This window comes from Ursus americanus, chromosome 19, assembly GCF_024610735.1.
Source record: "Ursus americanus isolate L20-20 chromosome 19, mUrsAme1.1.p, whole genome shotgun sequence".
NCBI classification, from domain to species: domain Eukaryota; kingdom Metazoa; phylum Chordata; class Mammalia; order Carnivora; family Ursidae; genus Ursus; species Ursus americanus.
In genome coordinates this window covers 14157393-14229481 of record NC_142145.1, presented here as the reverse complement: position 1 = coordinate 14229481, position 72089 = coordinate 14157393, and the positions used below count along the sequence as shown (strand labels likewise).

Sequence of the window (72089 nt, the reverse complement as noted above, 5' to 3'; positions counted from 1 at the left end):
AACTCCAGTCAACCACTGTTGTGCTTTCTATGGATTAGTTTGCATTTTCTAGAGTTTTATATAAATGAAATCATACAGTGTGTACTGTGTTATGTGGGCATGGGGAAGATCTGGGTTCTTACCTCAGCATTTTTTGAGATTCATCCAGGTCACCCTTATGACCCCCACCCTTATGACCTCATTTAACCTTAATGACCTCTTTACTCCAAATACAGTCATATTAAGTATGAGGGCTTTCAACATATAAATTTGGGGGAGACACAGTTCAGTCCATAGCAAGTCATGTGCTGATGCACATTTGCATTGTTGGCAGCTTTTGTCCATTACAAGTTAGGCTGCTAAGAATATTCGCATACGAGTCTTTGTAGGGACATATGTATTTTCTTCTCATAGGTAAATACATAGAGATGGAATGGCTGGAATCATGAGGGTATACATTTTGTGATGTTGAACTGCAAACTGTTTTCCAAAGTCTTTTTATCATTTTATGTTCCCACGAGCAGTGTATGAGAGTTGCCATTTCTTCCACACGCTCACCACCCGTTGGCGTGGTCAGTTTTTGTCATTTTAATCATTCTAATAGGAGTATTATAGTATCTCATGGTGGTTCTAGTTTCTGATACCCTAGTGACTTACAATGGTGAACATCTTTTCGAGCACTTTTTTACGATCCATATATCCTCTTTAGTGGAGTATCCAGATGTATTTGCCCATTTTGGGTTGAGTTTGTTTCATTATTGTTGAATTTCGAGATTTCCTTACGTTTTCTAGATATAAGTCCTTTATCAGGTACATGCTTTGCAAAGATTTTCTCCCAGTCTGTGGCTTGTCTTTTCATTCTCTTAACAATGTCTTTTGAAGGGCAAGAGTTTTTGATTTTTATAAAACCCAATTCATTGATTTAGTCTCTTACAGATTGTGCTTTGGTGTCATCTCTAAGAAATCTTTGCCTACCCAAGGTCACAAAGTTTTCTTCCATGTTTTATTTTGGAGTTTTATGGTTTTAGGTTTTATGATCCATTTTGAGTTTATTTTTGTAGATTAGCAGGTTTGAATTGAGTCTCTTTTTTTTTCTTTTTTTCACATATGGATATCCAATTGTTCTAGCTCCATTTATCCAATTATTATAACTCCATTTTTAAAAGGCTCTCTCTCTTTTTTTTAACTGCTCTGCCTCTGACCCTTGCTATGAGTTGAACTGTGTCTGCCAAAAGATAGGTTCAAACCCTAACCCTGTGAACCTGACCTGATTTGGAAATAGGGTCTTTGTTTACAGATGTAATCAAGTTAAGTTGAGGTCATCCTGGATTAGGGTCGGCCTTTGTCCCGTGACTGCTGTCTTCATAAAAGAGAAAGTTGGTCAAAGAAACAGAGACAGGGAGGGGAGCACCGTGTGACAACTGAGGCAGAGGTTGGAGTGATGCTTCAAGGATTGCTGGTAACCACCAAAAACTAAGACAGCATGGAACAAATTCCCCCTCGGAGCTTCCAGAAAGAACCAACCCTGCCCACACCTGGATTTCATACTTCTAGACTCCAGAACTGTGAGAGAATAAACTCCCATCGTTGTAAACAACACAGTTCGTAATAATTAGTTATGCCTTCCCTGGAAAACCAATACAAACCTTATGCAGTACATTTTAGAAGCTCTATTTTAACGTAAAAAATAAGCATGCGTCCTTTACGCGCCCCTGTCATTTTGGCTGGATCTCCAACACATACACACACCAGTTTACATATTAATTAACTAACTAATTTGCGAGTTTGCCCTGTGGGGTTTTTCCCTTTTTTGACCCAGCCACTGCACATGTTCCGAGGGAACGGAGAAGGCCTCTGAGGCTGCCGGTTGTCTGGCAGGCCACAGGCGGCAGCGGCCCTCTTCAGCTGACTTAGCACGGGAGCAGCTCTCCCAGCTCAGGCAGGGGGTCGGGAAGAGTGAATCACCAGATGGCTGAGAAGAGACACTTCCATTCATGTGATCCCCCTGACGTGGGCGGTGCAGAGAGGTTGCGGAGAATGGAGAGAGGCGTGCTGCTTGCTGAAAACAGCACTAAGTGCCCACTGGTTCTCACGCTCCACAGTAAAAGGACAACACTCTGAGTGGGGTCCCACGCTCTGCTGTGCAGTGGACCACGGGCGCCATACCAGTGCGTTGCCCCTTGGCTTCACTCTGTAGGTGAAGAGCTGCACTGCCAAGTGAAAAAATTCACCTTCAAAGAGCAGGCCCATATGCAGTGACAGTCACTCATCCTAATTGCTATTCCTCACAAGCCTATCGAGGGGCCCCGTCTCTCCGGCCTGGTGTTTACCCCCACGATTAGCCTCATCAACCTCAAATGTTTGCATTTGCCGATGACTTCTCGGGACGTCGACCGTTGGACTATCTGGTGGTCAGTGCAAGATGAGATTCTTAAAGGAGGGACATTACCTGAGGATGAATATGACTTTTACCCAAGAGGGGACACAGGCCCTCGTCAGCATGCTCCAGGCTGACTGACATCACTGCTGCCGAGCTGCCGAGTTTCGGAAAGAGAAGGGAGAAGGAAACTGCCAACTATTGAGCACCGACTGGAACACAGGTACTGTGCCTGGTGTTTTCACACAAAGTATTTCACACGCATTGACCTCAAATCAAAAAAGAAAAGGAGAAAATGCTCACCTTGCGTGCTGCTGCCATTGGCTCCTCTGGGAATTAGAACACAGTAGTGAGCTCTGCACACATTCTTTACCATTGATTATTGATATCCCTTGTACACCGTAAGCCTGGAGGATTGAAGGCTGGCCTTCACAGCGGGTGGCAAAGCCAGGCAAGGACAGCTGACGTAAGTCATCTGAGAAACACTGAGTAATCATGCTTTCGAAGTTCCCATCTTGTGTTCTTTCCTGAAAGCATGATTTCACTACAGATGTAAGAATTTTTTAAAAATAGATGTCATTAGCTAGGACTTCATTATCAGGGACCTTATATAACCCAGGTTAACCTCCCCTCAAAGGAGCAGGAGGCTGTTTCCGGAGGACACTGGCAGACTGCCATATTTAGAGTGTGTCCCGTACCTACAAACTGGGTACAAATTCTCTGTAAACTCAAAGCCACTTACCCCATCCAGACGCCCACATGGATCTAAGCATATGCCATGTATACCTCAGGCACATTGGGCAAACAGATTATTTATGGGACTTGGCAGAGAAGTCTTTATCAGGGTTTTTAGTCACAGTCTCTGTGACAGCACCCACTGAGACAGTGAACAGGTAAAGTGAATAATAATACATCCAACTTGGAAGGTCAAGTCGTGCTCATATTTCTAATTATTAAGTATACCGTTATCGAGAGCCTCTCTGTAGCAGAGTCTCCTACTGTGGGGACTGTTCATCATTCAAAGCTGTTATTGGTTGCAGACGTACAACAGCACAATGAAATGGCTCTAGTATAATCCCTTTCTTTGGGGGGAAAAGAGAGAGCTTTTTTCTTGAAATAGAAGTGGAGTGCTGGTTTCTTCTCATTTCATTTCCATGCTCTCCTCACTGTTAGAGTTCACTGGTAAACTTGAGGCTCAATTAAAAAAGAACTTGATTAGGGATCATCCTTTAGCATCACCTTAATTGGTCTGTTGTCCTCTTGTCTGAACACTTTCTTATGAGGGAAAAGAAAATGATGGGACTGTCCCATTTTATATCCAAGAGAAAAAAAAAACCCACAAAAAAATATTTCAGGTCACAGAAATAGGAAGTCACAGCACAGAAGAAGTCCCCACAGGCTCCCACTAACCAAACATCGACAAGGCTCAAAAATGCCGACACAGGAGAAGTGTGACCATCTAAATGAGGGTCACATTAGTTGTATTACTTGACCTTCCTTGGCCGAGTTTTCTAATAAGGCCGAAATGGATAAACTAGATAAATAGCAAACTTAAGTAGATAGGTTATTTTTATGTCTTCTCTATTAACCAGCACACTTGGGAGCCTAAATTATTGAATAGTAATCATAAGACTATTCAAGGGATGACTATATATCCTTTGTCCTTCTGTTTTTAAGTCTTTGCTTGCAAATGGCATTATTACCAACTGCTGTGTCCTAAGAGTTTGCTCAGCAGCGTACTCAGTTCTTTGGTCCAAGTTCCACACCTCGGGGGAGTATATTCTCCCTCTCCAAAGTGAAAAGAATGGTGACGTCAATGTCAGAGCTAAAGTAGTAATCTCGGAGCTAAAGAAAGAAATCTGCATCTCGACGTGGGAGACATTAGGGTCGTTCACATATACTCCCATTTTTCTCCTTGCAGGCACACAGTAGGTCTACACTTCCCTATCTTTCAGAGTTAGACCTGGCCATGGGACTGCACTGAGCTAATAAAACAGGAGAAGGAGCCCTAATAGCCAATGTAGGATTTGCCACATTCCCTGTCCCTGCTACAGTGATTTTTAAAGTCAATGCCAAGATGGCGCCTCTGTCTGCTTAGGTCCTTGAGGGGCTGTATTAAATAGGGTCCTCCTGCTGGCTTGTAGCCAGAAATAGAAATGAGACTGTCCCAAGACAGGGACATCAACGTTTGTGATACTAAGCCACTAAGATTTTGGAGTTACTTATCAGTGAAATGTAAGTTTGCATATCCTGACTAATACAACAACAAAAATTGTTCACTTCTCTTTAGAGGAGAAACTAGCCAACTGGTATACCTGCTACACCTAGAATGATGACATCCAAGGCCTCATCAAGAATGCAATGCATGTTCCCTGTTGGGTTTTTTTCCACAAGAATGGATTTCATTGACCAAATTCACCTTCTTCCATTATCCTCAAAATTAGCAGTACACATTTTCAAGATTAAAAACATAAAAGAGCACTGCACCCAGAGATGGACAGGCTCAGAGGAAATGTAGCCACGTGACAATGCAGCTGTAGGTCAAGGAATGCCGAGGATTGCTAGCAACCACCAGACGCTAGAAGAGAAGCAAGAACAGATAATCCCTTCAAACCCCCAAGAAGGAATCAATCCTGCCAATACCTTGATATTGGACTTCTGGTCTCCAGAACTGTGAAAGAATAAAATCCTGATGTTCTCTGCCACCCAGTTATAGGCATTTGGTCATGGCAGCCCTAGAATACAAATACAGTGACCTTAGCTATATTTTCTGCCATTCCTCAGTCTGCTTGGCATTTTTATGATGAGTCTTTACACAATGGTCCTGCACATACCTGTATTTTAAACCTTGATGCTTTCCAGGCCTCTTTCTGACTAGAGTGAAATAGGGCATAAGGCCTAAACTCTTCTTTCACCAAATAAACCCTGCCATGCAATGTCTTGTTCATCCTTTACTCCCTCCTCCAAGACTTTCCCAGGATCTAGCACAGCACCTGGCTCTTTAAAATATTTGTTTAGAAAATTACAGAACACGGGGTGCCTGGGTGGCACAGCGGTTAAGCATCTGCCTTCGGCTCAGGGCGTGATCCCGGTGTTGTGGGATCAAGCCCCACATCAGGTTCCTCTGCTATGAGCCTGCTTCTTCCTCTCCCACTCCCCCTGCTTGTGTTCCCTCTCTCGCTGGCTGTCTCTATCTCTGTCAAATAAATAAATAAAATCTTTAAAAAAAAAAGAAAAGAAAATTACAGAACAAATATTGGATATTACTCCTTATTGCACCTCTCATCTCATACTAAGCAGTGATTTAGGACAACTGAATTAGTGTCTGTTAGTGTTGGCTCACTTCATGGCCAATTACCAAACAATAAACTGGGTCACTTTGGTAGCCAATCTAAATCATTCCATCCATACATAGTGCCAACTATTCCGTGGTCCATTAATGCCATTTTCATCAATGATTATAGCAAATCAAGCAAAGGAACAGCCAATCACCAGAGCCAGCCTTCGGGTGCTTGAAGTAACAGACCATCATTTATCACCGAGGGCAGAACAAGAAATCTAAGATTTAAGAGGCAAAAGTAAAAGTTAATCTGAAAAAAATGGGATTCCATGTGCATATAGCCATGTCATCAATGATTGTGTACACATACTTCATCCCCTCAACAGAATTTCTATTTATTCACTTGTTATTTCTCTTGATGAGTTGGCTCACGGGTAAGATATCTGCTGGCTTCCATATACACTCAACTTTCTTTCCAAGCGTAAGGCAAAGCCAATTTTCTCATTCTGGCTGGGAAGGAGTCCTAATTACCTTAAGAACCAGCATATTTCAGTCTCGTGAGGACTGAGTTTTGCCACGTTAAAATGCCACCAACACACAGATTTCTGTCTCACACACAGAGAAAGCCAATTGAAGGTCTTCCCCCCCAAACCACTTATTGCCTGGGAGACTCTCCGGTCAACTTTATCATTTAAAACCATATCCCTTACAGGCAAACAAATGGTCCTTAAAGCCTCCTTTTCACCATTAATCTTCTCAATTTGTGGCATTTGGGTGATGTTTTAATTAGCTCAGCTGCTTTATCATTCCCTTAAGTACCTTCAAGTATCTGCTGGCTTCCTACAGGTCTCAGGAAAATGGCCCCCTTCCCCAGAGGTGGCTAGGAAATCTATATTTGCTTTCAAAGTTCTATGACAAGCAGTTCATCTTCTTACTTCCTTTCCACTGCTAGTCATTAAACGTTAAAGGCCTTAGCAAATGCTTGATGCCCTAATCCACAGTAGTTCTGAAACAGGAAAATCAACCGAAAGCTAGACTATGGATGTTCATGTACACATCTCAGGACCAGACTGGTCACAAAGGTGGAGCAGCTGACTATCTACTCTGGGTTCTGGAAAGAGTCTCAAACTTCTTAGTGTTCCCCTCCACCCCAAGATCCTCTCTGAAAATGCAAAAAACCTGAAAGAGCTAAACCCTCTTTATGAAGACATCTTTCTCCATTGCAGCATTGATCAGGGCACTGAGGTGACGAGAATTTCTGTAAAGCCAGGGGAGAAAAGGGCTCTGATGGTGCCGGGGTAGGCACAGAATACAGAGCCAGAGAAGATCCAGAGTAGATGATAGGTTCCATGATCTCTGATCAGGCAGAACATTGTTATCTCCATTTCAGAAATAAGACAACCGAGTCCTTCAGAATTAAGAATGGCACCCTGTTGAACAGCAAGAAGACACTAGATCCTTGAAAATGTGTATGACTAGAGGACAGAAGAGAACAGAAAAGGGCAGTGGGAAAGTGCCAAATCCTAGCTGGTTCCTTCATAACTGTGCCCAGAATTTTCTGCACTATGTGAAAATGCCAGTGCCCTCCATGAAGGTGACACATTAAACCAACACCAGTTATGGCTCTGAAGAAGTAGGACGTGAGAGATGAAGTTTGCATGAGGGAGGGGGTGCCGGGCCCAGGAGACACAGTGGTGGAGGTAAGAAGCAGCATAGAGAGCCAGGGACACTGAAGGCTCTGGATATCTGGCTGAGAAAGCTGAAAAATGGGGAGAGCAAGGGCACCTGGGTGGCGCAGTCTGTTAAGCATCTGACTCTTGATTTTGGCTCAGGTCATGATCTCAGGGTTGTGAGATCCAGCCCCGCATCCAGCTCCAAGCTGCGCGTGGAGCCTGCTTAAGATTCTCTTCCTCCCTCTGCCCCTCCCAACCACCCCCACTCTCTTTCTCTAAAAAATCAATAAATGCATACATACATGGGGAGAGCAAAGACAAAACTTACTTCTTTGTTGTTTGGGAGCTGGGGCTAGCCCTTTGACTGACAAGTAGCAGGGGGAAAGAATGGCCAGAAAGAAGTCAAAGTAAGGTAGAAATGAGCAAAGCTGAGGCTTTTCTGTGTAAAATCCAGTGTTCCAAGACCTCTAGAGAAACATTCCAGGTCAGAGATCCACAACAACGCCCTGGCCACCACTGTGGTGGACATGGCTCTGGGTCCCTTACGAGTCTCTGTCTCTAAGTAACAGAAAGGCTTACTAATGACGGCCTAAGCCAAAATTTCTTCTTCTCACAAACAAGAACTCCATGTCACCTTGGTGACTCAGTGGTGTCAGGGCCAACATTGCAGCAATTCGCAGGTCACAAGATGGCAACAGAAGCTCCAAGGAGCAAATCTCACACTGCGTTCAAAGGCAGAAAGCCGAGGACAGGGCTAGGGCAGGTTCTCTTCTGTACCTTCCCCTTAACCAGGGAGGAAAAATCTTTCCCGGGAGGTCCTACCAGATTTCTTATATTCTTGTTGATCTATGTGACATTCCTGTCCTTAGATCAGGGACTATGCCCAGACTCCTGAAAATGAAGAGATCCCCATCTATAGCCTGCCCAAAGAGGTTGTCCCTGCTCCTTGCTGTGAGCCTGGAAGATGGGGGCGGTGCCTTTGCAGGGTCTCTAACTTCTGTTGTTGAGAGACCTGAGGGTCCATTGAACACTGCGCTTGGAGCAGAGTTGTCAAGACCAGCAGAAGCAGGAGCCAGCCTGGACTGCCATAGGGAGAAAAACACGCATCCCAGACGGGCATCCTGTCCAGATTTAGAAGCAAAACAAGCCTTCCCAGAGGCTCCTTTGAAACTGTGAAGTTATAATTAGACTTTGTGCTTCTGCTAAGCCTTTCATCCCAGGAGCTCAGGGCGCTTCCCTGCATCATCTCGTTAATCTTCACACCGTTGGAGGCAGCCAGCATCTATTGTCATCTTTATTTTCAGGATGAAGGAACTGAGATGTAGGTAGAGGTTAATGATTTGCCAGATGTCATATGCTCAGTGAGTCAACAGCCAGCTGGGGACGGGCCCGAATTGATGGGTCCCTAACTACCCCAACTCACCAAAGACCCTGGGCAAGTACATGGAGGTCATTTACTTGCCCAGATAGCAGGAGTTCCTTGAAAGGTGACTCGATGAGAACTTCAGAGGTCTGGGCAAAAAGGCCAGAAGAAGAACCGTTTGCAAGCCGAGATTTACTGTCCAGGCAACCTTGGGCAAGCCACTGGCACTTTCTGAACATTTTCCTTATTTAAACAACAAGGGTAGTAACAGCTACCCCATCTAATTCACTCAGCTGTTTTAAAGAAAAAAAAAACATGTTTCTAATGAAACCATGTGAGCTAGGACATTTTGTAAAATCTAAGTCAATTGTGGAACATAAGAAATAGCAGGGAGATCAGTAGGAGAAGGAAGGGAAGAATGAAGGGGGGATAAACAGAAGAGGGAATGAACCACAAGAGACTATGGACTCTGGGAAGCAAACTGAGGGTTTTAGAGGGAAGGGGGGTGGAGGGATGGGCTAGCCCAGTGATGGGTATTAAGGAGGGCATGTATTGCATGGAGCACTGGGTGTTATATGCAAACAATGACTCATGGAACATTACAGCAAAAACTAATGATGTACTGTATGGTGACTAACATAACATAATAAAAATTTTTTTAAAAAAGAAAACTTTTTGGGGCGCCTGGGTGGCACAGCGGTTAAGCGTCTGCCGTCGGCTCAGGGCGTGATCCCGGCATTGGGGGATCGAGCCCCACATCAGGCTCCTCTGCTATGAGCCTGCTTCTTCCTCTCCCACTCCCCCTGCTTGTGTTCCCTCTCTCGCTGGCTGTCTCTATCTCTGTCGAATAAATAAATAAAATCTTTAAAAAAAAAAAAAAAGAAAACTTTTTTACTTACGATTACCATGTTTAGCAATCATTTAACTTAATGATCAAACTGTAAGGTGGAAATGTATATATTTTAAAGGGACCTGTGGTTGGAATTCAAGTCTCATGTTCCCTGTTCTCAATTTTACTTCATCTTTCACCTAAAGTCTAAACAAGGACAATTCTATACTTTCTATTATTTTGAAATGCTACATTGTTACATAGAATATTTTATACATTTTAAAACTCTAAGTATATGTACAATTTATTGAATTAGTTATTTTGTTATAAGATACATAAGCGAGTTTCTAATTGTTCATGATCGATACTTTTATAAAATATAACCATTTCAAAATACTCACCAAGAACTTAAAAAAAAAAAAAAAAAGGAGTTGGTAGAACCAACATTGAAAATCAGCCTGCTGCTTCTGGCTTACAACGACAATCCTAAATTGCAACCAGCCATTATACAGAACCTGTCCCAGATAACCAAGAAATTCCCTTTTGCCATTCAGTGTACTAAGAACCGATTTTCAGCACATATTATTTTTTTTAATATTTATTTATTTATTTTATTTTTTTAATGTTTTTTTATTATATTATGTTAGTCACCATACAGTACATCCCTGGTTTCTGATGTAAAGTTCGATGATTCATTAGTTGCGTATAACACCCAGTGCACCATGCAATACGTGCCCTCCTTACTACCCATCACCGGTCTATCCCATTCCCCCACCCCTCTGAAGCCCTCAGTTTGTTTCTCAGAGTCCATAGTCTCTCTTGCTTCATTCCCCCTTCTGATTACCCCCCTTTCTTTCTTTCTTTCTTTCTTTCTTTCTTTCTTTCTTTCTTTCTTTCTTTCTTTCTTTCTTTCTTTTTCTTTTAAAGATTTTACCTATTTATTTGACAGAGAGAGAGACAGCCAGTGAGAGGGAACACAAGCAGGGGGAGTGGGAGAGGAAGAAGCAGGCTCATAGCGGAAGAGCCTGATGTGGGACTCGATCCCATAATGCCGGGATCACGCCCTGAGCTGAACGCAGACGCTTAACCGTTGTGCCACCCAGGCGCCCCCCCCCCCTTTCTTTATCCCTTTCTTCCCCTACCGATCTTCCTAGTTCTTATGTTCCATAGATGAGAGAAATCATATGATAATTGTCTTTCTCTGCTTGACTTACTTCACTTAGCATTATCTCCTCCAGTGCTGTCCATGTTGCAGCAAATGTTGAGAAATCGTTCTTTCTGATGGCTGAGTAATACTCCATTGTATATATGGACCACATCTTTGTAATCCAGTCATCTGTTGAAGGGCATCGCGGCTCCTTCCACAATTTGGCTGTTGTGGACAATGCTGCTATGAACATTGGGGTGCGTATGGCCCTTCTCTTCACTACGTCTGTATCTTTGGGGTAAATTAAATACCCAGTGGTGCAATGGCTGGATCATAGGGTATCAGCACATATTATTATATGGAATATGCAAGGGGGGATACAGGCGTCACCAGGATATGACCCACGTCCTCTAGGAAATACAGACTGGTGGAGAAGGCAGACAAATGAACCACTTATTTCACTGGGAGGCAGAATGAAATCAGACCTGTAATGGACAAGAAGGTCACAAGGTGCAGATGGGGAGTAGCGGCGGAGGCTGTTTGGCTCAGCCAGTAGGCTGGAAGAAGGTGAAGTGGAGAGAGGAAGCAGTGTACAAAACCTAACAGAAAAAAATCCTTAGCTCTTCTTTTTCTTTTTCAGCATCCATCATTCTTCCCTCTGGGAAAGATGAATGCGGGTGGTAAAACGGCAGAGGTTGAATATTGGGTTTGCTTTTTTTACAGCAGTGGGCAAGGATATTTGCAGAGAGAATGTTTCCTCCGCGCACCCTGGGTGCTCCTGTCTCAGTGTGCAGTCTTATTTTTGGACACAGGAGGGCGCCTCTCCTCCTCTGCTGGTTTCTTCTTTGCAGCGAGCGCCGCCCAGCCTCTCAGCTACATCTTGCTTACAAGGTTTTGGGTCTCCTAACGCCCGCAGCCTAGAAACACCGCAAGGATAGCTGGGGAGCCTGGAAGACGGGGAGCCCAACTTCCAACATTTTATCTGTCTTAAACGCGCCAGGATAGATGTTCAAAAGCAATGTACACTGTAAGGACAATAGTCCCTAGAAAACCCTCAGGGAGCACTATTGGAAGACTGTCTATGGGAAAGAAAGAAACATTCATCAGGAGGGGGAAATAGTTTCCCTAGCCCTGGCAGAGAGGTCTTCCCCGTCCCAGGCTTAAAATAAACGGGTAACCAATTGGCATAGCAGGACGCTGTCCCTTCCCAGGGACATCCAGTGTGACGCTAAGGGGACCTATAGGAGAAGAAAGGGGCTTCCAATTCTGAGACACGACCAGAAAGGGAAAACAGTCACCTTTCATTTATTTTCGTTTTGACAATTAATCGTTAAGACACCTGAAGAAAGGAAACTAATCAGGCTGGCTCTGTACCAGGCAAGAATTCCTAAACTGCACTAACTTGGCTGTTCCCCAAAGTTCCTTTGTTCTCAACACACCCTCGTGTAAACATACCCTTCACCACCACCCTATATTATTTGTCTCCGGGGAACTAGAAAGAAGGTTTCAAGATAAGGCAGGATGAAACACTGACAGCCGATTAGGAGTCTTTCACTCAAAACTCCCTCTTAAGGCGCGTGGGTGGCTCAGTCGGTTGAACCTCTGACTCTCGGTCATGATCTCAGGGCTCAGGCGCGTGGAATCAAGACCCACGTTGGTTCTGGGTTCCGGGCTCCTGGCTCCCCCGCTCTGGGCTTAGTACAGAGTCTGTTTCTCTCCCTCTCCCTCTGCCCCTCCCCCCACCAGCTCCCTCCCTCCCTCTCTCTCAAATAAATAAATCAATCTAAAAAACAAAAACAAAACCAACTTCCCCTTAGAATTAATAAAGGGCTGTTTTTGCATGGTTTTGCCTCCTAAGAGTAAGTAATTCCATGATTTTGGGTTAGCCACTGGAATGGAGTGACTTCTGTGGTAAAAACAGCCTAAACTTTCCTAAACTTTGAGATGAACTAGAGCTATCCTAGCGTGTAAAAACGATGACCAGCACACTGAAACTATCCCTTTTCATAAAGGAAAGAAAAATGTCAGCTTATGAAAAAGTTTTAAAACAATCTAATAAGTACATCCTAACATTCAAAATCTAAAATGGTCTGAGAGGTGCTTGAGCTAAAATCCCATAACTTGCTCCAGAATATTTGTCAAGACACATGCCTCACACGTACTGTATTATATATTGATAGGTGCTGTCAGGCAAGTGGATCATCATCATCAAATAAGTGGTTTATCAGCCAGAGGCTGACTTAGGTAGAGCCCATTGTTAAACCCTAACTTCCCCCCTTTATTTGCTGAGCCTGGGCCCCAATGTTTGGCACAGTTACTGGGTCCTGGATTGCCTTGGTGTTCCTGTGGACACTAAAGGAAGTCTCTCTCCAATTCCCTTTCCACAGTAGAACACTGTGGATGAAATCTGAATTAGAGTATAAGTGGAACATTATAAAATTGGGCTGAACCCATCTATTTCTGGAGACATCTCTCTGGATGTTATGGGCTAGTAGGAAAAACAATGATTCATGTGGTTTCTATAGTGGTCACACTCTCCATAGGTTTGTGTTTCTGAAATCACACCAACACCACCCACTCCAAGGAGATCTGAAACTAGAAACATTAAGGAAAGTAAGATTGAAGGATAAAGATTATGTGATGGTTAATTTTATGTGTCAGTTTTGTGTGGCTATGGTACCCAATTCCTTGGGCAAACACTGGTCTAGATACTTCTGTGAAGGTATTTTGTCGATGCAATTAAGATGTACGGTCAGTTGACTTTGTCAAGGGGATTACTCTTGGTAATGTAGGTGGGCTTCTCCAATCAGTGGAAGGTCTTAAGAACAAACCTGAGGAATTCTGCCTCAAGATTATATCATCTCGGGACCTCCCCCTCTTCTTGCTAGATGGGATGCTGCCTAATTTTTGAATTGTTTAATAAAACCAATTAGCTTTCAAACTTAAACTGTATCTCCAGCATGCTGGTCTGCCCTATAAATTTCAGACTTGCCAGGCCCCATAATAGAGCCAATTTTTAAAAATAATTCTTTGTGTGTGTGTGTGTGTGTGTGTGGTGTATGTTTGTATATACTATTGGTTCTGTTTCTCTAGAGAACCCTGACTGATACAGATTTCAAGTGAATCTATTTTATTCTTCATGCCATCTAAATTCAAACAATGAAGACATTTAGTAATGCTATTTTACATGATATTACACATAGCCTGGACTTCTGGTCCCTCTCCATCAGCCCACCCACTTCACTAGAGCCTGACCTGACCCCCAGTTTCAGAGGGAGTCATGACTGATTTGAGGGGGAGATGTCCCTCTTGCAACGATTGACTCAGAAGGGATTCTGTGACTTTGGTCAGGGCCAATGAATGAGCTATGAGAAGAGGTTCGTTGTAAACTTCCAGTAAGGTTTGTCCTCATGCTTCTGAGAGGCCTTACAGAAGCAACTTTCTCTCTCTGCTGTTGGAGGAGAACGAGCAATCAATAGCCCTGGATTGATACCAGCAGCCACTCTTTGGTGGGAAAGAACCTGGGTTCCTAACACTGCTCATGGATCAGCCAGGCCCCAAAACTGCACTCATTCTGGACTTCCTATTAAGTGTCCAGTACATTTTTTTTTTTTTTAATCGTGCAAGCCGGTCCGAGCCTGGCTTCCTATTAATTGCAGCCAGAGGACCAATTTTCCTTTCCCTTAGTCTCCTACTTGTAAGCTGGGAGAATAGAACTAGATGATCTAAGATTTCCTTGAGCTTTCAATATGTGCGAATGGCATATATAGGCACTGGCACTAAGCATAATTCTCAATTACTGTCTGGAGAATCTAAATATTATTGTAGATATCTTTCTAAATCCTTCTTCATTTTTAGAAACACCAACATGACATTGATTTTTAAGTGCTTAACATTGTATTTGATGCAATTTTTTCCAGTAGCCTTAACCCTAGTCAACCACCATCAGCAATAATAACTTCCACTAGCTATTTTAATATATAAAAAGCTCTAACAAATGAACAATGACTAGAAAAAGACCTTAATAGGGAAATGGGGAAGGGATAAAGGCAAACAGTTCTCAGAGAAAGAAATACAAATGGATCTTTTTTTAAAAAAATTATTTATTTATTTTAGAGAGTGAGAGCAGGGGAAGGGGCAGAGGGAGAGGGAGAGAGAATCCTCAAGCAGACTCCCCGCTGAGCACAGAGCCTGATGCAGGGCTCCATCCCAGGACCCTGAGATCATGACCTGAGCCAAAATAAAGAGTAGGCTGCTTAACCAACTGAACCACCCAGGTGCCCCAATACAAATGAATCTTAAACCCTTGGAGAGATGTTCAGCTTCCCTCAGAGACAGGGAAATGCAAATTAAAATGGCAGTGAGGGTAAGTTATCAAAAAGCTTAAAAACACACTGTTGAAGGTATAAACAAGCAGCAACCCTCATACCAATAATGAGACTTACCACTGAAGACCAAGATTACAGATAAGAATAGAAACAGTTCAACTTTCAAGAAAGACAATGTGTCATTATCTGTCAAAACTACAAATGTATTCACCTTTTGCCCCAACCATTCCCCTTTTAGAACTTTACCCAACAGTTATATTTGCCCATGTATACAATGATGTTATTTGTAACTGCAATAATTGGAAACAAATACGTATCAGTGGAGAAAGGATTAGATTACCATGGATGCAGACGATAGGATTAAAAAAAAAAAAAGGAGGCAGCTCTCCATGCAGTAAAAGGGAATAATCTCGAAATTCTATGTTAAATAAAAATATAAAGGTGAAGAACAATGAAAATTGTATGCTACCATTTATATTTTCTTTAAAAAAAATAAAGCTAAATATGTTTGTGTTGAGATCAAGTGAGAGACTACATAAGAAACTGGGAATTGTGGTTCTATCTAGGGATTGAAACCTGGGAACTAGAACACAGGGTGAGAAAGAGTTAATGTTCCACTGGATAGCTTTTTTAAAAATTTAACATTTAAATGAACAGTAGTTATTTTAAAGTTAATAAACTTGCGGAGAAAGTGAAGTTATTATTATATATACATTTCCTGATTTGCTATCATGACAGTAATCCTGAAACTAAATTACCACACTTGTATTTTAGGTAAATGATAATTAATGATCAGATATAAAACAATGATTTGGTACATTTGTTCTCATTTCCCTTTCTGTCTAAATAAGGGCAGTAGAAAAAGGATCTTGCATTAAGGAAAGAAAATGAATCTTATCTGTAACATTTTAAAACTGGTTTGCTAGGCATTTGGCTTCTCCATGCCTTCTACCCCAAAAGTGCCTTATCTAGATGTCTTCTAATTCAGTGTCCTATCATACATTCATACCCACTCATTCGACGGATATTTACTAAATGCCTTTGGTGTGACAGACACCGGGGCTGCAAGAGACTAAAGCCACTAACTGCTGTCTCCATGAGCTCAGTCCGTTCACTCTTGTCATCCTTCAAGCCAGATGGGAAGAGTGATGGTGTAATCAATACACTGAGAGCTTCAGGTCCTAAAATATGGGGAATGCAGTAGCAGAGAAGACCACCATCTGGGAAAGAAGAGGGGGAAAATTCATGGAGAACACTGTTGGTCCACAGAAATCATTCTAGAAGGAATCTTTTCTACAAAAGGGTTCCATGACCCAGTAAAACTTACTTTAGGAAGAAAAATAAGAAGGAAGGAGGAAGGGAATAATAAAGAAAAGAATGGGCCTAGCCAACAAAATAATGCAGGAGAAATAAGCTCTGAACCTGGGATTAATACATTCATTAATTCATCCACTTGTTTAACAAATGTTACTGAGAACTTCCTATGTGCCAGGCTAAGATTCAGAGGTAAACAAAATGCCTCTGCCCTTGAGAAGCTAACACATGGGGCACCTGGGTGGCTCAGTTGGTTAAGTGTCTGCCTTTGGCTCAGGTCATGATCCCAGGGTCCTGGGATTGAGTCCCACATCTGGCTCCCTGCTCACTGGGGAGTCTGCTTGTCCCTCTGCCCCTCCCCCCTGCTTGTGCCCTGTCTTGCTCACACCCTCTCTCTCTCTCTCTCACATAAATAAATAAATAAATAAATAAATAAATAAATAAATAAATAAATAAAATCTTACCCAAAAAAGAGAGAAGCTAACACACAGGAGAGTTAGATAATAAATCACTAAATGTTTACTGTACTGGCAAGTCGTACTAAATGCTATGAATAAGGGAAAGCAGGATAAGGAGATAGAGTGGTGGGCCACCATTTTAGATGGATGGTGAGGGAAGGTCTTTCTGAGGAAATGCTGAGCACAGATTTGAAGGAAGTGAGAGAACCATATGGGTACTTGGCAAAAGAGTTTTCTAGGGAGAGGAAAGAACCCTGGCATGGAAATATACTTAAGAATTTGAAGAATCAAGAGGCAAAGATGAGTGACTGTCCTCATTGAGGTTAGAAAAACATAGCTGAGGAACAATATCAGAGTTTCTTCCAGAAAACGCACCCAACAGTTACATAACTTCACACAGACAGTCCTGGATCTTTAAAGCAGAAACAGATCTTATTTAGAGACAGGGTAGGAGTGTGCGCACATGAGGTGACACTTATGAATCGCCCTCTGGCCAAAAAACACTCCCCCAATGCTCACTGACCCTTGGGTTTTCTTCTATAGGAAGCAACACTTTGGGGTCCATATTTTTAGGTGATCTTCAGAACGTAAAATGTCTTAGAAAGGTAATGTATAGATTTGAATTCATACTAAGGTAAAAATAACCGTTATCTGATATTTCTGCAAGCAGCATAGGCTTTCTAAATTCAGGGAGGGCAGGACATTGAAAAAATTAAACACATATAACACAAAAACTGTAAGCCCCCAGATCAAGCTTCAGCTGCGGCACTATCTCCTCTCAGACAACTGCTGAGCAGAAATATTCTTTCTCCCCAGAAAGAAAAAAGGTATTTCTGTTAAGCTACCATAGCTTGTTAGAAATACCCCTTAGGGACATACAGCTCCCTTTGGAGTCTAATTGTATATTCACCCAGCGGTGTTCTGATCTGAATTTAGCAACCTGGGAAATACCCAAGAAGAGAATGCCATTTGCAGGCAGCTGCACTGACGGTGTAAATTAATAAATGTATCCTGTTCTACATAATTCCAACTCTGATGAATTTTGCAAGTGTGATGGAGCCCAAGACCCAACTCTGAAACAACCTCATGGATCCATGGAAGTGTCCCTGGAATTCAAGTCTGCAAACTCCTTGCTTAGACCTCACTATTCTAAAACCCCTCCAGACTTGATAACTAAGGAAATTGATCTCCTGGTTGTAGACCTCGGAAGGAAGAATCCATTCATTCCACAAAAGATGTGAGTATAAGCAGATACTCTGTGCCAGGTTCGAGATTCTAAGGGAAAACAGGACCTGCCTCTTTCCATGTGAGGCCACCCATGTCCAGCAGTTAAGCAGAGTGGGACCGGACCCCCGAGACTCAGTCCTGTCCCTCAGACTGGCTGTCAAAGGGCAGGAGGGAGCTCTCCCAATCTCAGGCTCCCATCCCCCACCCCATGAGGCACACATTGAAAGAAGGTTCCAGAAATAGGAAGTGGGTATGCTTTGGGCCATTCAAAAAAGACTAACACTTGGATGACATTTGATGTTGAAATTCAGACAGAGAGGCAACAAAGAGGGACAAGAGGAATGGACTCAATGGATAGCTGATCTCAAAATCAAAATTCACACAGAGACCTCTTTAAACATGTAAAGATGCTCCAGCGAAAAGAGCCCAACTTTGAGAGTAACTCTGGCAATAATACTTCCTCGGTGAGCTGCAAAGAGAGATCTCTGTGGGGAAAAAAATGACAATCCCACCTGCCCTGAAGAGTGTTACAGAGAGATTTTGAGAAATAGGTAATTCGAAGCACAACTCGAAGTCACCTCAGAATTATAAGCTGAACAAATTTAATGTTAATTATATGTTTAGTACAGTTGGCAGACTAGAAGTGAGTCAAATTTATGATATGGTAATGTTGTACTTTTAATAAAACATACATATATTCTAGAACACATTTGTGCCTATTTTATAATCAATATACAGAGTACATTTATGTCTATTTTATGACCTCTAGTATAATTTTACTACTTATATGAACATACTAAAGGTTTATAGATGTTGTGGCTTTACATGGATTATACATTCTCAGTCTGGTCCATAATTTCTTTGGAACAAGAATGTAACCTCCAAGTCATTTAAGATTGACCCTGCCTTCTGCAATAATCTGCTTTATAGCATTGTTTCCAGGGTCATAGAGCAAAAACTGAGGCCTGACCATTTACTGTACTTTTACATAAAATTTGATTTATTTTTATACTAAAATGGTTGGGGTTTTTGGCTGGGTTCTCTGTGAACCTACACAATTTGAACTTTACAAAATTACACATTATGGATGTTTTCCAAAGTTTACATTTTCCAAGATGTAAATGTTCAATTAATGTTCTATTCTAATCATGTTCCAAATGTTCAGTTAACATCTTGGGGCTGTGATGGACATTTCTACAGCCCAGCATAGGAAGAGGCTATAACAAACGTTTACAGGAAGGAGAGGTGAGTGGAGGACATACTTGACTTCATGTTCTACTACTCCCCTGGGTCAGTACCTTATACAAAAGCTGGTTGAGCCTGCCTTTTCCCATCGTCTCTTGCTCGTTATGCTGTCCCCCAATGCCTGCCTCCTGACAGTGCCCTACGAGCTTGATGCTGTGCTCAGCTCATGTCCTGGCTTTGCAGGAATTGATGAAAGACGTGAGTTGAAGACAGAAATAATTCTGAAATATATATCAAATCATCCCTAAAACCACACACGATTTGCATTTTCATGATTCCAACAATCTAGAAGTCCACACCCCTGGTATTATGGGCTGAATTGTGTCTTTCCAAAGTTCATATGTTGAAGTCCTAACCCCAAGCATCTCAGATGTTGACTGGAGATGAAGACTTTAAAGTGGTCATTAAGTAAAAATAAGGTCATTGGGATGGGCCCTAATCCAATAGGGCTAGTGTCCTTATAAATAAGAAAAGAGTGGGACTCAGACACACAGAGAGACGACCACGTGAAGACACAGGGAGAGGACCACCATCTACGGGCCACAGGGAGAAGCCTCAGAAGACACCAACCCTGCCAACACCATGATCTTAGACTTACGGCCCCAGAACTGTGAAAAAATTATTTCAGTTGCTCAAACCATCCAGCCTGTGACTCTGTTACATCAGTCCTAGTGAGTATATACTTGGGTAATCTTGAAAAAATTGATACTAATTGATGTGGAGAACAAAGGCAAAAGAAATGCAGAAAAAAAATAAATTTCCTTACAACTTGTAGCTCGTTAACAAGTCCTGGAGACAGGCGGAGTGATCTTCCTCCAGGAGCTCAGTTGTCTCAATGTGAATACTGCGCTAGGGGCAGAAGGCAACCTTAGCCTGACATTAGCCCCACCTCCAGGATCCTGTAAGTCTACTTTAACATATAAAAAAAATCCCTTTTGGAAACTTCCTTTTATCTCTGCCTGCCCCCCAAGATATATGCTAGCAATCATCCTCCAAACAGATGGCCCACTGATATACATCTGAAGGGTCTCATGACTAATGTTTTACTAGACAGTAGTAGATGACCGTATCTTAACAGCAACTAGCCCCTCCAGACCCTGGAAGCCTTGCTTCCGAATTCCTTAGAGATTTACGCTATCCCTGACCCCCTCCCAACTTGAAAGTATATCATCAGTCACTCCTCATAATCCCAGTGCAACTCTTTCCGCCCACGGGTCTGTCCCCATGCTTTAATAAAAACACTTTTTTTTGCACCAGAGATGTCTCAGGAATTCTTGACCATTTCTTCCCGAACCCCAACATTATTTCATATCACTCATCATTAGCACAAGGTACAGTATAAGGTCCCACGTCCTTAGCATGGTCTAGCAGTCCTGTTCAGGCTGAGGTGGGCCCTTAGTCCCTCCCACCACTCTCCCCATGTCCCCCCACTTGGGCGGAACCAATCCCTTTATCTTCCCCAAAGTAGACTCACCCCTTCCAGCCCACACTTTCCCATCCTGCAATGCTGCCAAATTCTACGCATAAGGAGAAGGCCATCAGACTGAATTATTCCCACTAAGCCTTAACAGAGAGCCCAGAAATATTTCCGTTGTTATGAACAGAGGCTGACTTACCCAAATGAATCTCTAATTGGCTCCATCCTTCTTTTTGCCTCTGGGTCTTCTCATATGCTCTTCCATCTGTCTCAAGTGCTCTTCACTTTCCTCTTTGCCTAGATAATCCTAACATTCTTCAGAACTTTGTTCAAACACTGCTACCTCAGGAAGTCTTCTTTGTGCGCTCCAGACCACACCAGCCCCTATCTCTACTGTCATGCCACCGTGTGTTATTGCCTGGTTTCGCAGGAAGCAAACTCCAACATGGAGATTTGCATGCAGGTGGTTTATAAGAGAGGGCTCTCAGTGTTGGTACCTATGGGGAAGCAGGAGAAGCAGGACTGGGCAGAGGGACAAGTCGAGTTGTGACACCAACTGTGATAAGGCATATATATCTGGTCTTTGTCCCTGTTTCTGGCACAGAGCTCCTAAAACCCTTGGAATTTCCTGAGTGATGGAAGCAATAAAGATGTCTTTAATTATGTTAATGAGGTGACTTTTGGACCACCTAGGGATGGGGACTGGTTGCCAGGGGAACCAGATATGAACAGAGGGTTGGAACTTTCAGTCCCACACCCTGATTTCTGGAGAGGTAAGAGGGGCTGAAGGTTGAATTGATCACCAACGGTCAATGATTGAATCAATCATGCTTTCATAATGCAGCTTCTGTAACAACCTAGAAGTGCAGGATCAGAACGTTCCCATGTTGGTGAATACAGGGAGGTGCGAGAGAGTGATGTCCTCAGAGAGAGGATGGAATCTCCGCTCCCTTTCCCCATACGTGCCCTCTGCTTCTCTTCCATCTGGCCGTTCCTGAGTTATACCCTCTTATAATGAGCTGGTGATCTGACGAGTAAATGGGTTTCCAGAGTTCTGTGAGTTGCTTTAGTGAATTAATCAAACCCAAAGTGGGGTATGGGAACCTCTGGTTTATAGCCAATCAATCAGAAGCATAGGTAGGTAACAAGTTGGACTTGTCATTGGCATCTGAAGGAGGGGGTAGGGACAGAATTGTAGAACAAAGCCCTTAACCTGTGGAATCTGATGCCATCTCCCAGTAGATAGTGTCAGAATTGAGTGAAGTTGTAGGATACCTAGCTGGTGTCAGAGCATTACTTTTTGGTTTGGGGGGAACCCCTCTCATGCTGGAAATGGGTGTCAGAGCCCCTCCACTGGCCCAATCAGAGCCCCAGCCAATCTTGTGGGGCCCTCTGGAGCTAATTATCCCGTTAGAATTATTCTAACTTGGGCCAAGACAACCAGGCCTTATAATCCCATATAGATCAGTCATTGGCTATTGGACAGCCAGAGAAAGGGCATGATCTTGGGTTTCATAGTGGTGTGTCACAAATTACCACAAACTCATCAACTTAAAACACCACAAATTTATCGCCTCACAGTTTCCATAAATCAGGAATCTGGGGATAGCCTGACTGGATCCTCTGCCTAGGGTCTCACCAGGCTGAAATCAAGATGTTAGCCATGGCTGACATTCTCCTCTGGGGCTTGGTGGTCTTCTAAGCTCATTCGGGTTGATAGCAGAATTCATTTATTTCCTTGCAGCCATGTGACCGAGATCCAAGTTTACTTGCTAGCCGTCAGCCGGGGCCAGCTCTCAGCTCCTAGAGGCCGTCCTCAGTTCCTTGCCATGTGGCCCCATGTGTGGTTCACAGTGTGGATGTTCGCTTTTTTCCAGGCCACCCAAAGCCCATCTCTATGACTTCCAATTCCCCTCCAGTCAGCAACAGCAACATATCCTATCACATCTGCCATATCATGGAATCTACTCAAGAAAGGTCATCCCATCACCTTCATGGGTCTGCCCACACCAGAGAGGTGCCCTCTGCCTGGGGCTGGGTGGCTCTCTGCAGCCTCGAGTCTCTCAGGCGGCTGACAGCAGAAGGCTAGGCACCAAGTCCCCTGCTGAAGGGGGGATCGGGAAGCTTATCACAGTGTGACTCCTCGTGTGCTGCCTCTCTGTTTGGGGGAAGACTGTGCTTTTTGGACTGCCGGCTGCCAGCAGCTTGCTTGGACTTGTTTTTCACAGTTTCTCTGTAGTTACGGTAATCCTCACTCCTGGAAACCCTGAAACCTCAGCTCAATACAACAAACGTTCACTTCTCGCTGACGCTCAGTTGGCCTGGGCCTCTGGCCGGCAGCCGTCCGCACAAAATGTTGAGAGACTCAGGCTGTCTATGGCAAGCACCCGTCATCCTCTAGACAGCAGGGTTCTGGTTCCAAGCAAGGATAACAGAGAGAAAGACTCCCGTGTCTGTGTGGAAGTGACACACATCACTGCCACTCCTATTCCACTGGTGACAACTAGTCCTGGGGTCCCACTTGGAAACAAGGAGAGCCGGGCAATGCAGACCCCAGTTGGGCAGCCACCTCCCACCGAGCGCACACTGTGGAGGGGGATCGGGACTGCTGGGGGGCTGACTGCCTCCGCCCTGTTCCCTTTGTCCCACCCATGTCCAGTTCTGACACTCGCCCCTCTAGGGGCCTCAAGTCTTCAAGATTCATCTTTCTGCCACCATACTTGGGAGTTTCAACGTCTTCCCTTCTTCTTTCTCTTTTTACAAATTCACCTTATAAATTCTACTTCTGAATTCTAATTCTGAAAACCCCAGGAGTTTGTCACAGTGAATCCAAAAAAAAAAAAAAAGGCAAAAAAGCCCATGGTATGGTCAGCACCAAGAATGACAGGAATGACAGGAATGACAGGAAAGAGTGACAGAATGGGTCACTGGTCTATATTTGCCATTTGTGAGGAGGTTGCTTCCTGTAGGAGGAACACACCCTGATCCATTCCCTATAGGGCAAGGTGGTGAAACCAAAGGACGGCAGGGTACCCAGTGCTTTGACGAGCTCTCCATCCACTGGGGAAGATGGACTTTTCAATATAATTACGAGACATTGTGAAAGCCATCCAAATGGGGGTTTATAAAAGCCTGTAAGCACATGGGTGGGGCAGGGTCTACCTTTGCCCAAAGTAGTACAAGGCTTCTCCTAGGAGGTAATGTTCAAGCTGAAGTGGAGTAGTTAAAAGGGGAAGGAAGTACATTCCAAACCAAGGGTGAAATATCTGTCAAGTTACAATTGCGTGAAGAGTCAAAAGCTGCAAAGAATCCAGGTGCCCATCGACAGACGGATGAGTAAACAACATGTGGTATATACATAGGACGGCACACTATTCAGCCTAAAAAGGAAGAAAATCCTGACACGTTACAACATGGATGAACCTAAAATATATTACGCCCCGTGAAATACGCTGGTCGCAAGAGGACAAATATTGTATGATCTCACTTAAATAAAAGATCTAGAATAAGCAAATTCATAGAGACAGAAAGTGGATTCAAGGTTACCAAGGGCCAGGGGAAGATAGAACAGGGATTTATTGTTTCATGGGCATAAAGTTTCTGTTCAGGATGATGAAAAAGTTTAGAAAACAGGTAGTGCCCATGGTTGCACAGCACTGGGAATGGAATCAATGCCACTGAACGATAGGCTTTAAAATGGCAAGTTTTATACCATTTGTATATTTTACCACAATTTTTTTTAAAAAAGTTGTGGTTACATGAAAGAGCATAGGGCAAGGGAAGAAGGTTCTTGATGATCTCTATTTTTAAACATTGAAAATTTAATTAAAGATCAATTCGGTTCCTGGCTACAGCCCGCAGCTTCTTTTTCTCTAAATTAAAAGGGGGAAGGATTGAGCAGGAAACTCAGAAAAGGAACCACTCTCCGAAATTCATCTGCAGACCAGCTCCAGGGAGATGTTGCCTTCTTTTTAGAGGGTTCACCATTTGTGGGAAGAGAAAAGCCCCGGGTGCTTCCACTATGACTTCCTTTTAAGTGTTCTTTTCATTAGGCAATAGTCCATTAAATTAGATTTAATTAAAGTTGATTTGATTGATGGACTAAGACTCCATAGTCTCTCCAAAGACAACATAGGTTTGTGTCATTGATCCAAAAAACGCTCACATTTTGGCAACCACGTGGCAAAATGATTTATTTCCATGGTAAACGCAGGCAATACTATTGATCCAAAGAAACATCCCTTCAGTCGTTCCTGTATAGTAGAGGTTCTTAACTGTTATTAAATCAGCTGTTCATTGGCTGACACATCACAAATTGAAAATACACACACAAATCACCGGGCTGAACTTGAAAAGCCAAACCTGTTTTTATTGCACTGTCGAAACTAGAAATGGGATTTCATTCTGCTGAGGTTATCACATGGAAATAAAAAAATGCAAAACATCCCTCCTTTAAAAAATAATAAATGGCATAAATCATCTCGACAGCTGACCATTACACGGCAATATTCCAGTGAGTTTTGCACTAACAAGAAGCTGAATTAGATTAATAACTGTGCATTCTCCTTAACATTTCAAGGAAATTAATTTAGCTCTTCATATGTCTGAGCAAAATGCTTTGGAAATATTAACTACCTGATTCTTATCACCAAAAAAAAACACATTTCCTTTACACCTATTTGCCCATGGGGGATTTTCTAAGCAATTCAAGCTGATGGATTATATAATCTAAAAATGTAGTTTTCCTATTAAAAAGACAACTTGGAACTTGTTTATTTAAGTGGCAAGCAGCACTAACTTTTTTTTTAAGTTGGATTATTTCTGGTTATAAAAATGCAGGGAGGTCTTATTTCATACAAAGGATGCATCTCAGAAGACCTTGTGTAATTCGAACCTGCATAATTCAAGAACGATTTTCTCAAAGGAATAAATATAAAATAAGACAGATGTATTCTCAGAGCACGTTTACAAGTTGTAACATATTTTTGCTTTAAACCTGCTTTTCCTGCTGCCGACGTTATATCTAATATTTCAGAATGTCACCTCCCGTGTTAACTGCACCATGTTTCATTGTGGTTGTTTGCCCTTCTTCTTGGCATCTTATCACGTATAACTTCCCTTCAAAAGCTATTGATTTGGGGGCACATTTTTCAGTGTGAGCACTTTCATCGCTATTTTATGAATACTTAAGTGACATTGTTATGGGTCGTAAAAATATTTTACATGATAATAACAGTGAATGCTAAAATAACAGCATAATAGTAAAACAAAACAAGAACAACTCACTTGTAGGAATTCCACTGCACATAAAAAACAGCTAGGTTTAGAGGATGCTGCAAAGCCAGGTTGGTATTTCTGTGTGTCACCTAAAGTGGCAAGCCGCTTCATAAAAGTGTAAACAAGCTTTGCAATATTCATTTTGCCCATCTGCTTTGAAATTACATGACTCTTGACAGTTTTTAAAAAATTTGATGGGATTGACGTATTTTTTACCTTCATATGTGAATTAAGATTTTACTGGTATTTTTATATTCATGTTCTCAAGTTTATGTACTCCCCAGGGCTGCTTCCCCCCAGGGGGTGTGGGGAGCAAAAGAAAGTGGGAAAGGGACACTGCATTGAAGCCCAGGGTGGCCAGTGAACATATTCAGAAGATGGAAGGAGGATTTCATCTCATATCATGTCCCCAAAGCAGGAATTGCAGGGCTCACGTTCTCCAGAGAATAGAGATCACTCAGAACCCATGTGCACCCCTAGCACCTTCCTCCTAGACCTCTGAGAGGCGTATGGATTTAGGGTGGGAAAAGGAGTCTGTTTGTTTTAGTCACTGCGGCCCAACTGAGAGGGTGAAGTCCCCCCTCCGAGCCCTGTCTTCAGCCTGTGTGTGTCTGCAGGGGATGCCGCTCACCTCCACGGGGATTCCTCTGCTTAGGTGGCTGTGAACAGCAAATGAACAAAGGACAGTCATTCTCAACGGAGGGCAGCAGAACCAACAATCTAGGTATTAGGGGGCTTCTGTGGTTTGAAAAAAACATTATTCTTTCTTAAGTGGAAAGTAAAGATAGAGTTGCCGCTAGAAGTGGAAATAGACTAACTTAGTTTAAAAGAAACTTATAATTTATTATTCCATTACTAAGAAATACACTTTCTAAAATCACGATGTACTTTTTCCCCTCCTTTTTAAATGCCTTATTTCTTCCATTATTACTATGACACGTACCATTTTTTTAATTCTACTTAAAAAAACTTACTTAGAAGCATTTTTGATGTCATTATTTCAAATCCTTCCAAAACACAATTGGAATGGCTGATTCCTAACCCAACATTTGCCTCTTGTCTTCTAACAGTGAGCATTTAGACTGTTTTAGACAATCAACATTGTAAATATATTATTCTCCAAGTGTAGAGAATATTCAGAATTTTTCTATTTTTCTAAAATTACAATATGATTTTTATTTTTAAAAATTTTTTTAAGATTTATTTATTTATTTGAGAGAGAGAGAGAGAAAGTGAGTTGGAGAGGAGCAGAGGGAGAGGGAAAAGCAAACTCGGCACTGAGTGCAGAGCCTGATGCAGGACTCGATCCCACAACCCTGAGATCATGACCTGAGCCGAAATCGAGATTTGGACACTTAGCTGACTGAGCCACCCAGGTGGCCCTACAATATAATTTATAAATTCTTAAATTAAGGAGCTTGCTATACACTGATTATTACACTACCACTAAATTCTTGAATTGTCTATAATTTTTAGGCCCTGATGATCCAACAGTAACAAAATAACATCCCTGTCCTTACGCAACTTATGTTCTAAAGGTTTGTCAAGGTGGAGGGGAAAGAGGTGAAAAAAACAAATATCAAACAAATGTATAAAAATCAGGTGATAGGAAGTGCTACGGAAAAAAAAAAAGAAAGAAAGAAAAAGTAAGGTACACAATGCCAGGAGCCAGAAAGACATTTCAGTAGAGAGCTGAGGAAAATAAAGGAATTTATGGGCACAAATATGTGGGGGGAAAGTACTGCTGGTATACAGGACAGTAGATGCAAAAGCCCTGAGGCCGGGGTTTGCTTAGAGTTTTAAAGGAATAGCAAGAAGGCCAGGAACAGCAGAAACAGTATTACAGCTGGAAGAGTGGACATGGATGTTATCAGAGAGTGGAGGTAGAGGGAAAGATTGTGTAGGGTGTTTTGAATTATTATAAGGATTTTGAGTTTTACTCTGAATGATAGGGAAGATTTGTAAAGATTTGGGGCAGTTGATAGACATGATCAGTCTTAAAATATTTTAAATATCACTCTGGCTTCTGTGTTGAGAATAAATTACAATGAGATAAGGGAAGAGTGGGGATGCCACTTAGGACACTATTGCAGAAAAACAGGGCACAAATCACGGCCACTTGGCCCAAGGTGACAGTGGGAGAGATGGTGAGACCTGGTAAGATTCTGGATATATTTTGAAATGGATTCCAATAGGATTTGCTAACGGTTGCATGTAGAGTGCAACAGGAAGAGAAAAATAAAAGTTTCTTGCCTGACAACTGGAAGAACGGGTTACATTTTCTGAGAGGAGGACAACTGCCTGAGGAGCAAGTTTGAGAAAGGGTGAGAATCAGGACTCCAGTTTTGGACACATTCATTTTTCAATACCTATTAGGGTTCTGCCTCAGTTAGATAGTGCTGAATCCCCAACGACTTCAAAGCTCAATAGCTCATAGCATACAAAACACAATCCAGAAAGGAAAAAAATTGATAAATTGGACTTCATCAAAATTAAAACCTTTTGCTGTTCAGAAATCAAAACGGCAAGCCACAGGATAGGGGAAAACATATACAACACATATCTCTAACAAAGTACTTGTATCTAGAACATATAAAGAACTCTTACAACTCAAAAATATGAGGACAAATCACACAATTTTATGAAGGCAAAAAATTTGAATAGACACTCACAAAAGAAGATAAAGAAATGACCAGTAAACTGGGGATCTTCTCTAGTCTCACATATAATTTCCCAACTTGTTCTTGGGTTTCATATTTCTTCTGAGGTTTCCATACATAAGTAATTAAATTAGTTTTTCTCCCTTAATCTGTCTTATGTCAATTTCATCAAAAAGAACACAGAAAAGTAAAGAAACATTTTTTCCTCCCCTACATCCTCTGAGACCACAGGGTCTAGCCTCGTCTTGTACTTCTCATAGCAATAGCAGAAGCACAAGAGACAATAGATGAAAACACACACATACTCTTGAGGAGTAGGCATGGAACTTGCACGCCACGAATTCTGCCTCATCTTATTGGCAAAGCAAGTGACATGGCTAAGCCCAGATTCAGAGGGGTGGCAGGAAAAGTAAACCTTGACTCTTTAGTGAGAGACAACTTACAGTCTCATGGGCAAATGAGGGTATGGATATTAATGCAATCAACCTCAACATCCAAGTGGAGATATCACAGGGGAGTTGGAGATGCATGTATGGAATTCGAAGATCTGGGCTGAAGATAAAAATGTGAGGGTTGACAGAGAAGGAGACAAACCGTAAGAGACTCTTAATCTCAGGAAACAAACTGAGGGTTGCTGGAGTGGAGGGGGGTGGGAGGGCTGGGGTGGCTGGGTGATGGACGTTGGAGAGGGTATGTGCTATGGTGAGCACTGTGAATTGTGTAAGACTGATGAATCACAGACCTGTACTCCTGAAACAAAGAATACATTATATATTAATAAAAATAAGTAAATAAATCAAATTTTTTTAAAAATGTAAGGGTTGTCAAAATAGGAAGGTATTTGATGTCCCATGACTAGGCGAATCACCTACAGAGTGAATGTTGATGGATATGAAGACATTCAAGTCTGGGGAGATGAAGAAGAACCAACCATGAATACTGAAATGGGGTGCTGGTGAGGGAGGTGAAGAGTCAAGAGAGAATAGTATTCTAGAAGACAAGCTAAGAAAGTGTTTTAAAAGAGAGGAATGAATGACCAGTTGTGGGGCAAGGATTGCTTCATGAACTAAACAAAACTTTTAACTGCTATCTGTTTCTTCTTAAGGAGCTATGTAACTACTGGGTAGATCACTGTGCTAAACTGGGGTGCGGTTAGAATCTAATAAAGAAACCTGCCCCACCACACCCACTATACCTGCAGACACATAAATGAACCGGTTAGGATTAGTTGGGCCCAGCTGAAAATGAAATCTTTTGCTGCATTCATTCGTTGATGGATCCCGGGGTAATTTTCAACATTAGAGAGATCTTCATGTAACAAACATTTATCGGGGGCCTAGTTTTGTCAAACACTGCTCTAAGCAATGAGGCTATAACAGAAAATAAGGTAAGTAGCTTTCAGGCTGTCATAGAGTTTACATTTCAGTGGAGGAAACAGACAAAACATAAACGAGGAAACAGACAAATTTCAGATAGTGGTGAGTATTGTAATGATGATAGAGCAAGACCATGATTAGAGAAGGACCAAGAAAATTACTTCTGATCGGATGGTCGGTGAAGGCTTCTCTGAGGAGATGGCAATTGGCTGAGATCTGAATTATTCAAATTAGACAATTTCTCAGTGAGTTTCATTATACCTCTTTGACCTTCCACTGCTCTTGAGCTGCCGCACAGAATGGGGAGCCCAGCATCATCCTGTTGTCCTCTCCGTGGCCCCTGGGAGCTGTAAATAAAAAAGAAGAGCAAGGATATCGCTTGACTGGCCATATCCCTCTGGCATCCTGCTATCAGAGAAGTGAAGGGAGGTGCTGGGTGATATATGTATCACATCTCCTCGAGACTCATCAGCAAATCAGATGGTAGGAATCACTGGAATGATGACACTGGCTCAGAGGGCCTAAAGAACTTACTCAAGGTCATCTGGTTAATAAGAGACAAAACCCAGAATATGAGCAATGAGACTAGGAACCAAGGGCTGGCTGTTTCCAAAGACCATGTTCTTTCGACTAAATGAGCCTGCCAGGGTGCCAAACTAGACATCGGAAAATAGAAACTATTAAAAGATACAGGGCAGAACCAATTCATTTGTAAAATTCTTCTAAGGAGGCAAAAGAGAGGGAGACTGAGATCAGATCGATAACGCTGTGTTGTATTTTTAGTGATGGGCAGTGAGAACAGTACACAACAATTTATAGAAAAGGAAAGGAATTTGTATTCCCTGGGGCTGGAAAGTTGTTAGACATTAATAGCAAGAAAATTGTTAGGGAGATGACAGGAGGTAAAGGAAATGTCCTTGCTTTCTCCCCTGCAAAAACCTCACTGCAGGAAATGTGGGAGAGAAAACAGGACTGCAATTTGAAGCAGATTTGGGGTAGGAAAAAAAAACAAACTACACAGGAGGGAAAGATGAGAAAATTTGAAAGAAAACAATATGAAATGAAATTTTAGTGTCAAAAGAAAAATCAGCTTACCTATTGTAAGAAGAGCAGCACTGCTAGTTAACAAGGGGGATAAAAATGGCCTGCAGATAATATTTATCATCTTTCCCAGTTTTCCTGTGGCTTTATTTGTGCCCATCTGTCAGCTCAATCTTTTCCAAGTATCTCCTGCCACCAACACAGGCCATTAATTTATTGAAAATATTACTGAAATTTGATTGATTTTGGCCTTCCTATTGTTTCATTTTTAACTTAAAAAAAATTGTGCCTATCTGTTTGCCTGTTTGTGCTTTCATTCGGCAAGTGGGGGTTACTCCCGGGTTCAGAAACGTAGTCTTCCCAAACGAAATCAGAAAGAAAATGTGGGAAGCTTCCCTGTGTCCAGAAGCACGCCCATCTACATTTGCGAAACAATTTTGCCAAGTCTGCTTCTACACAGCCCCCGGGGTGAGGCATCTATTAAACCTGAAACATTGTGACATAAACAAAGAAAGCAACAGCAATATTGCATATATTTGGCTTAGCAAAGAACATAGGTAAACGGGCAGTGCTTACACAAATCCATCCAGTTTACATTAAAAAGGTAATCCATTCAACTCCCCTAAGAAATAAGTAGGAGATTCATTTGAGGATACCCATTTTTATTTCCAAAACAGGGACAAAGAGCCTTTTTATCAACCCCATGGCAGGCTAATATAAGTCACCCCAACTGAAGCCACTAACAACTGTCAAAGGAAGATACTTGCAACATTTTTAATGTGACATCATAGGATTTGTAAATCAGGCATTGAGTGCATATTACCAGAGTCATGAAGAAGCGACTCTGCCAAGGGCCTGATGCCTTGATTTGATTTCTTGGGCTCCCCAAGCTTGCCCCCAAAGAACAGACAGGCCACCCCAAATCTCCAGTTTGTCGATCGGGGCTCTGGCCCCAGGAGGGATTTGCCAGTGCTTCCCTTCCAGGAATACCACCCAGGCTGCTGGCTGCAGATGTGAGCTGCCTGTGCTGTCTCCCTCACTCCGCAGGAAGTCTGGGGGGAAGAGCGCCCGCCTCCCGGTGGGCACGGTGCCTGCCTCCTCATATCCCTGCTCACGCTGAGCGGCTACAGCCGGGCAATCACGGCCGCTCTTTGGCTCCCATTCACTTGCAGGCAGCCGGGTGTGTAAGACAGGGGAGAGATGGAGAGATTGAAGAAGCCAGCAGCTTTCAGAGGCTTTGTGGGGGAGGGGGAAACCTCTTTTTCCCTCTATCCACCTTAGGTTCATAGGCTGAAGCCCTTGAATCAAACTGATAAAAGACAGATTAGCAAGAAAAAAAAGAAAAAGAAAAAGAAAATCCCACGTTTAATTACGTGGGTATGCATGGGCATTTCACAAAGAAATGAGACTCCCGTAGGCAGCCAGATGATGGAGGTTTATATATCATCTTAGGTTAGCCAAAGGAATAGGGGTTTTGGGCTTCTGGGTTGGGGAGGCAAGTTATGGGAAGGTCACAAGTAAAAGTATGGTAAACAAGGGTGGCTTGGTACAGTTCGTTACGCAGACTTTAGTGGGTGCCTGCTCCACTAATGAGAGTTGTTAAAAGCTCCTCCTCCATTTGGCAACTGGTTAAGGACAAGAGGACTCAAAGCAAGACTACACGGTATTCCAGATACGGATGGCGGACCTGGGTGGGGGTGGGCCCTGAGCTAGGGACAGATGAGGAAGTCAGGTGAAGAAGGGGCTGAGACTGGGGAGGAAGTCACCGAAAATTAGTTTAAGTTTCCACGTAATGAATTCAAGAAGGCGGCAGGACATCCAGGATGAATATGTTCCATGGAAAGTAAAAATGTGATCAGAAGTTAAATTTTGAATTCATTTCACTTGTGTTGAAGTGAGGGCTGAAGCTTAGAAATGAGTGAGAGAGCCAGATATGCAAATAAAGAATTGAAACTGAAGTATGAAATCCTGGTCAACACTTAGCATTCGGCACCTGGAGGAGGAAGAGAAGCCAGGAGAAGAGGAGAGAGAAATTGCCAGAGATGAGACAGAGAACCAGGACCCCACAGAATTATAATATTTTAAACATGAGCGTGTTTATTTTCTATTAACAAAATGCCATAAACTGAATGGCTTCAAACAACAGAAATGTATCGTTTCACAGTTCCGAGGGCTAGAAGTCCAAAACCAAGGGCTCAGCAGGGCCATGCTCTCTGCAGCCTGTAGGACAGAATCAGTCCTTGCCTCTCCTTGCTTCTGGTGGTGAACAGCAACCCGTGGTCCTCCTTGGCTTACATCTGCAGCATGCCCGTCTCTGCCTCCATCATCACGGGGCCTTCTCCCTGTGTATCTGTCTCTTTCTCATAAGGACATCGGTCATATTGGACTAACGCCTAACCTAATGATCTCATTTCAACTGGATTACCTCTGCAAAGACCCGTTTTGAAATAAGGTCCCATTCACAGGTAGTAGGGGTTAGGATTTCACACATCTTTTGGGGGGACACAACGTGTAACAATTAGCAGTGTCAAAGAAGGAGAAGATGATTGGTATCCTATGCTTTTAAAGAGGCATAACATGACCCATGAGAGGGTCGTGTTGAGAGCTGAGGAGTAGACATTACAGTAAAGTAGTGGTAATGGAAGCCAGCTTTCAAGAGTGGAGCAATAAAGTAAAAGAGGCCACAGGTATAGCCTGCAATTTCGAATGTGGCCGGAGAAAGCAGTGGGGTAGGCCTGGCAGCATGAAGGAGCCAGTCTTCACTTTGGGGGCCACTATGGCCCCGACCACAGGAGGGCCCTCACCCAGGTCCCTTCCACATGGCTCTGTCATTTCCCAGCTGCAAAGTTCGTGCACCCCTGGGGGGCACCCACAAACGTCCCGTTTCCTGTCTGAAGGCCACCCTGACTCATTGGTAGGGCACAGATAACTAATGTGCCAGTAAATGATGAGCCCTGGGACCCAGCCACTCCCCACTCCCCCTTTCCTGGAAGGCTTTTTGGTGACCCACTGGTCTGGTATTCCCAAAGGAAGACAGATTTTCCTAAGATTATATTTTTAAGGTTTAAACATGAGGACTATGTAACTGAGGCTATACACGTTTAAGCAGTAGAATGATTCAACCCCAAAATTCCTAGAGAGTGTTCAAGGAGAGGGGATCAGATATACAAGCCCAAGCAGGAAAGTTTGGGAGGTGACGAAGGACCCAGACCAGGAACATAAAGTAGGACATGACGGAGGGTTCACCCTAGCCTGAGGACGTAGATAGCAGCAGGATTCAGGCTATGAAGCAAGACCAGTGCCCACAAGGTGGCTCCAGATTCTCCCCACAAATGACCTCCCTCTAATATTGGAGGATAGATTACAGATTCTGTTCCAGGATCATCTGCCCTGGTTTTCCTCCTCTGGGACCTAATTTGTTATACACCTTCCTTATTCAAAAAAAATGGCTCTGCTGATACACTAGTCCCCAAATTGTGTTCATTCTCTCCACGTAACATAAATGTGTGTTAAGAAGGAACACTTATCTGGTATATGCAGAAGACTCAAAAGTGAAGAACTTCAAGTTGGATCAAATCTTGCATAACCATAGGCTCTGAAGGGGTCCAGAATAAGCCACCATGGCATAAAAATGATTTTGAGCCAAAGGCATCTGGGTTCCTGAAATCCCTTATCTGCCTAAAAGCAGAGCTTCCCAAAAGAACTTAACTGTCATAAATCCCCTCCCCAGAGCGGCTCTGATTTTCTCTTCTTAGAGAATAGAAGTTGGCATCACACCCAAAGAGGCATTGCCATGAAACTCTCCTATCTCCCACATATTCTCCTAAATGTCCATTTATCTTTCAAAAACTTCCTTTGTTTTCCATCAGTGCCCTTTATTCATTCCCCACTAAGCAGGCATCTATTTTCCCAGAAGTGTCCCTCTGTCTCTTCCCATTCCTTGCTAACATGGTATAGAAGCCCCAAATTCTGACTGCCTCCCTGAGCCACATTTCTCTGCAAACTCCTATGTATACATATGCAATTAAATCTGTTTATTCCTCTTGCTAATCTCTTTGTCAGATTAATTTGCAGGCCCTCAATGGCTAAACTTAAGAGGGTAGAGGAAAAGTTTTTCTTCCCTGACAGTACTTTGGAAACATTTGCATTCCAGACCATGATAAAAGAGAGTTGTTCTTGGGTCAGGCGACTCCAGGGATAGAACTAAGTCAACTGAGGGAAAGCTTGAAAGCTGATACTCAGGGTTGATCAGATTTCCCCTAGAGGGAAAGGACATATCACTACCGCTCTTCTCCAAGACCTTTAGACCCTCCGAGTCATAAAGCAACTATCTGTACATGATGATTCCTCAGCTGTTTTGGCTAACCAAACAATGGTACCCCGAATATTGACCCTCAAAATATCCAGATCCTATTTCCTGGAACCTAAAAATGTTACCATATATGGCAAAAGGGTTTTTGCAGATGTGATTAAGTTAAGGGTCTTAAGGAGATTATCCTGCATTACCTACACTTTTACATGGGCACTGAATGTAATAAGAATCCTTATAAGAGGGGGACACAGGGATATTTGACTACATAAGAGGGAGAAGGTGAGGTGAGGTTGGCAACGAAGATTGGAGTAATGTAGCCTCAAGCTAAGAAATGCTTGCAGCATCTAGAAGACGGAAGAGGCAAGAAACATATTCTCTCCCGGACCTTCAGGAGTAACTAGTCCTGCCAACACCTAGATTTTTAGTCTCATAAGTTCAGACTTCTGATCTCCAGAACTGTAAGAGAATATATTTGAGTTGTTTTATTTTTTATTTTTATTTATTTACTTACTTACTTACTTCCTTTGAGAGAGAGTGTGTGAGCGGGGTGGGGGGGGGCATGAGGGGCAGAGGGAGAGGAATAGAATCTTAAGCAGACTCTGTGCTGAGCACAGATCTTGACATGGGATTTGATCTCACAGCCCTGAGATCATGACCTGAGCTGAAATCAAGAGTTGGACGCTTGGAGCCTCTCTGACCACTCCTCTTTTCCAGAGTCTTGTCTCTCTTCCCAGCACGGCTGCTGCCCCCCAGCCCACGCAGGATAATGGCGACAGCTGAGGTACTGAATATTGGTTAAAAAACTATAAGAAGGTAAAACAAAAGAAGTCTATGAATTGCCAGATAGTCCCAGAAAAGTCCTCCTGCAGTCCAAGGACCAGATTACAGCAGGAAATGCAGCCAGGAAGAATCACCTGGAAGGAAAAGCTGCCATCTCAAATAAAACTACCAGTTGTATTTCACAGTTGTTAAAGGAAGCAGGTATCAAAACTGCTTTCCCCAGAAAATGTGGGGAGACAGCTTTCATTGCACCTAAGTGTGCAATGATTCCAATTGAATGGGTTCGTAGAAGAACAGCAACTGGTCCTTTTCTCAGAAGAAATCCTGATGTCAAGGAGGGATATAAGTTTTACCCACCTAAAGTGGAGCTGTTTTTCAAGGATAATGCCAATAATGATTCACAGTGGTCTGAGGAACAGCTAATTGCTGCAAAATTTTGCTTTGATGGACTTGGTATAGGCCAGACTGAAGTGGATATTGTGAGTCACGCTACACAGGCTATTTTTGAAATACTGGAGAAATCCTGGGTTGCCCCAGAACTGTACGCTGGTTGATATAAAGATCGAATTTGCTGTTGACGTAACCACCAAAGAAACCGTTCTTGCTGATGTTGTTGATAATGATTCCCGGAGACCCCGGCCATCGGGAGATTGAAGCCAACAGAGAGATAAACAGTCATATTGTGACCTCAAGGTCACAAGGGCTCCAGATGGTGAAGAAAAATTTTGAGTGGGTTGCAGAAAGAGTGAAGTTGCTTCTGAAATCAGAAAGTCAGTGCAGAATTGTAGTATTGATGGCCTCAAATTCGATCTCAGTCACTGTGAAAAAATCAAGAAGGCTTGTGGAAATTTTGGCATTCCATGTGAACTTCGGGTAACATCTCCCCATAAAGGACCAGAGGAAACTGAGGATTAAAGCAGAGTATGAAGGGGATGGCATTCCTACTGTATCTGTGGCAATGGCAGGCAGAAGCAATGGTTTAGGACCAGTGATGTCTGGTAACACTGCACACCCAGTTATCAGCTGCCCTCCACTCACTCCAGACTGGGGAGCTCAGGATGTGTGATCTTCTCTTTGACTACCCTTGGCTGTTCAACATACTTTCTCCAGAAGGATCAGCTCAGTTTGCTACTCAGATATTTGGGTTAAACAACCATTTGGTATGGGCCAAACTGCGAGCAAGTATATTGAACACATGGATTTCCTTGAAGCAGGCTGACAGGAAAATCCGAGAGGGCAATTTATAAAACATCATCGCTTTTTTTTTTTTTTGAGAAAAACTATAATTTCTTGTTTAGTTTCAGAAAAAAAATCAAGATGAAAAGTTCTTAATGAAAGAAAACAATAAAATTTACTAGCGAATAAAAAAAAAAAAGAGTTGGATGCTTAACCTACTAAGCTACCCAGACACCCCATTCGAGTTAAGTCTCCAAGTTTATGGTAATTTTTTATAACAGCAATAAGAAACTAATGCACAAATCAGCCTCAATTTGGAGGCCCCCAAAGTCATCCTAAATGCAACTGAGGCTCTCCCTATATGTGATCACTTAATCCTGTCTATTTAAGTTAAATGCCCCAAATTTCCAGTTCTCCCACTCTTGCTCTGGTGGAGTCTTCTCTTTCTCCTTATCTCTTTCTGGTGCCACCCTACTTAATCCTTCTTCCCTTCCAGTGCAAGAAGAAAGAAAATCTGTGTCCCATGTAGTCAAGAATGGAGATAGCAAATAGGGACAAGAAAGAGACAGAGTGAGTTGCCTTCAGGATGAATCCAGAGGGGGTGTTATCAGTAATTAGGGGCTTGCTGGTAAATGTTCTAGCACATTAGTGAAACTTTGGCAGGTTCACTACGTCAGCTAATATATTAAATACCGTGTTTTATAATGTTCATAAAGAGAAGTGCCATTTAGACCTTGCCAGGACCTCTTCTGAGAAAGCTGTGAATTCTCAGATTTTTGGAAAAGGATTCTTCCAAATTTCTAGGCAAAACAAATTAAAGATGAGAACAGAGCTGCTCAGCTACTTGACTTTTTTCTCTATTCACACTTTCTGATTGTATAGGTTTGTGTAGAAGAGTCAGGAGTTAACGTCTTAGACCAGTCCCTGGCCTGTGTTAGCACTGATTGAACTTATATTATTATTATTATTATTATTATTATTATTTAAATTATTTTCTCTAATGATTCTGAATTAGCTAAATAATTACCCCCTCTTTTCCAAAAGATCCTTCAGGAATGTTAGAAAATCAAAAAGAGATGCACCAAGGTCAAACTGGGCTTGCTTCTCTTTGGGAATTGCCTCCTGCTTTAAGAACAACTTTTGACATATGCATCTTGAATTAAAATGAGATTTTCTTTCCTTCTCTTGTCTATGTGAAAACAAATAAATCTGTTGTCCTGTCAGAAATACTTAAATTGACTTCAACCATGGATCACTCCAGACTCTTCCAAGTGATCTGCCTTGCCTGCAGGAAAATCCATAAGACTTATCCCAACAAATATGATGGAAATCTGGATTTGTGCAAAATCCTAGAGGGAAAGCTTCAGGAACAATGTTCTACCCTTGGCTGCATCCAGGATCAAGACTTACTGGGATATGTGAAAACCCAAGTGGTCGGGCCCCACACTTTGAATTTGACCTCTCGCCTGATGATGCTTTCCCATCTCTGGGTGGTGCACCCCCACTTCCTCCTTGCCCACATTATCTTAGGATCTTCTCTCTCTCTCCATATTCCATTCCACTTCCCTGACTTTCCCACCTCCAACTCCACAGTAGGCTTTCCCACCTCCAACTCCACAGTAGGCTTCTTTGTGCCTTACCCATTTCCTTCTGAATGAAAAAAAGCCTTGGAAAAAGGAAAAGTAAATAGTGCTACAAACTTGGGATGCCTTTTTGAAAGCTGTACATGCATATGTATGTACTAAATCAAGGCAGGGACTAGAGTCACAAGAGATCACAAGAATGATCTTCAAAGTAAATTGCAGCATGTTGTGTGGCTCAAATCTACTTATAAACTATAAAGAAATAAATTAACTTGTGTTATTCATCCCTCCATTCTTACGTGCTTGGGGATCTCATATCCAGCAAATGTATAATGTGGAATTTTAACATATACAGACCATTCTGTGTTATTAAAGAAACTAAAATTTATATACAAAAGTGATATTCTCAATGGTCAGCTCTTTTGTATCCTCATTAAGTCTCAGCCTCCTTTTCCTCAGAGGCTGTGATAGAGGCCAGCACTCCAGCCTGGAAATGTAACGTCAGCTCATGATCTGTTTCAGCAACTATCACTGCACTTCCAGAGCACCCCTGGTGGGGATAATTACTTGTATTTCCAGAAACCGTATTTGTCTGAGAAATCTTCACATCTCTTTTCTCTCCTAAAAACAATTAAATTCTAAATGGAGAGGTGACCACTGTATGCCAATCTACATCACCCACCTTATGTTGTTAAGTACTTCACTCAAGCATGACTCCCACACTGCTGTTTCCTGTTATATGCAAAGTACAACTATTCACTGGCCATAAGATTAGTGAAGGAAAAATGATTCTGGATAGAAGACATAGAAACAACCAACCACTAATCTGGCCATTCCACTACATCAAGACAGGGCTATTTTAAAAACTTACTCTATAACTTGCTAATGCCAAGTATTTGCAGTACTCCATACTCACTAAAATGTTAGAAGTCTACCTGTTTGAACTAGCTCTCCCCTGCCCCAGTATCTAAGTCTCTTTTCCAAATATATTACTTATCTATTAATAATGGTGTAAGCTGAATAAGCTTTCCTTAAGACTAATTTAAATAAATCAGAAGATAAATAAACTATGCCCTTGGATTTTATGCCACGTTGAGTAAATAACCATGTACAAATCTTCAGGAATACAGTTAAAAATAAGAATGAGTACACTTTCCCCAAAATGCCTCATGGTTGTCCTTGACAATTGTCTCGAAAGATTAAGAGCACATATCTAATTCCAAGACTCTCCTGTCTTCAATAATTCAGCTCAGTAAACCTTTATCAATCATTTACCATGTACAAATGACTAGGCTTGTCATTTTAATGCACATAAAGATGAATAAGACATGGTACCTGCACTAGAAGGACTTACTCATTTCTCATCCATTAAGAGATTGACACCTTTTTAGTATCCAATTTTATTTTCTGTTCCCAACAAGACTTGAATTAGACAAAAATCAAAGCATGTCCTGCCCTATGTGGTACGAGCTAAATCTGTAATCAAAACACTAATGTTAAAATAAAAGAGGAAGAAAATATTAACAACTTTCTTTCCAGGAAATTAGTTTGTGTTGTGTAGAATCTCTTTTCTCAGAGCGGTTTTTTTTTCCCCCAAAAAAATCTTAGGTGAGTTCTCAAATATTTGTTCTCATTATAATTTTGCTTCTGGTTTGCTCTAAGACCCATAGGTGAAATCTTATGCTTTATTACATGAGAGCAAGGTAATCTAGCTTCCTCCTAAGGAAAACAGAAAACTAGTGAGAAAAGGCTGTTGAAAGAATGAACCCCATCATGTCTTGTGAAATTTGGAGAGTTCCCCTTAAGATGAAATTTTTACACAGACAAAATGCTGAAGAGTTAATGGCCAGAGACAGCCGATTCTAATGAGCTCTGAGGAGATCTGGTGTTTAAATTTGAATCAGAAGTGTGAAATAAAGAAAATGCTGCCCATGTTAGGAGGGCTGGGGTTGAAACAAACAACAACCTTTTCTTTGATACTCTGGAGTCCTTTTCCTGGCTCAGCCAACAGGTCAGCTCAATGCACTGTCATGAGAAAATGCTCCAATTTGAGTCTGGACTTGCTTAAAGGCTACATAAAATCTAGCAAAGTTCTTGATGTGTAGGGGAGGAAAACAATTTCCCTTCCATCTTTCTTAGTTCTTGGCTGGGGCCCCTATAACAAAAGACAGATTAACAAGAGAAAAATCATATAATGTATAGTTTTGGTATACATAGGAGATACCCAGAGAAAAGTGAGTATCTCTAAGAACTGGCTTAGAACTCCAGCTTAACTACCATGGTCAGCTAAAGAAAAAAGAAGAGAAGTATGGTGGAGAGGAAGGTCAGTTATGGGGAGGTTACTAGTTAAAGCATGACAAACAAAGGTAAGGTTTGTTATTCAAATTTAAATCAATGCTTTCTCTATTGAAAAAAAAAAAGATTCTCTTGTATTTTAGAGCCATTCTTCCATTCCTGATACAGTGATACAGAAAGGGAGACACCCCTAAAAACAGAGACTTCCTCTATAAATGTAAATTTACCTTACTAAAGGGTAACTGCTACTGTGTTTTCAGAACTAAAAAAATTTTAAATTAATAACCTAATAACCTTTATTCAGGAAGTAAAAGTAACTGAAACAGTGGTTCATAAGGTACATCACACAAGGCTTGTGTACAAGGACGCTGCTCCAGTTCCACACTCCCCCTCAGACGCCTTATTAAGATGTCATTCTAGATGGCCACAAAATGGTGGTAATGTATCCAAAATAATACATTAGTATTAATGCAGTAAAACATTTAGGGGACTGGGTGGAAAAGACAAAGGTCAGAGAAGACAGCAATGTTGAAACGATCAAACTTCTACTAACAGCTAGCAACCTTCTAATTTTATATTAGGCTATTTGATGTGGACACTCTTTTTCAATGTAAAAACAGTACACATGAACCCTTTTCTGCTTTCTGCTCAGCTTCTCCCAATGTGTCATTCAACCCTATGCAATATTTCATAAAATACATTATTTTAAATATTTTTCAACAATGAGAACAATAAAGAGCCATGAAAGAAAGAACATCAGTCGTGATTTCTGCATGTATGATCCATGATACTTGATCAATAGGAATGCATTCATAAATATTCAGAACTGGAAGTGATCTTGAAATTTTTATTGCAACCATTTCATTTTACCAGCTTCAAATACCAAAGCTCAGAGCGATTAAATTCCCCTCACTCATGTCTCCAGTATGCGGTAGAAACTGCAATAAAAATCAATTAACTAAAATGAAACCACTTTCCTAACATATATGCTACAATCTGTTTACAATGAGAACAGCACTGCTAATATCAGAGAGCACATTACACCATATTCTTCTCTTCCTTGCTCCAACCCCCTCTAAGAGCTCTGAAGGAGGAAGAGGTCATTAACATAAACAGAAAAGGAATGACAGAATCATCCTCCTTCTCCGGTCTCTCCAAGTATCACAGAGATAGTGGGAACCAAGAGAAATAAAAATATTATGCCTGTCAGGAATTGGGGGATGTCTCCTTGTGTGGGTGCCCTGATTGGGGGATGCATTTGACACCAAAGAACAGGACAGGAAGGGAGACCAGGCACTGGGAGCACAGAGTGGGCCCAGCAGCCCTGTGCTACACAGTCCCAATGGGCACCATTCACGATGGCTCCTGGAGTTAAGCAATGGGCGGGGCAAATTGGTGCTTTCATAGGAAACTATGCATTGTCTAGACTCTAGAGGACTCTTCTGGATTATATGATTCCAAGGGAGCTATTCTACAACTGTGAATTGTGTATGACTGATAGCAATGCAAAATAATCCTTGGCTATAAACATGCAAATTCAATCCCATCCCTAGAAGTTCCATTGACTTCCCTCCTAATGTAAAAGCTAGGTAGGGGTGCTTTTGCGCATTCATTTTAACATTCTTGCACTCTGTAGGTTGGTAATTTTTTTTTTTTAACTTCTCCATTGACCTGGTTGTAATATCTCACCAGTTTGAGTTAAATAAAATCTTCAGCACGTGTTCATTTTCATGTCTGTATGAGAGTTGTGATTTTTATCCTTTTGAAAAAATATTCTTTAAGAGTCTGGAAGGACATGGGTCCTCCCTGTGATCCAGCCAAGAGCATCCAAAACTTGATAGAAGGGAAGCCATAGAGAAGAACTATAGCTCACACCTGCTCAGGGTATATTAGCATCACAATAGACACTTCGCTCTGGAGGCTCAGGCTTTTTTCCTTTCTTCCCCCTGGGTTCCTTAGAGGTGAAAATCTATTACCCTGGGGAGTGTGTTTTAATTCACATCTAAGTGACTGGACCTCAAGCTGAGTTTGCATCCTCAATCCACTGGAGCCTGGATTCATTTGCAAGTAAATAAAATTTAACTTTCCTCTCTGAACAGTCCTTAATGTCAGTGAAAACAAGGAGCTCTGGCAAAATTTTCATAACTAAAGGGTAAGCTTTGGCTTTAAATGCTAAGTAAGCTCTTTAAAAATAAAAATAAAAACCCTGGTCCCGTTCGTATAGTATATGACTTCCCAACCCTCTTTCCCCTGCCTGCTCTCTTTCTATTGGAAAGCACAGTATTCTTTATATTCTTCACTAAAATAAATGTGTTTGGTACCTAAACAGACCAAAGCTCATCAGGAATCCCAGCCTGTTGGAGGTACCTGGGGGCTCCTGGGTCTTTTGCTGAAACTCAGCCATTCAGAAGAGATGACACAGTGGATAAGACAAGAACCAGGATCTAAAAATTGGTGGTTCCAAATTCATCCTTGGTTTTCCTACTATACCCTAAGCCAAAAACAGTGGTCTCCAGAGGGAAGTGTAGGAAGCAATTATTCAAACTGTTAATTTGCTTTATTTTTAACTTAAAAATGATTTTTATTGTGTTTGTTTTCAAATATTTTGTATATTATTTTGCAATATAATATAGCAAGATTATAGTATATGTATATAATTTATAAATGAATGGATAAATATGTTGCGGATATATGGTCAAAAAATGTATGATAAGGATGACCAGTCAAAACTATTTAGAGGTCTTTTCTTTAGTGATACTGTTGAATGTTAAGAAGCCCTGTGTTCCCTAACAGCAGGGATGGTAGAGGGATTCTCTCGCCATTTTTTGTTCTCAGAAAACACAAAGGTCTAAAGATAAGAGCCACCTCTGTCCTTCTTCAGTGATTTAAGGGCTACAAAATAATGATTAGGACCACCTAGAAAGAATTCTAAAAATTAGAACAAGCAAAGGCAGGTTCTGAGATGCTCAGAGCTGATCGACCCTTAAAATTGAGTTGTTGTTTTGGACTGAATTGTTTCCCCTAAAATCCATACATTAACACCCTAATCTCCACTGTGCTTGTATTTGGAGATAGGGACTTTAGGGAAGTAATTATGGTTAAATGAGGTCTTAAGGCTGGGACCCTAATCCTATAAGACTCTTGTCCCTATAAGAAGAGATATCAGATATCTCTCTTCCTCTTCCCCCCACAACATACAAAGCACAGAGGAAAGCCCCTGTGAGGACACAATGAAAAGGTAGCCATCTGTAAGCCAGGAAGAGCGCTTTCACCAGAAATCAACCCTGAAAGCACCTTGATCTTAGACTTCAAGCCTCCAGAACCGTGAGACAATACATTACTATTGTTTAAGCCACCGCCTCCCCCCCATTGTGGTATCTTATTATGGCAGCCTGAGTGGACTAATAAACTTGTCCACTTAACCTCCATTGATCAAAAATAACTGTTATAGGGTAACTCTCTTGGGTCCCCTCCCTCTTTGGGAGCTTTGTACTATTGCTCAATAAACTTTGCTTTATTATCGCTCAGAAAACAAACAAAAACAAACCAAACAAAACACAAACAACTGTTATAGTGGAACATAGTAGGGTCTCTAGGAGAACATTGAGGAATGGTTTTCCATAGGAGAGAAATCCTCTGTGAGAAGCCAGGTATAGGAAAGGAAGAAAAATCTTTTCCTTCTACCTGTCTTAGATGTATTGACCAAGGGTCCTGCAAATCAGACTGACAAAAGATAAACTGACAAAAGAAAAGCAGAGGTTTATCAGCATGTATATCACGCATACAAGTGGAAGTATCCAGAGGTGAGTAACTCCAAGGGGCGGCTAGAACTTGGGCTTATATAGCATCTTAAAAAAGAATAGTAAGTTTTTAAAGAAGTGACAAAGGAGAAGGACTGTGAGTTTCTAGGGTGGCAAAAATTGTGGAAGGCAATTATCTGGGGAAACCAATGGAAGATCAGGGCTGGTTAGTCAAGTTTGCTGTGAGGATTCCTCTGGCGCCCTCTCCCAGCTGATAAAGGTCTAAGGTTGTCTCTGGTGATTATCTTTTGTCCTTTCTGGCAGCAAGGAAGGTAGGACACCTTTACAAACTTATGTCCTGCTTTTAGGCAAATAGGAGGAGGGTGGAGAACTTTTCTTCTATCTACTTTGTCTCAATTGCCTTCAGCTCAAAATAACCTTTCTGTCAAAGTGGCCTATTGTGTAGTGGCATATCCTGCTACCCTCCACAGGGGAATCTTTCCATCTCCAAAAAAATGTATGAAAATTCATTTCCACCTCCCTCCTTCCAGACCACAGGGCAAAACACTTGGGACCTTTCTTTTAGTAATTATAAAGCCACTCCATCCTGACTGATTTCTAACATCAAATTAGAAAGTAGGAGTCCTGAAAGTCAAAAGAGCAATCATCTTTTAAACTCTAGGAAGATACAAAGGGAGGGTAAGTGCAAGTGCACATTTCTTTAAAAATATCTAAGCTGAGGGATATCTGGCCAGTTCCGCTGATGGAACATGCTGCTCTTGATCTCAGGGTTGTGAGTTCAAGCCCCACATGGGGTGCGGAGATTACTTAAAGATTAAATCTTTAAAAACTTTATCTAAGCTAACTAAACCTAGACTGTCTTTGAGCTTCTTTGTTCATTTGGAGTCTACCTGTGCCTTACCTGCAGCTACTCTGGATTTCTCTGTAGCCTCCATGGCTTCTCTACTCCTAACACTCTCTGCATGTTCCTTTCTTGCTCAGCATTTTTTAATGCCTCAAAATCTTTACAGTGGGATTTGATACTATCTCCAACTACCTCAGCTCACTATCCGTACTCAAATCCCATTCATCGAGCCTTCCCTGACCTTCCTCTCAATTCCTATAGCATACACCTATGTTAAGCATCAGTTCATTTGGGCTTCTATAATGAAATACCACAGACTGAGCAGCCGATAAACAACAGAAATTTACTTCTCACAGTTCTAGAGGCCGGGAAGCCTAAAAGTCAGGGTACCAGTGTAGTTGTGTTCTTGTGAGAGCCTGCTTCCTGGTTCATAGCCAGCGTCTTGCTATGTCCACACAGTGAAAAGCGTGAGTGATCTCGCAGGAGCCTCTTTTATAAGGGCACACATCCCATTCATGAGGTCATCCCTTACGACCTAAGCACCACCAAAGGCCCCACCTTTTAGTACCATCATCTTTGGGCTTTGGATTTCAATATATGAATTTGGAGGAGGCACAAAGCCTTTTCATTGGCCTAGTGATTCCAAACAGAATCACTGCAAATTGGGGAGGACATATCTCCAAATGGCCCAGAGAAGCATACTTAGGGAAACCACTGTATTGCCCTCAGTGCGGACGAGGACTGGGTTTCCAGATGACCAGAAGTGTGAGGAGCTAGGTGTGTGGGAGAAAGAGGATGACCCTCAGACACAGTCCATCCCGCATCTAGTGATTTCATTTTCAAGGATGGTGTGATGTCCATTTTAATAGCTCTCAGACCATTAGTCTGGGCCAATTTCTTGTAGCCCTTCTTGAGCCGAACGTTCATAATGTCTCACCCTTTGGATTAAATTCCGTAAAGACGTTCTACCACTAGTATAAAATATCAGGCTAGAGGCAGCGGCCCATATCGTCTAAGTAGCTGCAGCTCTGAAGGTGGTAGTGTAAGCAGCTAAAACCTGAAATGAGAACCAGATGCCTCGCCCAGGACCCCTTTTGCAGGGGTCACACCCAAGTCACATGACCATGCTGTGCCTCAATCGTCTTATCCTGAAGAAGGACACATTCCCTCTTAGCCTACAAAGAATTTCACAGGCTTGGGTTTGCAAAGCCAATTGGAAAGCGCTATTAACTTCCCCCTGCACACCCTGGTATCAGGTACATGTTAATACTTGCATATGCCTTTCAGTCTCAGAAGCCTGGCTTTTCAGAGCCACTGTTAACTGGACTGAAAATATGACCCTGTAGGACCTATGAGTTTAATGTTGAATTTTGAGCTTCCGAAACGGAAGTTGATAAACTGGGTGTGGGAAAATTACTTAAGATCTCCTCAAGAATTTCCAGTCCCAGTTTGCAAGAATCCTGAAGGAGAGAACCGCCGCCGGGTTTATTCTGTCTCCCTTCAAGCCCCTCCCTGGAGACAGGTTACAAGCTAGCCTTTGCCAGAGCCGGGCTACCACATAATGCTGCTGCGGCAATGGCCATGACCTTAATTACTATTGCCTATTATTCAAAACCACTAATTGAGTCATGGTCCCATCGCAAATGTGACTTAACTTGCTGTTTTACTGCTTGCTCAGGCACTGCAAATAAAAAATAATGGCAGTTGTAATTAACTCAGAACTAGCCATATACCCTGCCCCTCCGCCCGTGACGGGTAAAAGTTCAATTAAAAAGTAAAGTTATTAATGGAGTAAGGTTTGGTCACACATCTGTCATACAGAGTGTGACAAGACACGAAAATTACCCCATGCCACTAGCGAGGGAATCCCTAGAGACCTGTGATAACTTTACTTTGGGGCTTTCAAGATAAATAGCTCTCTCTATCAAGCAATTAAAATTACTTCATATATAGGGTCATATGATTGGTCACTTTCCCAAAAAAGTCTAAATAGAGGTGTTTATTTTAGAGTCATGAACGATATAGCAGTAAACTACTAAACTAAAAGAAAAAAAAAAGGATCGTGAAGCAAGGCTAAGAATATAAGAACCTTAGAGAAATGTCTGCAAACTACCCAAAAGGTTAGCTCTTAGGAAACTTCAAAAAGATACGTGACACAAAGAGATATTGCTCACATCCACGAGGATGGCTGTCACGAGAAGAAAGGACAGTAACAAATGTTGATGAGGATGTGGAGAAATTAGTAAACCTCGTGCCCCACCAGTGAGAACGTACGATGGAACAGCCACTTGGAAAACAGTTTGGCGGGTCCGAAAAAGTGAAATGAGAAGTGTTCAAATGACCTACCATTTCCACTTCTAGATATAAACTCAAGATTAAATATGTCCACACAAAAACTTGTACACAAATGCTCACAGCGGCACAACTGATAATAGCCAAAAAGTAAAAGCAACACAAATGTCCATTGATCGATGGATGAACAAAATATGGTCCATCCACACGACCGACTGTTATTCAGCCAAAGGAAGGAAGGAAGCACTGGCCCGTGCTACAACGTGGGTGAGTCTTGAAAATACGCTAAGTCAAAGAAGCCAGTCACAAAAGGTCACATATCAGGGACGCCTGCGTGTCTCAGTTGGTTAAGCGTTCACCTTTGGCTCAGGTCAGATCTCAGGGTCCTGGATTCAAGTCCCACATCGGGCTCCTTGCTCAGTGGGGAGCCTGCTTCTCCCTCTGCTTGCGCGCTCTCTCTCTCTCTGACAAATAAATAAAATCTTTAAAACAACAACAACAAAAATCAAAAAGTCACATATGATTCCATGTAGCTGAAAAGACCAGAATAGGTACATCTGTAGAGATAGAAAGTAGAATAGTGGTTGCAGGGGTCTGAGAGATGGGGCTCTAGGGGAGGAAAAACCTTTTTCATTGGCTGGGTCCACAAATCATATTGATAAGAGATGGATTAACCAGAAGAAAAATTAATTACGTTTGTACACACAAGAGTTTCACCAAGAAATGAGACAAGGTGACAGCCAGATGACGGAGGTTTCTGTAGCATCTTAGGCTATACAAAGCAAAAGGGGTTTGGGCTTCTGGAAAGATGGAGGGGAGAACAAATTGTGAGAAGGGGAGGGAATATATGGTAAACGAGGCTTGTCTTGTTAGGCACATACAGTCTCTCAGGTGATGAGTTGTCTTCGAGAATATCTCTCTTCCTGGTCTGGAAGCACCTTTACCAAAGGGGAAGTTTATACCTTATTTTTAGACAGTAGGAGTGGGCAGTAAAGAACTTTTTTTGCTGGGTCTCAGTTGTCTTTAGCACAAAATAATCTTTGTGCCAAAAGGCATTGCCATTACTCAGGAAGTGGGGGACACGAACAAAGCAAATAATCGAGATAATAAGGACACAACTCAGAGTGAAAACAGAAGAATCGATATAGGCACGGTCCTTCATGTTCCTGCCTGGGAGTCTATGTTTTACCGGGATTGCACACTTTAACCTGCACGTAGGAAAATGCACATCTGCCTTCTGTTCACAAGTAATCTGGCCTCCCACAATTTTTATGATTTAAAAAATTTTAGCTATGTGTCCAAACTGATGTAAAACTAAATCCAGTCTGATAATGTGCACGAGGCTTGAGGAAGTGTCCCGGATCGCTTAGATGAAGGTGTTCAGCTCTCAGACAGCTTCCGTTTCCTCCAGTTGATCCACTGTAGACACCTAGACGTTTGAGGGAAACATGACGGCTCTACCAGCATTCGGTGACTCGTGTAGGTGACAACCTGGTCTTTTCTGGCTTGAGCACTGCTCTGGTGGTGTTTTCAGGCTCACCAATGCCCAAATTCACTCAACCCTCGCTGCTATAGAACTCTTTCCTGCAGCCAGCTTGCGATCCTGGTGGCCCTCTGCCCTCACAGACCCCCACAGTCCCAGGCTCAGCACCGATGTCCTGTTACCCTACCTCTGCGTGCAGCCCCAGGGAATGCCCACCGCTCTCAGCTCAGCACCCTGCAGCAGGGATCCCGGGCAGCCTAAGGCAGTTCCGTCCAGAGCCTCCGTCCCTAGTGTAACAGACAGGACTGCCATCTAGGGTGAGCTGGGCAGGTCTGAGAATTGATCTGAGAGATTTTCAGGGTACTAATGAATATCTTGTTTTGACAGAGCCCTTCCTCTGCCTTTGGCTTTTTTCTCTCCTTACTTGGACTAAAGCGAAATGAGGCAAAAATCTGGACATACACAATTCGTTTTGGGTCTCCTACCTCCCTCTACAGACCTCTTCTCCACAATCCCCTGGGGCTGGAAGAATCAGGATTTCCCCCCTTCTATAAATCTCAGTTCTCACTGTCATATCATGTCTATCCTCCCTAGCAAAACTCTCCGCACGGGGTTATCCAGGATTGGGCTGTGTTAAAGAGGAGAGGGGAGTGGAGATGGAATGCATTGGAAAAATCTTCTTTTCATTCTCATTTGCATGTCAGGGGCTGAATGCTATCTCATCTTTCCTGCAGGCACACTATAATATGCTGAATCTCCCTGTCCCATACACTCCTCCTCCCTCGAGCCACGGCAAGTCAGCAAGTCGATACTTGGGGCCAACTAAGCCAAAGCCTGCCACTCAGAAAGGCGAAAGAGAAATGCACATTAATACTTTTCCAAACCTTCCCCTTTGCCATATACGTACACACCATTTGATGGGAGTGTTCGTTAGGTAAGAATATTAAGGAATCCTGGAATAGTTTTGAGTACTCAAGTACTCAGAAAAGGATAGCAGAATGTATCATTTTTCTCGATTAGCAAATGCATTTTATTGTGCTACAGGGGATGCTCTGTACTACGATTAAACGTAGATGCGTATAAACGGGAGATGCGTAGTGTAAGTGTCCATAGGAATGCCCTGGAACCAGGTAGCCTGATTCAAATCCTGACTCCGCCAATGCCTTTTTGGCAAGTTGCCAATCCTGTGCTTCCATTTCCTCATTTATAAAATAGGGGTAATAATTTAATTTTTAAAAATATTTTTTAAAAGATTTTATTTATTTCAGAGAGAGAGCTCACAAGCATGGAGCGGGGGGGGGGGGGGCGGTTGGGCAGAGGGAGGAGCTGATTCCTTGCTGAGCAGGGAGCCCCATGCGGCACTAGATCCTAGAACCCTGGAATCATGACCTGAGCCGAAGGCAGACACTTAACCTACTGAGCCACCCAGGCGCTCCAAAGGGGTAATAATTTAGAAGGTGTTTGTGACAAATACAGAAAATGGACATACAAAGGACTTAGAAGAGTTCCTAGCATGTAGCAAACACTGTGATAAATATTGCTATATGTGCATACAGAATTATGATATGCATGTAAGTGTGATTTGGGTCTGACTCCCATATATCCCAACAGATATGGGCCAGGTGCTGTGCTAAGCATTAAAATTCCATGTTGAGCAAGACAGATACAGGCCTGCCCTGTGTGCGCACCAGAGCTCGCAATAAGGACCCACACAAGCTCATTGGAGCTAGACAAGATCAAGGTGTGTTCTCAGGGAATTCCTCAGCTATAGCTGGATGGCTTCCCGGACGCTGGTTGGGCCACTGCCCCTGAAATGTCGCCCCAGTGGGCATGTATGTTCTTTGCCAACGCTATGTGGTCAACAGCCTTTCAGCTCCGTTCACGGCTCTCTGCATCCCAAGGTCTTTGGTTCTCCCCAGGTGTGTGGACAACCCTGGGCCTAAGTTCTTCCACCAAGGACACACAAGGGGGCAGTAGTGGCACTTGGGCTTTAAGGTCGTGCGACTCTTAAAATCGAGCCCTAAAAACGGAAATAAATATGATGCAAGGCAATGTAGAAAGGAGGGAGGGGGGGACGAGAAAGAAAGGAGGGAAGGAGAGAAAGAAAGGAAGGAAGGAAGGAAAAGAAGTACAGCTTAAGAAGAGCTGAAAACAAATTATGATGTTTTGGCCCCGGGCCTCACTCCCTTCTGGACAGGAGGCAAAGCCTGAGATTAATGCACCCACTGGCACAACGGGGAAGGTGTCTGCTGTGGAGGGAGGAGTGAAAGGCCAGCGATGCTGGAGACCTGCCAGGAGGGCCTGCCCCTAGGGAAGTCTCACTCACCCTTGAGCCACTTAGGGCCCCCACCCCCCACCCTCCAGCAGCTCCTTTAGCACCCGGTTTGTCCTTCCCACTGGCCCCACAAGGCAGCCTGGGAGCTGCCATCAGCCACTCCAGTCTGAACGCTTTCCTCTCCCTGGAGCCAGCTGCAAAGTGGACGCAGCGTCCCAGCCACCACACCCTACCCAGCCCCAGCACGCCCACAGTCCAATTTCTTTCTAAGAGCTTTACTACCAGGAAACAGATAAGAAGTAACAAAAATAAGCAGAAAGCGAATTACCAAGATAAAGGCAAGCTTTTATAGCCCCTGGAGCAGAACCTCTAGCTCTTATTTTCTTTCCAAAACTAGATTTTTCTAGAGAGAGCGAAGGTGGCCAAATTTGCCCAGGACAGAGAGGAGTCCCGAGATGGGAAGCCCTCCCTGCGAAGCCTGGAAGAGTCCTGCACAAACCAGGAGGAGTTGGCACGCTCCAGGGGCTCATACCTGCCCTTCCTTTCCTTCTGGCAAAAGTTGCAGACTCAAAGTTGTGCAGTCACCAGGTCAAGGGCTGAACAAAAAGGTGGGTGTTCCGGCTTGTCCAGGCACCTATTGTCTCAAGTGGGCAGTTGACATTACTCAAGACCCTTACGAAGGAATCACGCAGTGGGTGATTCTGTCCCCTGGGACCCCTCCTGGTTCTGTTCAGCTTCCTCACCCAGATGGGAGGGAGGAGTTGGGCAGGGTTCTTTCTGGGTGCTCACCTGGCCATTTTTAAGGGAGGGGTTACATTCTCAAACCCAGGAAACCCTCCCACCCCTGACGGCCCAACAGCATTTTGCAAACTGCTGTTTCCTGAAAGGCTATCTTAAAAACCATCTCCAAGTTAAACAGGATTCTTTGCAGCAGGATTTCCAGAATGGTGGTATGTTAACACCATTCATTTCCTAGAGGGACTCAAAGGATGCAGCCCCTCCCAAACCACGAAACTGCAGACTTTCCTCCCTTTGCTTCTGGGAGTTGCTAGAACAGCTTCCAGAACTTGTGTTCTGAAGAGCATAGGACCCTGGAGTCTTTGATCCCACCTGAGCCACTCTGGGGCTCGCTCCTAGTGATACCCAGCACTCTTTTTCATGGAGAAATCACACAGGACGCTGGAGGAATTTCACCGAGGTGGACCAGGTGCCCGCCCAGCCATGCCAGGCGGTGGGCAGCGGTGCGTGCCTGTGTGTGCACGCGTGTGTGTGCGTGCCTGTGTGTGCACGTGTGCGCACGCGCACACGCTTGTGGGCAGTCTGCCCTCCTCAGTTCTTTGCATCTAGCCCAGTTGCATGTGGTCTCTCTGCACGGGGAGGGCAAGGTAAAGACTTCAAAAGGCCTCTGGGCCTGCTTGACTTCCTACGCCTTTTAAAAATTGTGGGGTCCAACTGGGTGCAAATTCCAGCCAATTTAGTTCAGGGGTCTTCCCCTAGTGCACCAGCATGTGTAAGATTTGCTTCAGGTTACTGTAAACAAACAGGAGTTTCGTTATACTCTTGCTTAAATATACTATCACGTATGCCCATTTTATGTTTTCCAGTAGCATTAAAGACAGTTGCCTTGAGATTAGTTCAAAGCAACCCATATGTAATAGATTTTCTTTTTCAAATGATACGTCTTTTCATTTTTTCACCTCCTACCTTTTGTTTCTGCCATGTTTTAAACGGCAAAAACTCCAACAAGTGCTGATTTATATTCTGAACGCCGGCTCTCTAAAGTAAATTGGGAAATACAGTTTGAATTCCTTAATTTATTTATTTTCCCCTCCAGCTAATGTTGCTTGTTTGTTATTCCGAATCTTGAGCCTTGATGCTAACAAAGAAAAAGGGTGCCCTCCTGCGGGGCATGTATCACCTGTAAATTTCCATGAGAACTTGTGCCTCTAATCTCTGAATTTGTTTCCTCCAGAGCAAATTGACTTTCATCGAGGTGACTTTGGAGCCAAGTCGTTTTTGCAGGTTCAGAGAGGGAGGCTCTGCAAGCCCGAGGGCTGAGCTCCCCAGGCAGCCCGGGGAGCCGTCCTGCAGAGCCCCCTCTGTCATCCCCTCTCCTCAGAGCTGCCTCCGTGGCGCAGTAGTCCCCCCAAAAACAATCCACGTTGTTTAATTAAAAGATTACCAGCTCCTTATTTCCCAAGGGAAACAGAACGGTAAGTGTCCCCGCTGTAGTGTAAATAATGGATCCCAGGCTCCCCTCCTGCGTCCTGGTGAGGGAAATTGCTCTTAGATGGGCTGTCAGCCTCTCCATTCCAGTACTTCGGGCGGAGACTCCCACATAGGTGCTATTAAAATTGATTTCTGGCAAGTGCTATTGGTGGTATTTATTTAAAAGAGGACAACTATTTAAATGGAGTTAAAACAAACAGTCTTTCACTCTCTGAGCCCCAACCTACAACCTTTGGCTCAACCTTCCCTGAGTTTTGTTTGGATTTTTAAAAATTGACAACACCCTCTAATAAATTCCCTCCTTCTGTACCAACTGGTCTCAACTGGCACTGGAAATGCTGAAATGCCAAAGAGAAGGTTGAAGCTGTCTGGGTGGCAGCTCGCTGAGAAAAATTAACCTCCCCTGGTTTCCTCCCCCGGTTTGAGACTGATCGAGGTCACCTTTTAAAGAACAACCTGTCCATTCTGACCACCTGCAAATGGGGGTGGTTCCTACCAGCGCTTCTTGTTACTACCCGCGGCAGCAGCGCCCCGGGGCCTGGGTGTTCTGCTGGCCCAGGGAGGGTTGATGAAGGTAAGGTTGCACCCTGAACTTCAGTGTCAGAGAATGTGACCTCTCGAAGGGACCCTGGAGAAGATGAATTCCTGCACTTTCCTGAAGGGAAGCTGAGGCCCAAAGCCCCAGAGCTGGCGGACTGTGGGACGGGGAGCCACGTGGTTGCTGCTTCTTGCCAACGCTTCTCTTGACCACGGAGACTTACCCAGCCCATCTCCCCAGCTTGGATTTCTCTGCGGGCTGACGGGGGGTGGGGGGGGTGGGGGGGGGACGAAGGGGCCAGTGGGTAAAGAGGCCTGATGGTTAAGGAAGACAAACCAGTCTTCTAAATAGCAGCCAATACTGTAGAGGAGGAGAAGGCAGGACCAGAAATGACGTGGGTTTAAAAATGGGTTTTCTCTGCCTTTCCTTTCTATTTTTCTTTTTCAATTTACTGTGCAAAGGTTTGAGTTAATTATGCACCTCAGTTCAAGGCACAAGATCATCTTTGTCTTCTCAATGGCCCTCTGTTGCTTTGTTTTTAATTCTCTTTATCTCCAAACTCCAGTCACTTCCGCTGATGGGCAACCATTCTAATCCGTTTATTGGGTATCTTTTTATTTGCATGTGTTCTTGCAAGATGGTATTCTTTTGTGATATACATGAATATATGGATAGATAGATCTCTAAATGATATACATGAGCTTTTAATTTCATTTTGAAACAATTATAGACACACGAGATGTAATAAGAGAAGTAGTACAGAGGCACCTGGGTGGCTCAGTCAGTTAAGCGTCTGACTCTTGGTTTTGTTTCAGGTCATGATGTCAGGGTTGTGAGATTGAGCCCCGCGACAGGCTCCAGCTCAGCATGGAGTCTGCTTGAGGTTCTTTCCCCCTCCCTCTCCATCTGGTCCTCCCCCACCCCACCATGCTCTCTCTCTTTCTAAAACAAACAAACAAATAAATAAAATCTTTAAAAAAAATAGTACAGAGAGGCACATGAAAAGATGTTCAACATCATTGCTCATTAGAGAAATATCAAAACCACAAAGAGATACCATTTCACACCCAGCAGGATGGCTATTATTTAAAACAGACAAAAGACCAAACCAAACCAAAACAAACAAGCATTGGCAAAGATGTAGAGAAATTGGAAAGCTTCTGTATTGCTGGTAGGGGAATAAAATGCTACAGCTGCACTGGAAAATGGCTTGGTACTTCCTCAGAAAACTCAACATAAAATTACCATATGACCAAGCGGCTTCACTCCCAGGTCTATACCCGAAAGTATTGAAAGCAGGGACTCAGATACTTGTAAACCAATGTTCAGAGCGTTATTCACTATAGCCAAAAAGTGGAAACAGCCCAAGTGTCCATCAACAGATGAATATGGATTTTTTTTAAATGCGGTATATGCCTATAGTGGAATATTGTTAAACTGTAAAAAGGAAGGAAATTTTGATCCATGCTATAACATGGGTGAATGCTGAAGATGTTTACTAAGTGAAGTAAGTCAAACACAAAGAACAAATATTATATGATTCCACTTAAATGAGGCGCTTAGAGTAGTCTAATTCATAGACACAGAAAGTGGAAGAGTGGTTAACAGGGACTGGGGGGTAGGGGGATGGAGAGTTATTATTGAATGGGTATGAAGAGTCAAGTTTGGGATGATGAAACCATTCTGAGAAGGACAGTGGTGATGATTGTACAGCAATGTGAATGTACTTGATACCCCTGAACTGTACGCTGCAAATTGATCAAAATAGCAAATTGTACTTACTTTTACATCTTATCACACACACTAGATGACATCTAAAAAAATAGTAGCGATTGGTGCCTGGATGACTCACTCAGTTAAGCAGTCCGCTGTTGATTTCAGCTCAGGTCATGGTCATGATCTCAGGGTCATGGGAGGGAGCCCCACATTGGGAGGGGAGCCTACTTAAGATTCTTTCTCTCTCCCTCTGCTCCTCCCTCCCCCAAATTACAAAACATAAATAAAAATAAAAATAAATAGTAGTAGAGGGGTCCCATGTAAGCTTCTCCCAATGGTGACATCTTACCTGACTATCATGCATTCTCAAAACCCAGATATTGACATTACCATCAAACAACTAACTGGACAACAGATCTTAGGCCAATGTTACCAGTTTTTGCATGGAGTGTTTTTCTTTTCTTTAATGTCTTGATGTATGGTTCTATGACATTTTATCATAGCTTTTTATACTTAACACCATAATCAAAAGGTATGTATATACTTTTGATTTCTCTAAAATTTATGGTATTTTATTTCTCATTTTGCTTCTTACTTTTTGTTGTTGCTGTTGTTAACTAACACTACACGCTTATGATTTATCCATGTTCTTATGTTCTTGGTTCTGTATCTGAGCCATTGCTTCTAATATGAATGATACCCTATATTATGTATCTATCACATTTTACTCTCATTTCTCCCAGTGGACATCCACGTGGCCTCCAATTCTCCACCACCAAAAATAAGATTACAGTAAACATCTTTGAGTTTGTCCCACTATGGTGTTATGTGGGAATTTCTCTGGGACATATTCCTAGAAGCCAAACTGCTGGGATTTTTTTTTTTTTTAAGTAGGCTCCACACTAATCATATAGGCATTTATCACCTCACATCATTACCCGAAGACGAAGGACAAGTACAGTACAATAAGATATTTTGAGAGAGAGAGAGACCACATTCGCATACCTCTTATTACAATTTAGTAGTTGTTGTATTTTATTATTAGTTAGTGTATATCGTTCACTGTGCCTAATTTATAAATTAAATTTTATCATAGGTATTATGTATGGGAAAAACATGGTATATATAGGGTTTGAGACTATCTATGGTTTCAGGAATCTGCTAGGAGTTTTGGAAGGTCTTCCCACTACTGTATTCCTTTGTCTTCACTTTCCAGACAACAGTTGGGATTACCAACTTTCTAATGTTTACAAGTCTGATAAGAGGAACGTGTTTGTTTTAATTTCCATTTCTCTGATTGCTAATGGTTTTGATCATCTCTTTGTAAGATCAGCTAATTTTATTTTTTAAAGATTTATTTATTTGAGAGAGAGAGAGAGAGCACAAGCAGGGGGAGGGGCAGAGAGAAAGAGAGAATTGAAGCCGATTCCCCACTGTCCACAGACCCTGACGTGGGGCTTGATCTCAGGACCCTAAGATCATGACCTGAGCAGAAATCAAGAGTTGGGTATTTAACCAACTGAGCCACTCAGGCACCCCTTCATAAGCTTATTAGCTTTTTAAAACTGCCTCTCTGTGTCATGGACTAAACCGTCCTAATCCCCAGTACCTCAGATTATGACCTTATTTGAAGACAGGATCATTGCAGCTATAACCAAGTTAAGATGAGGTCATTGGAGTGGGCTCTACTCCAGTATGACTGGTGTCCTTATGGGAAGGGGAACTTTGCACACAAACATGGATATGCACACAGGGTAGACTGTGGGGAAAGACACAGGGAAAATGCCATATGAAGATCGGAGCTGTGCTGCCACAAACCAACCAATGTCTGGGAAAACCACACCTGCAGAAGGCAAGGAAGAATCCTTCCTTTGCAGGGGCCAGAGTATTGCTTAGCTGAGACCTTCCCTTCAGACTTTTGGCCTCCTGGACTGTGAGAAAATACATTGCTGTTGTTCTAAGCCTCCAGTTTGTGGCATTTTGTTATAGAAGCTCTAGGAAACTAAATACACGCTGTGAATTGCCGGTGCATAGCATTTGCCCATTTTCCAGGGGGATCCCGCTTCTCCTATGAATGTGCGGACGCTGCTCGTGGGCTCCAGACTCCCCGTCGTTGTTTGCTCTTCTCCTTCTCTCCATCAGCCCCACTGCTCCCCTGGGCTGCTTTGAGAACAACATTTCAAGAAGGGAAGAACAATCTAGGCAATGAGAGGTGAGAGGGAATGAGGGAGCAGGGGTATTTTGAGACAGAGGTGGCTTTGTGATGCCTCCAAACAGAAGTGGGAAGGCAGTCCTGGATTGGAGGAAAATCAGCCTGAAGACAGTGAGAATCCCCTGTGATTCCCTAATTGCCTAGAACACTTTATTTCCAAACGTCTCATACCCACCTATAACTAAGACCCGTGAGTGAGTGTCAGCTGCATCCCCAAGCCATTTGGGGACCAGGCTCACAGGCGCTTCAGGCCACCCAGGGCCCCCCTCCAATGAAGCCGGCAGTTTGCCTCATGCCCACACACAGGGGTCTAGCAGTATTGGGCCCCAGGGAACAATTCATGCAGCAGGCCAATTTAGGTCTTCTTTTAAAAAAATTTTTTTTTTTTTGAGAGAGAGAAAGAGAGTACATGCATGGGGTGGGGAGGCAGATGCAGGAGGGGAGATAATCCAAGCAGACTCCATGCTGAGACTCCCAGCACCCCAAGATCACAACCTGAGCCAAAACCGACCATACCACCTGGGTGTCCCCTTGTTAGGTCTTCTGTACTCCATCTTCTGATTTGGTTTCCCGAACCCTTCAGAATATCCAAGGAGGAAGGCCATGAAATATCCAAAAGCTGTTTGCTTTTTAAAAGACACTTTCATTGCCAGAGATGAACGCTGTTGAGCAGAAAGGCTGAGGCTGTTTAGAAGAAGGCGGCTCCGGCAGGTGTGGGTTGGACTAGGGCTAGAAGCAGGTGCCGCTGAGTTAGATTCTGCCCAGGATGTGGTTCTAAGACAGGCCAGTTTCATCCGTCATTGATTTTTACTTCCCTAAACTGTGCCATCTCCTTACTTCTCATGGTACCTTTCCCAAGAGGCCTCTCGAACTTCTCCATGAGTCCCCAAACACACGGCACCCGGATTTCCAGTGCTTGAGAATACTCCCTAAAGAACACCCCCCTCCCCCGTCCGCTTCGGATGTGGCATGGAGATGAGCACATAGAGGGTCCTATGCACAAGCAGCTCAACATTTACTCCCACTGAGAAAAGCAAGAAGATTCCATCTATACACCTTTTGCACATGAAGATTTTAATTTTTTCTTTTTCTTTCTTTTCTTTCTTTCTTTCTTTCTTTCTTTCTTTCTTTCTTTCTTTCTTTGTATTGCTCTCTCTTGAAAAAGATCCAGTGACATAACCGGGAATACTTACAGAGCTCTTGCAAGTTTGGAGAACTCAATTTAGTGTAAGTGTTTTGGTGAAGAACCGTCCCTTTAAAGGATGCCATTCGTCAGTTTAACAAATGAGCATTGCCTGTACTTCAAGGCACTTGGCGGCTGTATTTTTTAATAAAATATTGCTGATGAACCAAACTGACTCACCCCTATTTATATGAAATTTAAGGTTCTGTATTAGGTTTAATAGTCTTGGGGTGGGAACTCCACTGCAAGACATAAAATTTAGAAGCCATAAAAGAAAATGTGCAGATGTGAATGTATAATAACAATTTTTAAAAAAAGATTTTGCCTGGCAACAACAAAAAAGAGGCAAACAAAAGCAAATTAAAAGACAAGAGGTAGACCGGGAGGAGACAGCGTGTGCAGCATGCATAAGGTATCAGGTCAACAGCCACACTATTCAAAGAGCTTCTACAAACCTGAAGAAAAGACCAAAAAAAGGGCGGGAGGAAGGTGAGGGATAAGAACAGGGAATTTATAAAAGAAATACAAATAGCAAAAGGATTTGTGAAACGATATGCAAGTTGCTAAAGAAATAAAAATCTAAAGTATAACACTTTCCTTCTTATATTGAGAGAAAAAAGTTTCGCTGTGTGGGGGAAACTGAACTTTTATATACTGGTAGTAGACAAATAAATTGGTATTTTTTTGGAAGGCATTTTTGTAGTGCCTCTTAAACTTTAACATATAGGTACCTAGGAATTTAGAAGCCCATATCTAGATATGTATTCTACGATAATGCTTAAGCATGTATACACCAATACATTTACAAGGGGAATAATAAAAAAAAATATGGTACATTCATTCAACAAATACCACGTACCCCTCAAGAAGAATAGAGTGTCACCACAAATACTGAAACTGAGGGGCGCCTAGGCTCGGACGGTTGAGTCTGACTTTGGCTCAGGTCACAATTTCAGGGTCCTGGGATTGAGCCCCACATCGGGCTCCAAGCTCAGTGGCGACTCTGTTTGTCCCTCTCCCTCGGCCCCTCCCCCTGCTTGTGTGCACGTGCTCTCTCTCAAATAAATAAATAAAATCTTTAAAAAAATAAAAATAAATAAATACTGATCTGAAAGATGTCTGTGATACTTTGTTACAGGGAAGAATCAAATTGCAGAATAAGAGCTACATATGTAATGTATTCCCCGGATCCCGTTCCGGGGCTGACATCACGAGGGGGTTGGATAAATGCTTTGTTGGAGACGACCGGCTTCATACTTTCCCGCTCTATGCAGCTGCAAGGTTAATGTGGCTTTTTTCATGGTGCAAGCTCAGTCTTTAGTCTACTCTCAGAACCCAGCTGCAAAACAGTTTGTGGAAAGCAAAAGTATAAGGGGGCAGAAACTCTCCCCCACGTCTGGTCTGGCTTCTCCTGACTACAGCTGCCACAGCGGCCACCGGCCTGTCCCAGGCTGCCGACTCTCACCTCGGTTCACCAGGAAGAGCCCAGAACTGAAAGACGGAGGGGTAACGTTGGTGCGGGGCAGAGAGGGGGCACTCGAGGGGGCATCAAGAGAGGCGAAGCATGGGACGTGAAAGCGTGAGGAATTTCCCGAAAGCCATCAGGAAGAAACACACAAGATGAGACATTTGCACACAGAACAAGATTCACAAAGGCCGGATGACTTGGTCTCGCCTTGCAACTGCTTCTGCCCTGGCCACAAAGCCCTCTTTGAAGATGACCACGAACACACAAATCTTTCGTAAGGGAGAGCGGCAAACATGAATAAAATAAACTCCTTGAAATAAATCTCCAACTGGATTTGCAAGCTTTGGCTCACAAGCACGCATCGAGAGGCGGCTTTCAGATGGGCATCTGATATCCCAATGACTTGCCTCCCTCTTCGATGTGGGGGCTTATTATCAAAAGCTAGTGTTTGTCCAAGTCTTACTACGTGCCATTATTCTAAGCTCTCTGTGTATGTTAACTCTTTTCATCTCCCCCCCCCATACCGGTAAGGCAGGAGCCCCATTCTATAGTTGTCCGCGTGGTTAAGTAATAGTCTGAGATCTTTCAGTTACACCCCCCAGACACCCACCCTATTACCTCCCCTGCTCAGAAGCCCCAAACTCCTTTCCCTTCAGCCTTTTTTTTTTTTTTTATTTGCAGGCCCAAGATGTTGAACTTCAGATGGCAGAACAGAAAAGAGTTTTTCCTCCCCTACGCATCTGAGCTGGGACATGATGGGTACCCAGGAGCTAGCCCAGCTGCAGTGGATGGGAAGGAGAGGCAAGCAGAAGGAGCGCAAGAAAAGGCCCAGAAGTCAGCGGGGTGTTAAAAGGTATTAAAAGAAATTGTGCTCACCTATCGGCTGAGGAGGACAGTGTAGGTGACAGAGATGAGGTCAGGGCCCAGCTCACCGCCTATCTTCAAGGCCCAGCTTTTAGACCGCCCAGCTTGGGGGTCTAAGGTGGTGCAAAGTCTTCAAGGAGTTTTAAGTGGAAATGGACAGGCTGGGATTTCAGTTTGGGGAGCAATAGTGTGGGGGGCAGGATGGAGGCACCAGGCAGGAGACAAGGTATCAGTTAGGGGGCTGTTGCGGTTATCCGCATGAGAAATGTCAGTGAGCCGACCTGGAAGGCCAGCGGTGGGTTGCAGGGAAAGAGACAAATTAGAGGCATTTAAAAAGAGAGCGCCGAGTGCATAAAATGAAGGACGAGTAGCTGTGAGTGAGAAAAAGAAGATGTTAAGAGACAATTTTGAAAGAAAAAAAAGGTAAAATCATGACTCATAAGGATATAAGATGAACACATGTTAAAGATTTTATTTTACCCATAAAGAAGAAACCAGGCAGATGTTATAAGTGGTTCCAGGGAGAAATTGAAAAATAGACACATTTATAGATGAGGAATATTGAAATGAATGTCCAAATGGAGGCGAAACCAGTGAAGAGAATTCAGCCGACCTCTACAAGATAGAACCGAATCTGCACATCTACGGCTAAGGATTATTCTGCAATCTATCAGTTACCCCATGCAACTGGAATACTCAGAGCTGGGTCCTCTAGACAATGCACGTTTCCATGGAAGCATGAATTCTTCCCTGCAGCAGGATGACGCCATGATGTCTGACTTGGACACCCAGGCAGGTGGTCGTGGCATGTGCTCTACAGGGAATCTATATCCCAGAGAAGAGGTTGTGAGAACGGAAGGAAGAAAGGATGACCAATGGACTTGATCACCCTTCAGGGACTATCACTCACACCTGATGGCAGACACCTGAAAGATACTAAGGAGACACTGTTCAAAGGAGGGGAGGGATACCAGTGGACAGGCATAAAGGACTACACGCCTAATGCTAGTAGTGGTTGTCCTGTTTTGAGTTCAAGGATAAAGTACCCGGGGCTCAGTGGCTTTAGATTTTGGGGGAGGCATTGGGCTGGAAGAGCCTCTCCTGCTCTCCACCACAGTTGACCTTTATGAGCACCATTTTACAGAAGGTTCTGGATAAGCGCTATAGTGTATTCCAAACAGATCTTGATGAGAAGAACTTCTAGTGTGGCTGTTTCAAATTTGGAACGCATTTTTCTACTGGAAAGAATGTCACCCGCATGACCACTTTCCAACCCAACAAGTATGCTCTGTTTGAAGACTCCTCAGTAAGGGCTGGCTTTCCAAACCAAAAGTGGAAAATGTGAAGTGCAGAGGATTGTCTTTAATTTGTCAATTTATGGCAAAGACATATAAAAATTATTTTTAAAAATTAAGTCGGTTTTATGACTTCCATGTATTGAAAGCAATAAAATTGACTATAGCTCGGAGCTACCCCGGGCATTTTAGATCCTATGGTTAGAGGCAGGGGTAGTTTTAATAGCATATATTGGATTTGTTTGTTTGTTTTTTTACTAAGTAAAACAATGTGGTGTACTAGTAATAATTAAATAGAACCAGAAAACAGGAAGACGAAACGAGAGTAGCAGTTGTTTGTGCGGCTTCTGGAAGGAATTCTATGTTTTTCGGCCTCTGCTCCTCTCCGTTCCTCATAGCAAGTGACATCAGGCCCTTACAAACAGGCCCATCCCTCCCCATCTAGGAGGCTCTTCAATAGAGGTTGTCTGGATGCTTCTAGCTGTCCGTGGTAGGTTCTGGGTCCTGACCCCTGCTACAGAGACCTAGCTATGGGAGGGGTTGGGGTTCAAGGTCTATAAACAAGATCTGCCTTGCTCTGGCCAGTTCCCTTCCCTGTGCCCTCACCCAGAGATTAGGACCCTGCTCCCTCCTGAAGCTCCCCTCTGAGGTCAGCTGCCCGTCTGGCCGGACTTTGAACACTGCCTCCACCACTCTCTGCAGCCGTGTTCTGCTTGCTTATTGGAACATCCTGACCTCCAGGGTCAGGCCTACCCACTCACCCCATGCTGAGAGCCACAGGACTCCGGCCTGCACTTGAATCCTTCCGAAGCTCTGCCTTGGACTCCACACCAAACCTCAGCCCAACACCAGCTGCGGGTGGCTGCCGAGCAGCAACATGGCCATGGCGGCCAAGTCCCATGCTTGGCTCCGTCCGGCCTACTTGTCGGTCCACACATCTCTGGGTCACGTCTGTCTTCACTCCGAAAATCTAGTTAATGCTGGGTCATAGCACTGTTTAAATGTATATCAAAATTGAAATCTGTCCTTTCTTCACAGATTCATTTACCACGGAAAACATCAAGGGGCACGGAGAGCCTTTGGCTCAAGCTGGCTTATTCTTCACTCAGTCATCCCTTTGGACAAGCTGAAATTTCAGTCTGCAGAAATTGTCTTAGACTGCGCTCTGCCCTCCTGCTTTCACTCTGAAGATCCACGATGTCTAATGTCAACAACATTGCTGAGCTTTACTTTCCATAGTTTGTGTCATATAGAAGATGTACTGTTTAGTTTTATAAAAATACTTTTAGATCACATATTCACCCTTCTTCTCCCCAACATTGGAAATCACTATCCCACACACATGGATATGTGCATGCTTATTGATTAACTTAGACTGGCAGGTGGAGTCCAGCTCCCCTTGATCTTCCTTTCCATAATAATACCAGAGACAGTTATTGATCACTTCCCATGTGCCAGGTACTGTTCTAAGGGCCTTGTATGCACTCTCAGTCCATCCTCCTCAGTCTCATGAAATAGATCCTCTGATGAGCCCTAACTGTTGCGTGAGAAATCAGAGGCTAAGGGAGGTAAGCAATTTGCCAAGCCTCACAGTTAATGTAGGGGTGGGGGGCAGAGCAAGATGGGAGTTGAAGTTGGGTGCCTGTGGGTATTTTAAATCTCAGCATCATCACTGCACCCCCGACCCCTGGGATGGCAGCAGGAATAGAGAGGGTCCTCAACACATGCTTATCGAGTGAATGAATGCCTAACTCCTCCTTCCTTAGGATTCAACACCAACTAGCACAGATGATGCATCTATTTTGTACCAGCCACTGTGCTTTGACATGAAGAAGCTGTTAATGGTTCATCTAAGATAATATCCATAATTAGAAATTAGAAAACAATCATCATATGGCAGAACCAAGTCTAGAATAGACTTTTTTTTTTTAAATAGAACTGCCATGGTGAGTCAATTGTCCTTTTCGGCTTGGAAAGGGAATGATAAAGATGAAGTTGGAGAAAAGGGTTTGTTTTTTAATATAATGGAGGAAAACTGAAAAAGAAAAGAAAATCAAAGAGGATGTGTAGCAGCCCACAGGATGTTACAGATACAAGTCTAAATTAAATTCAGGTGGGGTGCCAAAGAGGAAGTCCCTGTTTCCTCTTCTGGTGGTTTAAAATATCCCTCCCCTTGCCAAAGCTCATGGGGATCCTAAATCACACCTGAGAGTGGCCACTGGAGAGAGAACCTCAGGCAACGGTCAAGAGCTCTGGCTCTGGGAGCAGCCCCGCCGGGCTTCAGATTTCATCTCCGCCCACTCACAGCCTATTTGACTTTGATGAAGGACAATGACACCCACCCTGCGAGATTAGGTCTAACACTAAACGTAGTTTCTTGGCATTCAGTACATAGTAGCTATTATACTTGTTATTAATTATGACTACTTACTAATAAAATATACAATGACATTTTAAAAGCATTTTGGAGAGAAACAAAGCCTCCCGTGGAGGTCAATTGACAAAGACCCATTATTCAAAATGCACATGACATATTTGCAGAAGCAGAGAAAGGAGTCACTCCTGAGAGTCCTAAAACCAAGAAATGAATATTCCTACCCGGATGTCCTGGGGCAAGACAATATGGTGCAACCAATCAAATAGACAAAAATATCCCCAGATCTGGAGGAGAAGCAAATTCCAGGCCAGAACCATTTCCTTGTTGACACTAATTCAGAGTTCAAGCCAGTTTCCTCAGTAAAGAGGAATTGATATTTGTAAGAGAACTCATTTTATATCTCTAATAGTTCCTCACATATAACACCTGTGAATGATCACTATTACAGTCTGTGGTTTCAGCCACTTTCAAATTATTACATTGTTTTTATAAGATCTGGACTTAAAAAAAATAAAGACCTGGAGTTTAAATATTCCTGCAGGTATTCATTCTCTCAGAGATACCTCCTGTGGAGTTGCCTAGCCTCCCCCAGTCCAGGTCCTACAGCAGAGGGGAAAAACTAACTCAGCTTATTTCTGATTCAGAGTGAGACAAGTTGCACGGTGTTGGGGTGGAAAATTTTTCCCTTCTTCCCTTCTAGGTTCTTTGCCTGTTCAAACAATTAGAATGATATAAGACAGATTAACAGGAGAAGAACAAATTTAATCAGGTACAATCAGGACACCTCTGTAAAGATATGTAGACTCAAGAGGCAGCCAGGTAATTGGCTTGAGCTGAGGGGAGGGAGAGGGGTTGGGGATACAAAGGGGAGGAAGGCCATTCACTGGAAGGGAGAGGAGAGGTTTGAAAAACAAAGATGGCCCAATCAGGTCTGTAAATTTCTTCAGTAGGAGAGGAATCTCTGCTAATACTCTCTTCCTAGTACAGGCTCCCTTTTCAGTGTAAATTCAGGCAGTCCAGGGGGTGGTAAACAGTTTTTCCTGAACCTGCTGGATTTTGATTGCCCTTAGCTCAAAACAATTCTCATGCTACAGTGGCATATTTTGGGGAGACTTGTTCTGAACCCTTTCAATAGTCCTAGGAGAAAGGTCACCTAAAGTGAAATTCACTAAGCAGTCAGGACAAAAATCAGAGGGAAAAAAGTCATTTTTTAATACCTCCTTCTCTGTGATTCCCATATTTAATTCATCAGCAGGTCCTGTCAATTCTCCCCTCAAGACAATGTGAATCCCTCATCCTCCTTCCTCCCTTGCTCCATTTTTATGGCAAACACCTCTCCCCCTTGGTTCCTTCAAACCAATTCTCCATTCCACAGCTAGAACGATCCCTTTAAACCTGAACTCATCTCACCGACCTGTACTTCCTTTCACTGTACGATTAGCAAACCCCTGGAGTCCTCCCATGGCTGCGTGGCTCACGCTCACTCCTATCCCTCACCCTGGATTCCTTCCAGTTTGTCAAACAGGTCACTCTCTGAGCGCCTTCATACAGCCTGTTCCCTCTCCCTGGAATTCATTTTTCCTACTTTCTAGGTCCAACCTATTCTCAGGTCTTAGCTCCAAAGTCACATCTTTAGGAAGGCTGTTCCCAACCAGCGCAGTTTAAATTAGGTCTCTCATTTCTTTCCTTAATATCATTTATCACAATTTGTAATTTGTGTGTGTGCACATGCACGAATGTGTATTATGTGTATATACACAACATATACATGCATATACGTTCTAGACCAACATTTTAAGTACTTGTCTCTGTGTTAAGACTAAATTCTCGGGAGGCAGGAACCATGCCCTGTGTTCACTACCATGCACCCAGCATCTCGCAGAATGTATATGACATGAAGGGAGTCACTAAATACGAGCTAAACAACTAGATAAATTCCTTGAAAGGGAGAAAGAAAGAGGCAGGGATGAGCAGTTCCTAGCATTAACTACCAAGATAATGATTCTCCTGGGAAAGGAGGCAATATTTAACCAGCTGTCAACAGATGCAGGAAATTTGAAAACAAAGTATTTTATTTAAAACACATTCTATGGGCTTTCTTTAACCATTCAGCATAGCACACACAATCAAGAACTCAAAAGAGCAATGAGATGAAGCAATGTCATCGCAATTCACAGGTGTAGTCCCTTCTGTGTCCATTTCTTATACTTATAAACACAAAAGAGAGGATTTGATGGCCAGGACAAAGAAATTGGTGCTGGCAAACAGTTACATGCTGCTGATTTGTGTGTTTTCTGAGCTTTCTCACAAACAATAGGCTATTTTTGCCTGAACTTGTGAGCGCTAACCTAACACCCTAGATCTCACTGTTTTTATTTATTTTTTAAAGTATTTATTTATTTTAAAGAGAGAGAGCGCGCACATGCACACATGCATGCACCTGGTGGGGAGGGGCAGAGGGAGAGAGAGAATCTCAAGCAGACTCCTGCTGAGCATGGAGCCCAATGCAGGGCTTGATCCCATAACCCTGAGATCACGACCTGAGCCAAAACTAAGAGTTGGACTTACTTAACCTACTGAGTGACCCAGGTGTCCCAGATATCACTGTTTTTAATGGTTGGCTTTGATGCTTATTTCCATTTTATCCCTTTTACTGATAGACTTGGAAGTTAGCGGCAGTAAGCACAGGCAATGTTTAGAATGCAGGATTCAGGCCCAAGAAGGTGGTAACAATGATTCCCTTCCCAGAAGAACCTTAGAAAAAAGAGAATTCTTTCCCAAACCCATGCCCATTGGTTCTATATTCCAGAAGCAATTAATTTTCTATGCTCCCACTGTGGGAAAATGTTTGGTCTCAAGGGAAACAAGCCAATTAAGCAGTTGCTTAAGGGTGAAACCAAAATAAGTTAGGAAATTTTAATGGTACCACTAATTGTTCCTCCTGAAATCTCACAAGGAGGACACTCAGATGGAAATTTGGCATATAGATACCATCAGTGGCCACCATGGAATGCAGTGACATACAGCCTGATGCGATTCAGCCGTCTGTGGTCGCGAAGGACTCTGCCCTCTGATAATGCTTTGGGGGACATAAGGTAGAAAATGTGGGGCGCCTGGGTGGCTCAGTCGTTAAGTGTCTGCCTTTGGCTCAGGGCGTGATCCCAGCGCTGTGGGATCGAGCCCCACATCGGGCTCCTCCGCTAGGAGCCTGCTTCTTCCTCTCCCACTCCCCCTGCTTGTGTTCCCTCTCTCGCTGGCTGTCTCTATCTCTGTCAAATAAATAAATAAAATCTTTTTTTAAAAAAAAAGGTAGGAAATGTGTTGAGCTGTAGAGAGCACGTTAGGTATTAGGTAAGCTGGGAACACATGGGCTGTTAGACCCTGGTTATCCAAGTCCATGGTCTGCTGTCTCCTTCACGGTAATGGGATCTCACAAGGTAGAGGGCTTGGCCCACTTTTGCTTCATGGAACATTCTTGACCTGCTGGACTTCTCATTATCTTCACGGGTTTCTTGGAAGTCCAACCCTGCCCTGGCTCTGCAGGGGTGAGGATCACAGTGGTAGGATATGTTCAGAATGCCGTGGAATGAAAAGCTGCGCAACTTTCTAAAATGTTCCGATGAAATGGAAAAGAAAATTAAAAATTTAAGCCTCTTACAGTATAAATAGTGCCAAGCATGCCTTGCAATTTGGAGAGGCTTGCCCATTAAAAAAGAAGAAGAAGAAGAAGAAAGAAAAGGAATCTAGAAAGCTGAGCACATATGAAATGAAGTACAAAGAATACTGAGAATACTAAGGTGGAAGTTAAGGGAGACCATGATTCTGCTCCCAGTGTGTGGTGATCGGCTCATACTCTCACCCGGGGCCTCACTGTCCTCACTGCATTTAATGTCACCCACCCTCCCTTTCCCATGAAGTTGCTCTGAGTTCAAATCATGCCGATGACCCTAGAAGTCCCCTTGAAAAGTATGAAGGACTTCCGTAAATGCCTGATATTAGCCAATTAGCCCTACCTGAACTGGAGGGAAGGGGGAGAGTGCAATGTCCCAGGCCACTCCCGCCTGCCTCCGCTCCCAAGGCCTAATTTCTCACGGAGTAGGAAGGAAAACCATGACTCCTGTCTCGCCAGCCTGTTATAGCAATTCTTTCTTGCTGTAACCAATCTCTGATACCCACGTGGCATCATGCTTTCATCTTAATAAAGTAGGAGCACTCTCTCACCAGGGTACCTGCAGAAATCTTTGACGGCAGAGCTCAGGGTCCTCACTTTTCTGTAGCCCATTCAGAATTAAATGCTTCTCCCAGGGGCGCCTGGGTGGCTCAGTCCGCTGAGTGTCCGACTTTTGATTTCTGCTCAGGTTCTGATCTCGAGGTTGTGGGATCGAGCCCTGCATCGGGCTCCCTGCTGGGTGTGGAGCCTGCCTAGGATTCTCCCTCTCCCTCTCTCTCTAATAAAACAAATAAAATTAAAAATAAATAAATGCTCTTCTGATGCAGCTCCACATCCTGGGGCCAAACATCTATTAGCATGTCGTCTGTGCATTTCTGTGTCCTGCTAGGCTGGGGGACCCTGGGGACCCAAGGCAATGTCTTCTTTGACTTCAGTTCCCTGAGATTGGCCAGCCCGCTGTCTGGCACATAGTGGGAACTTGATCACATTTTCCCCTAATTGAGCATAATTGTCCTTTTTTTTTCTTTTACACCATTCTTTTGAGTTCTAGGCATAACAGCTGAAAACAATATTTTGCTGTTCACAATTTGGAAAATTGGAAATTTGCCACTGAGGTGAGCAGAAATTTCCACGCGGTTATTTTTCTTCCTCGGCATTAGGAAAGCAGTGTTTCCTGACAAATACTATTCTCCTATGTGATGAAAGGATCGTAGAGCTGGAGCAGGAATGTTGGGGGACAAACAACATTTGTTATTGTGACTGTACACAAACCAAAAGGACTTTTTTGGCTTCTCTAACCCAGGTGGCTTTCCACGGCTCACTTCTTTAATGACTGTGCAACCAAAAACTGTAGTTCTCTTGTTGCTTAGCTTTTCCACATGCATTCAATATTTACAGGATTTCAAAAATTCTTATTCATTTGAAAGTAATAAATTTTGATGAAAATATTGGTAACAGTGAAATTGTAGATTATGTGTAACATGATTTGCTTATTGCTTATGAATGATAAGGTTTGGAAACACACATAGCCAACTATCAATTCAGTGGGAGGAGAAAAGGAAGACTACGGATAAATTTTGCTTTCTAATTTACTTACGTATTTTTTTCTGCTTAATATGAAAAACTAAAAGACTTAATACATGCTGGACACGGTTTGAAGTGTTGCACATGTATTGACTTTCTATTTTAGGTTTTATTATTATCCCCCCATTTTATAAAGGAGAAAACTGAGGCACAAACAGGGTGGGAACTTGCCCAAAGTCACACATTAATAAATGGCAGAGCTATAACCTCACCATGTAGCCTGATTCCAGAATTCAAACAATCATTATGCTATATTGCTTCATATTCTCTACTAATCATAGAAGACTATGAAGAATTACTGAGTGCTAATAATTTGAATATTTTAGCTGAGCCATGTGACCTCAGTTGAGTCATTCAACTCCTCAGGACAATGTAGTATAGAATTTAACCTTGCCCCAAAAGAGACCTGGCCTTTGCCCTTGAGTTCTAGGAAGTAATTGCTATAGGAAATTTTTTGTTTAGAGTGGCAGCTGGCCATGCCAAAAGGACCAACGACGTGATTTAAGGTAGGCGCTTTATGTCACCACCTGGGCAATCAATCAATCATACCTATGTAATGGAGCCCCAGTAAAAACTCTGAAGCCCAAGGTTTGGATGAGCTTCCCTGGCTGGAAATTCTCCATGTGTATCATCACCCATCAACGCCAGGAGATTGATGTGTCCTGACTCCATGGGAAAAGAACAACAGAGGCTTTGCCTTTGGAACCCTTCTGAGCTCCACCCTGTCTCTTCCTTTGACTATTATATCTTATGTATATCCTTTCTCTGTAATAAGCCATAACCATGAGTATATAGCTTTCAGTGAGTTCTGTGAGTCTCTCTAACAAACTATTGAATCAGAGAGTGGTTTGGGAGCCCCCGACCTTGCGGTTGATGCCAGAAGTGCAGGGTAGTCTTGTATGGAGACTGTCCTCTTTACTCGTGTCATTGCCCCTAGCTCTGTACAGTGCCTCAGTTTCCCCAGGGTCTCAGTAGAATTGTAAAGGCTGTTATTTCCCAAATCCCAATTCACCAGGTCCAAGTGGTTGGACCTCACTCAACATTGTTTTGACTACTTGCAAAATGAGGGCACCTGTTGTGCACTTTAGTTCTGGGTGGAGACCATCAATGCTACACTCATCAGCCAATAGACTCCAACCACCTTAGTTCATGACAACAGCT

General features: G+C 43.0%; 2 long non-coding RNA genes and 1 pseudogene across 4 annotated transcripts; 2 read left to right on the top strand and 1 right to left on the bottom strand.

Moving 5' to 3' along the window:
* Positions 1 to 22045: 22045 nt before the first annotated feature.
* LOC148108459 (uncharacterized) lies at positions 22046 to 54353 on the bottom strand. The gene is made up of 3 exons (XR_015727587.1): positions 52325 to 54353; positions 30212 to 30297; positions 22046 to 26573 (listed from the first exon to the last, which is right to left on the bottom strand). It is a non-coding gene; the product is annotated as an uncharacterized LOC148108459 (long non-coding RNA).
* On the top strand, positions 36052 to 37330 carry LOC123787436 (bifunctional phosphoribosylaminoimidazole carboxylase/phosphoribosylaminoimidazole succinocarboxamide synthetase pseudogene; annotated as a pseudogene).
* An 11-nt stretch (positions 54354 to 54364) lies between the features above and the next one.
* Positions 54365 to 66206, top strand: LOC123787437 (uncharacterized). Of its 3 annotated transcripts, XR_006778217.2 has the most exons (5): positions 54365 to 54595; positions 58328 to 58487; positions 59653 to 59714; positions 61820 to 61991; positions 64336 to 66206. It is a non-coding gene; the product is annotated as an uncharacterized LOC123787437 (long non-coding RNA). The 3 variants fall into 3 exon arrangements; XR_006778219.2 differs by lacking the exon at positions 59653 to 59714 and having other exon boundaries at positions 54367 to 54595; XR_006778218.2 differs by lacking the exons at positions 58328 to 58487; positions 59653 to 59714 and having other exon boundaries at positions 54368 to 54595.
* The last annotated feature ends 5883 nt before the right edge of the window (positions 66207 to 72089 follow it).